Source organism: Humulus lupulus, chromosome X (genome assembly GCF_963169125.1).
Source record: "Humulus lupulus chromosome X, drHumLupu1.1, whole genome shotgun sequence".
Lineage (NCBI taxonomy): Eukaryota > Viridiplantae > Streptophyta > Magnoliopsida > Rosales > Cannabaceae > Humulus > Humulus lupulus.
Window position 1 is genome coordinate 86,773,633 of NC_084802.1, and position 72,089 is coordinate 86,845,721.

General features: G+C 40.4%; 1 non-coding gene across 1 annotated transcript; it reads left to right on the top strand.

Annotated features, from left to right (window-relative positions):
- The first annotated feature begins 36,932 nt into the window (after positions 1-36,932).
- Positions 36,933-37,039, top strand: LOC133807833 (small nucleolar RNA R71). Its single transcript, XR_009879723.1, has one exon. It is a non-coding gene; the product is annotated as a small nucleolar RNA R71 (small nucleolar RNA).
- The last annotated feature ends 35,050 nt before the right edge of the window (positions 37,040-72,089 follow it).

A 72,089-nucleotide genomic window follows, 5' to 3' on the forward strand; every position in this document is an offset into this window, starting at 1 on the left:
CATCCTGTGCGCAAATATCAGTTCCGACACCCTTAGGCCGTTTATTTCATGCTCACATGACATATCATAATCATACAACAATTGTATTCGAGATATAGGGGACTCTAGTCCTAATTATAGCCACATAAACGGGTGCAGTCTTCTTACATCAGGTCCGAGTGTTTTGATTAATAAGAACGACCATCGAGCACGATCCCGCTCCGAGCCCTAGCGTACACCTAGTCATAATCCATAAATGGTACTTCAATGAGTTTTAATTCCAAAGAATAATCCTGGGACCAAACTCGCGCTCTCGGGACCTCTAATTCCACCAAACGAAGTGGTGAAACCGTCCCCCGAGCGCCCAAGCAAAAACCCTAAAAAGTACCCAAAAACCAAGTTCTGAAAGCTGAGTAGCGCTACCATGCTACTTATTGGGTGCTACAATGCTAGAGTAAGAGACTCTAGCCCCCCAAACTCACAGCCTAGTGTTGTAGCACTCCCAAACTAGCGCTACAACGCTGCAACTAGAAATGCAAATTTCTGGGTTTCCCCCTTCGAATCTCCCCTAGCCAAAGCTCCAAAAATCCTCCCCAATCATCAGCCAAACTCAAAATTGAGCCCATAACTCACTATATCTCACCCAAAACAACCTAATAACATCAAAACTTAGCTAACAATCTCACCAAAACATAGAAATCAAAACTGAGCTTTGAAGCTCAAGAAGACTAACTAAAAACAAGAAAACCTCTCAGAAAATTAAAGAAATCCTTACCTTAGAGAGGAATTAGACCCTAAGTTGCCTCCAATGCTACTCCAAGCTTTAATTCCTCAGATTCCCAAGCTTAAATCCTTAAAACTCCATCCCAAAACCCAAATTCAGAAATCAAACTCAACTAAAACTCAACAAACTCAAAGGCTTGAAACCTTACCTCAACGGCAACTAATCCTCAATCCTCCAATCCTTGAGCTTAGACTCCTAGACTTCCCAGCTGATTCTTGCCAACTTCTAGCCTCAATCCAAGCTTAGTTTCCTTCAGCAAATTCAAAGCCCCAACATAAGAGGGAGTGAGAGAGAGAAAACGTGAGTGATGAGAGGAGAGGGAGAGAGACTTTTCTTTCTTTCTTTTCTTAGATTATTCTATATCTTTCTGTATTGTTATAACAATCCAGAGTATATCCTCCACAGTCAAATGACACACTTGACCCTCTAACCATTTAAATCTCTCAAGGGTGCCCAAAGGGTAATTTGGTCATTTTGCTCCCAATTCTTGCTAATTCCTTGAGTGTTCCTAATATTTACCACTTAAATCCCGTCATCCAATTAATCACCAATTATTTACCCGATGTCTATTAATCCCCAATATATTTTCTAAATTCTCGAAAATACCCCAGGCTCCCACCGAGTCGGGTATGAATCCTCGCCATGACTATTTCACCAATCTGCTTACTAGGACCGTCTCGAGCCATATACTGTGAATATATCCACATAATAAAGTGGTCTCAACAATTTATTACATACAATTACATTTATGCCCTTAACAGGCCAAAATTACAAATATGTCGTTACAAGCTAAGTAGGGCCCACATGCATATTTAACACTCCTAACACGTGCATTTAATCACATCCATATAATCATATATTTACAACTGCCCAAGAAAATTGAAAAAGACATTTTTTTATAAATATATTGACATAATTTAGTTTATTTTTTAAATTATATTTCGTTAGCTATATTTTTAGGTTTTTATATTTATAAAAAATATATCTAAATATAATAAATAGTTTATTAATAGTTAAATATAATAAATAATAAATATAATATTTCTGAATAATTTATAATAATAAATATATTCAAATGCATGTCAATTTCTAAATATAGCTAGTGTCTCTCATTGGTTGGAAACAACATTAATTATGGCAAAAAAAAAAAAAACCAAATTCGAAATTAATGTAGAAAAAAATATTTATCTGTTGGTGACTTGTTATACCAAGTCACTATATTGCCACATCATCATAATTGTTAGTAACCATCTATAGGAAGTAACCATTGAGAATTATTCCGCATATATATATATAGGTAGTACCCATCTATAGCTTCAGTTTCCTCCTCATCTTCAAGTATATATATCATCTTCAAGCATATATATATCATCTTCAAGCATATATATATATATATATGCTTGAAGATGAGGAGGAAACTGAAGCTATAGATGAACCAAAGCAAGAGGGAGGAAAGCGCTGGGAGGCAGTCAGAGACAGGAGATCGACCTAACTTCATAGTATCAGAGTCATACTTCATCCTATCCTACCGACGAATCTCTATTTCAGATCATGGCAATAGAAACCTCATCTACAAGTTCTGCAAGCTCTAGTGCTCCTATGATATTGCCCTTGTCACTTACTCCTTCTCCATCTTTCCGCAAGTCCACAACCAAAAAACTTGACTTTCTTTATGAACTATCATATGTTCCTGAAGAAAATAAGATTACCAATAACAACCTTCCTTTGATTAACCCATACCAAATTTTCCCAAAATCCATTACTCCTTTTTCCCGGTCCATTAAAGCTAAAATCAAACCATCGTACAAAGCCCCTGTTTACCCAAAAAAGATTTTCCTGATGATGTGGCTGAATTAACAAGCACGTGGGATACACGTGACCGTTTTAGTGAGTACGATCTGTTCGACCATCGACCAGAAGAGAGTTCACTCAGCAGACGACATATTTTATGGGCGACCATTCTGGTCGCAGCAATTCAGATATTTCCTACAAATATGTAAGTTCGCATTTATGTAATAATTATGATTTCCATTTTTATTTAGATACACCTGTATTAAATGTAATTAAGGCCCATGTAAAACTCCTTGAGCCTATAAATAAGACTCAAAGGGCTCAAGAGATGGGACTTTTTCTTTGGGAGAATTTTAAGAGATAATTATAGTGTTTTTATCCGCCAAATTTTTATTCATCTCTAAGCTTGTGAAACTCGTGAACCCTAGTTCATTGATCACAGTTTTTGGGATTCTACATCAATACGAACACTACGTGGACGTAGGTTATTACCATCACTGGGGCAGAGCCATTATAAATCTTTGGTGTCATTTATCTTTTGATCTTGAATTCATCTTGTTTTTTATCGTTTTACTTGACTCCGTGTCGTTGAATAGTCAAGGGTCAACATTTTGGTGCTTTCATTGAGAGTTGAACTCAAGACCTCCAAGAAGATCAAATTGTGAAAACAGCTAGAAAAGACTGGACAAACCTCTGGTACTGCACCAACCCAGCCTCCTACTCAAAATGTGGCTGAGGATGAGCCACAAGTGGAATTTGAGACTTTAAAGACGACTCTGATTGTGTTACAGGATGAATTACCCAATCTGAGGGCTAATCAAGAAAATGTGGCTGAAACGATGGCATTGTAGCAGAGAGAGATTGATAGGCAATGCCAAGAATTGAATGAACGACAAGCCAATAAGGACCGCCTGCAGAGGGACGCCAGTGCTGCTTGGGAGGCAGCCATTCAGTTGGCACGAGGACAACCTGCACAAGCCTCCCAATCGGATTAGCCACCTAGTACACCACTGCAGCAAGGTCCACATTCAGATCATCCTCAACATCACCACACTCCGCCTCAACCGGCAAACCCTCAGAGACTGGAGCAACCCCCTGCTGCTCAACAGGATAGGCCGTTTTAGGATCCTGAGCAGCAACCACCTTCTCGCGCTGGTCAAGATAATCCCCAACAGCGAAGGCAGAATAGGGTCGAGCAGCCTCCTCATAGTCCTAGATGCCAAACTGCTGAGGAGCCAAACCCACTGAGCAGGGGACAGCGTCCTTCTGCGAGCAGAAGGTAGGTTGATTCAGGCTCTGCGGTTAGGGGTCCCCCACGACATAATAATGCCCGCGCGACCTACCGACCAACACAGATCTCCACCTGTCGGTCAGGACATGCCAGCAAGAGGAGGAGGAAACAGTGCGAACAGTAGATCGCACCGTAGTCGGATACACTTTAGAGATGAGCATGACTATAATGAGGCGAATTCTGGCAGAGGAATCGTTGGTCGACAACAAGGAGAGAGGGGTGGAGAACAAAACCCTCCACCAAGAGATAACTGGCCGACGAGCCATAATGTTGAGGGGCAGCCCAGACAGCCCAACCTCTTTGATCGACTGGGCGTGAGCGAACAAAGGCGTATGAATGAGGACTTGAGGGATGTTCTTAATGACAGAAGAGAGAGACATGACGAGTATGCACCTTCAGCACCAGTCGCTCCAATAGTACCAGACGCTATGCAGGCCCAGCTCGATGCTTTTAACCAGGTCGTCCAGCAATTAGTGGGGAGTCGGACATCCCACATCAAATTTGACCGGAGAAGAGGCACTCCGTTTGTGCAAACAATAGCAATGGCTGAGACCCTAAGAAAATTTAAGATGCCAGTTTTGCCCAACTCTACTGGATTGGAAGACCCTGTATCTCACGTGAATAAATTCTAGATACAAATGGATATTCAAAAGGAATCAAATGATGCTTGGTGCAGGATCTTTCCAACCACCTTGTCCGAGACTACTTAGGAGTGGTTTTTCAAATTCCCTCCAGCCAGCATAGTGTCTTGGGAAATGTTCGTGAAAGAATTTTACAGTCAGTTTTATGTTGGTCGAGTACATCCGACCGAGGCCAATCAGCTGGTCGAGATACGCTAGAAGGAGGGAGAAACCCTAAAGGGGTATGTTCAATGTTTCATGCGAGTAGCAGCTGGGGCTAAGATGGTTGGTGATGAAGGAAAGATGATGGCTCTTACTACTGGAGTACGGCGCCATTCATCCCTTTGGAACAGTTTGTGGAAGAATGGGGTTGAGAGCACCCAAGAATTTCTAGACTGAGAAGACAAATACATCAAGCTCGAGGAGGCCATTGCCAACGAAGGAAAGTCCCCCGCAGACAACCTGGGTTCGAAAGAAGATCCCACCAAAGCCGCTAGTGGATCTGAGAAACCTAATGACAACGACAAAAATAATGGGAAAATGGAGGTAAAAGGGTGAATCACGAACCATCAACATCTGAAAACAAGCGCCCTAACAGTAAAAGATATGAGCTGAGGTTCACCAATTATACGACCCTAGTCGATAGCAGAGCAGAAGTGTATCAGGGCACTCATACGAATGTTCCCTTCAGGCGACCAGCCCCTATCAGGAAAAACATCTCCAAGCGAGATACAACCAAGTTTTGTTGTTTTCATAACGACTACGGTGATGACACCAACGAGTGTAACCAGCTCAAGGATGAGATTGAGTTCCTTATTAGGCAAGGACACCTGAGGAGGTATGTGCGAGCGGCTGGAGGTTCTCAGCGAGAGGCTCAAGGAGGCAATGAGCAGGCACCTGCACGCCAACGCTCGCCCCCTTTACAGCTAGCTCCAGTTCCTAGAACAGTGCTGACCATCTGTGGTGGCCCACGCCTAGCACATGATAGTGGGAAGGCAAGGGAGAGGTGCGCTCAAACCTTACGTCATGACCAGGACATTGAAATGTTGAACGTAGAGGAACGAACTCCCAAAAAAGCTCAAACAGAGGAAGAACCGATAAATTTCTCTGAACTTGACGCTCAGCATGTTTGATTTCCCCATTCGGATCCTCTAGTCATGGATGTCCAGATCGCTAATATGATGGTAAAGTGGGTATTGGTGGATACACGAAGCTCAGTCAACATCTTGTACAAATCTTCACTGGAGAAGATGAAGTTGTCAGTTCATGATTTGGAGTCATGCAACCAAACCATATATGGTTTTTTTGGCGAAGGGCTCGCCCCAACCAGGTCGATCAGGCTTCCAGTCACAACAGGAACTGCACCTGCGAACAGGACATTACTCACTACTTTTATAGTAGTTGATTGTCCTTCTGCATATAATGATGTGATTGGAAGGCCTATCCTAGTCGATCTGTGAGTTGTGACCTCGTTATGGCACCTAGCCATGAAGTTTCCAACCAACGCAAGGGTAGGATGCGTGTTGGGAAACCAGCGAGAAGCACGGGAATGTTATAATTCCTTGATCACCAAGGCAAAAAGGGGCGGATCGGGGGAAAAATTCGAAAAAAGGTATTTGTTGGCGAATGAAGTACATACACAATCAGGTGAACAGGTCACCAAATAGGGTGTTGCCCAAAGTGAGGATAGAGACTTAGATCCTCGCTTTGGGGATTTTGAAGAAAATGTGGGACCAGTGGAGGACTTTGAGGAGGTCCAACTAGAAGAGGCAGATCCGACCAAGGTTGTGAAAGTCGGTAAAAACTTAGAGACAACAACTAAGAAAAAATTGGTGGAATTTTTAAAGGAAAACAAAGAGGTGTTTGCCTGGTTGCATAAAGATATGGTTGGGATTGATCCAACAGTTATCAGCCATGCCTTAAATATAGACTCATCTCAAAAAAAAAAAAAATATATATATATATAGACAAAAAATTTCCACCAGTGCAACAAAAAAGGAGGCTGCTCGACAAAGACAGATCGAAGGCATTAAAAGATGATGTCGAGAAGCTAAAGGAGAACAGATTCATCAGGGTAGCATTTTATCCATCTTGGGTCTCTAATCATGTACTGGTTCCCAAGCCGAATGGAAAGTGGAGGATGTGCGTGGATTTCACAGACCTTAATAAAGCCTGCCCGAAAGATTGTTTCCCACACCCTAGGATCGACAAGCTGGTCGATGCTACATCAGGGCATGAGATTTTATCATTCATGGACGCATACTTTGGGTACAATTAAATCATTATGCATCCACCTGATGATGATCACACTAGCTTTCGAACAAATGTAGAGCTTTACTGTTACAAAGTAATGCCCTTCGGTTTGAAAAACGCTGGTGCGACTTACCAGCGATTGGTCAACCATATCTTCAAATAAATGATCGGCGTTAACATAGAAGTATATGTTGATGACATGCTGGTCAAGTCGAAGAAGGCAGAAGAGCACATCGGGGACCTACAAGAATGCTTCAACATCTTGAACAAATATCAGATGAAGCTAAATCCCCTCAAGTGTTCATTTGGTGTTGGATCAGGAAATTTTTTGGGATTCATAGTAAACTCATGAGGAATCGAAGCTAATCCCAAAAAGATCAAGGCCTTGATCGAGACGTAGTCACATGCCAAGATTAAAGATGTTAAAAGTCTGACCGGGAGGATTGCCGCTTTGAGTTGATTCATTTCTAAGTCAACGGACAAGTGCGTTCCATTCTTTAATTTACTCAGGGGCAACAAGAAGTTCGAGTGGACAAAAGAGTATGAGCAGGCTTTTCAGGCGCTAAAGTCTCATATGTCACAACCACCTATCTTGTCCAAGCAGGTTGAAAGAGAAACTTTTTTCATCTACTTGGCGGTCACTGAGTATGCTGCTAGAGCAGTTTTGATCAAATAGGAGGACCATGTCCAAAAAGTTGTGTATTATATAAGCAAGAGGCTAGTAGGAGCGAAGTTGCGATATCCACCCATTGAGAATTTAGCCTATTGCTTGATCTTGGCATCCAGAAAGATGCGACCATACTTTCAAGCTCACCCCATCGTGGTACTCACCGACCAGCCATTACGACAAGTCCGGCAGAAACCAGAAGCCGCCTGTCGGTTATTATAATGGGCAGTCGAACTTGGGCAGTTCGATATTTCCTATTCTCCATGAGCAGCTGTGAAGGGACAGGCTCTAGCAGACTTTGTCGTGGAATTCACTAGAATCCAGAATATCGAGCCGACAGAGGAACCTGAACTCCAAAGTCAAACTCCTTCGTGGAAATTGTTCGTAGATGGCTCTTCCAATGAGCACAATGTAGGACCAGGACTGATCTTGATTACCCCAGAAGGGCATCGGTTCCATTGTGCAATCATATTTGATTTTACAGCGTCCAATAACGAAGCCGAATACGAAGCTCTGCTAGCAGGATTAAGATTGGCTAAGGACATGGATATAAAGTCACTTGAGATCTACAATGACTCCCAACTGGTGGTAATCAAATTATAGGAGAATATCAAGCCCGGGGTCTCAAGATGGTTGCTTATTTGAACAAAACAAAGGACTTATTAGCACAGTTCAAAAAGTATACCCTCCAACAATTACCTCGCGATCAGAACTCAAATGTCGATGCTTTGGCCAAGTTAGCAAGTGCGAAGGACGCTGACACCTTGAACATAGTGGCGGTTGAGCATTTGTCAGCACCAAGCATCCGACCAAAAGAGTCTTCAATGGTGATCCAAGCGGCAGACACATGGATGACACCCTTCATTAGATACCTTGAACAAGTAGTGTTGCCAGTGGATGGAAACAAAGTAAGGACCCTCCAGAGGTAGCCGGCTCGATTAATTTTGGTTGACAGAATTTTATATAGAAGAGGGTATTCGATGCCCCTATTGAGGTGTGTTTGTAAGGAAAAGGCCAAGGAACTAATGCAAGAAGTCCATGAACGTTTCTATGGAGATCACGCTGGGGGACAAAGTTTGTCGAAGAAAATCTTACATCAAGGGTACTTTTGGCCTACCATGAATGAAGACTCCATGGATTTTGTGCGGAAATGTGACAAGTGCCAAAGGTTCTCCAAAATACCTCGAGTAGCCCCAAATGAGCTCAAACAGATGCAAAGCCCGTGGCCATTCATAGTATGGGGGATTGATCTAATCGGGTCTTTATCCACGAGAAAAGGAAATGTCAAGCATGTAGTGGTTGTTGTTGACTATTTTACAAAGTGGGCCAAGGCTGAGCCACTTGCGACAATAATGACCAAGAAGGTTTTAGACTTTGTGGTCAAGAACATCGTGTGTCGATATGGGTTACCAAGAAAAATTGTCTCAGACAATGACACACAATTCAATAGTGATCTTTTCACTGATTTTTGCAAGAGGCACGGGATTATCAAAAGCTTTTTGTCGGTAGCTCATCTGCAGGAAAACAGACAGGTTGAAGCTATCAACAAGACCCTGAAGGACACCATGAAGAAAAGGCTTGAAAAAGCAAAGGGGGCATGGCCAGAACAATTACTAGAAGTCCTTTGGTTGTATAGAACATCCCATCGAATGACAACAGGCCATACTCCATTCTCTATGGCCTATGGATATGAAGCCATGTTGCCTATTGAATTAGACCCACCATCACATAGAAGGTTGGCATATGATCAGAGTACTAACGATCAGTTATTGATGGAATCTTTGGATTTGGTCTATGAAAGGCGCGAGCAAGCTCAACTTCGAGTGGCAGCTTATCAGCAAAAGGTGGCTCAATATTTTTACTCTAGAGTACAAGAAAGAAAATTCAACGTGGGAGATTTAGTACTTAGAAGAGTTTTTCTTAACACACGCGATCAAGCTGCCGGAGTGCTTGGACCTAACTGGGAAGGTCCGTATTAGATTGAGGAAGTCCTCCAACCAGGCACGTATAAACTTGCTCGCTTGAATGGAGATCTCATTCCTCTCTATTGGAATGGAGAACACCTGCGAAAGTATTATCAATAAACAGTTCTTTTTAAAGAACTAGCTTGTATTAATTTCACCTTTTACAAGTTTATGAATAAGGGCTGGTTCATTATATGAATGGTCGCTTACAAGTGTAAGATCAATTTTTGATCACTCGTGCAGACACGATTTTTTCCATTTATTACGAGAAATAAAAGAAACTGTGCGCAGCTAATTATTCTTGCCTATTATTGTATTTATTACAAGTATTTGCCCATTACGTGTGTTGTTTTGCTATATTATCATTCTTTTTATATAAGTTCGCGAATAATTATGTTCGAACAGGTCTTGGTCATTACAAGTGACCGAGGACCTTAAGCTCCTCAATAACTTGGGGGGCATTTAAGGTACTAAGCAAGCAAAGCATATCAGCAAGCATATGTAAACACACGAGCAAAATAAGGGAAAGCATACTACGACACTTAGAGTATTTTTCAAAATTTTTAGATTTTGTAAAATGGAAATAAAGTGTTATGCTAAGTTTGGTCATGCGAGTAGATGTTATAATAAATAGCAAATATTATAATATCAAAGTAAAATGTTTTACACCATGAGCAGTTACTGCTCGGATGTAATTTGTAATTAAATGAAAGCTGCCCTACGCAACAAAAAATTGTCTTGACATCACGAACCGTAGTTCGTGTGTCCCAGTTACAAATAAAAATAAATAAATAAAATTAAGGAGCAGTAGGAGGATCTTGCTGATATTGTTGGTCGAATGTAGTCCCAGCATCCTCTTGAGCACCCTCGTTGCCTGTCGCCAAAGAGATCTCAGGAGATTCCTGAGCTTTCTTCTCTTCTTCCAGGCGAGCAGCGCACTTTGCCGGTTCAGCCTACTTCATATGCTCTGGGAGGTAGTCAAAGTTCGCCCCTGGGTTGCTCTTCCAGAGCAGGTAGAAGCAGTTGAACATTGCTCCCTTGTACTTCTCTAGGTTGCGAGCAGTTTAGCACGCTCCTTCTGCTCGGCGATTTCATTCCTACTGATCACCAGGTCATCCTGAAGCTTGGAGGCCTCTTTAAAATTCAGCACCGAAGCCTCCTTGTACTTCTCCTTAGCCTTAGCGATTTTAATCAATGCTTCCTGGTGTTTCCTCAGCTCCTCACTCAGTCTAGCATTTTCCTCCTCGGTCCCTTTCAGTTGCTCAGCATATTTCTCCTCAGCCTCTTTCAGTTGCTCGTCATATATAGCCTCGACACCCAATGTGAGGATACCCTGCGAACAGAAAAAGAACAGTAAGCCAGTCAGAGGCAAAGAAAGACAATGTTGTTCAATTAGAGAAAGGAGAAAAACTTACGCTGAGAATTTCAGACAGCCCGCGACTGATGACTTGGCTGTGCGGTAGCGGAGGAAGGTGCAAGAAGGCCTCCTAACTATGAAGATGCCGTGGAAACCATTGTAGCTTTTCATGAGTAGCATTGTAGGCGAGACTCAGCAGGTAGTTTGTTGAAGGGTGCCTTGCCTGCTCGGGAGGAAGGCTGTTGCGAGGAGGAAGGGGAGGTGTAGTGTTCCTTGAAGGAGTGGGCGCAGCAGGAGGCGCTAGAGGATCCTCTACTTGAGCCTTCTTCTTGGAGGGTTTGGTGCTGCCCTCTCCAGAATGCCGACTGTTCGCTCTCTTTTTGCTCAGAGGAGCATCGATGTCAGCGTATAGGTCAAAGGATTCTCCAGAAGGCATGACTGCAGGATGGAAACAAATGATCAGATAATATAATTTAAGTTATTTAAAAGAGCAATGGAATAAGGAGAAAGGAAATTCTAAGTGATATACCCAAGCTATTATTACTAGTCGATACATTATTTATAGAACTACTACTACACTCACTCTCTGCCTTGAAGAAGTCTGAATTTAAACTACTGATCACAAATCTAAAGTTGTTGTCCCTGTCAAATAAATGATAGGGAATGGGCAAGTTATCTAAAAGTGAGAAGTCAGTACCGTTCTTGTCAAAAGACTCAAGTACAGGCTCGGTGTACTCTAGAAGTTTTTGCTTGACCTTCCCATGTCGGGCAGGGGCAGCAGTAGCCTGAGGGTTGCTAGAGGGTTCCTGGATGGTCACTCCTATTGCCCGCCATCTTGGGGGTTGTGACACATCCTGTTGCTGCTCGGGGATTTCACCTCCAGTAGCACTCCCTGTAGTGGACTCCCTTACTTCATGGTGAGGAGCCAAGAGGCCGAACAACCTCATATTGCTTTCTGTGACCAGCTCCTTGATGCTCTTCCCGATATCCGTCAGGCTGGCTAGGGCTGCGGCCCTTATCTCCATTTCTAGAGTGGGGTCTGGTCGATACCATGGACCTAGATGTAACATCATGGTTCTAAGGAAGGAGAAGAAAAACAAACTAGTAAAAAAATAAATGACCAGTGATTGAGAAATTTACCTCCTCGTGTGAAAGCCAAGTTATCGACGACTAGGTCTGTCGTAAGAAAGTACTCGTGGAAGTTCTTTCCTATGTTGGATTTGTAGGGTGATGTCACTCAGAAATGTACGAGCAGACTCTTGGTTGTAGAAATGGAAGAACCCCATATTGTTGTGGTTGGGGTTGGACTTGAGATCGAACAGGTAGTTGATCTCATGCGGTGTAGGAATGAGCCATTTTTTATGGTTGTAGAGGATATAGAGTGCTGATAATACTCTATATCCATTAGGGGTAATTTGAAAAGGGGCGACCTCGAAGTAATTGGCCACCCCTTGAAAAAATTCCTGCAGAGGAAAGATTGCCCCTGCCTCGATGTGATACCTCAACCAGGCACTAACGGCGCCTCTAGGCACGTTTGCCCTCTGGTCGGGTAAAGGTTTGACTAGGGTTATCCCAGGAAGACCACTTTTCTTGAGATAATTTTTCGCCATCCTCGCCAATATGACACTAGGAGGCGCAACGTACCAGTCAACGTCTTGCCTAAGGCCATCGCGAGGTCGGACTTTGGGTTGGATTTCTGGTGGTGCAGTATTTATATGCTGAGGGTTAGTTGAAGGGTCCTCGGCGCAAGGGGCAGGCTAGTTAGAAGGAGAGCTGGTTGTTTTCTTCTTTCTATGGGTAGTGTATTTCACGCGACCCATGTTCGATTGACTGGTCGGAGGGCTGGTCAGTGGGTTTTGGTGTGAAAATGGGACTTCCGAATACGACAATGACGATTGTTGTTGATCCTCGAACAGCAGCGCGAGAAGATCGTCGTCAATTGGCCTCTCACCTCATCTAAGGATCGTGCATGAATATCTAAGAATAGAAAAGGGGAGATGAGAATCTACGGCCAACAGATAGAAGAAGAGGAAACATTGGGATAACGTTTCTCGTGTATAAAAGTTAAGCTTTTATACGACCAGCAGCATCCAAACGTAAACACTTAAAGTATGCGAGCAGTTTGGAAAAACAATTTAAAATGCAAAAATGAAAAAAAAATTTCAGAAAAACTTTTCGATTCTGAAAACAGGCGGGAAAAACCCAAATTTTCCCGAAAGCGTAAAATTCGAATTTTCACTTCGATTTTGGGCCCCAAAACCGTATTCCTACTTCCCACATCGATTTCTAAGCCTCATTTAACATTTTTACCACTTAAAACTCCTATCTTATCATGTTTCTGTGTATAAGCCCGATTACCCATAATACTTTTCCTCGTAAACATTCAAAAACATGTATCCGAATACCAGAAAAATTGTGAAATTTATTTTGCATGGTATAACGGAGACAAGGAGTTTGAAAACTTACTTGGATTACAGATTGTGTAGAATTCGCGGGTGCTGTTGCTCAAGGTTTGTTGGACATGCCTCAGATCACCAAAATTTTTTGGGCTTCTCTTGAGGATTTTTCTTCTGAGTTCTTGAGAGTGGAAGGTTTGGCAAAAGGTAAACAATGAGAAAAGTGATTTATTTATACTGATCAAGGAACAGTAAAAGAGGCAATGATGAGGGTAAGTTTTTGATGCGTGGGAAAGTCTAGTAGCCGTCAAAATGCTTTTGGGAAACTGTAACAGTCATAATTATTTACTTTTTCGAAAAGGCGCTGATAGACGTGACAAGTCAGACCGAAAGTTGGTCAATTAAGTTTATTATATGCTGATCGCAATAAAATAAGATTTACCCAAAAAAGATTTACCTGATGACGTGGCAGAATTAATAAGCACATGGGATACACGTGACCGTTTTAGTGAGTACGATCTGTTCAACCATCGACTAGAAGAGAGTTCACTCAGCAGATGACATATTTTATGGGCGACCAGTCTAGTCGCAACATTTCAGATATTTCCTACAGATATGTAATTTCACAATTATGTAATAATTGTGATTTCCATTTTTATTTAGATACACATGTATTAAATGTATTTAAGGCCCATGTAAAACTCCTTGAGCCTATAAATAAGACTCAAAGGGCTCAAGAGAGGGGACTTTTTCTTTGGGAGAATTTTAAGAGAGAATTATAGTGTTTTTATTTGCCAAATTTGTGTTCATCTCTAAGCTTGTGAAACTCATGAACCCTAGTTCATTGATCACAGTTTTTGGGATTCTACATCAATAAGAACACTAAGTGGACGTAGGTTATTACCATCACTGGGGCCGAACCACTATAAATCTTTGGTGTCATTTATCTTTTCATCTCGAATTCATCTTGTTTTTTGTCATTTTACTTGACTCCGTGTCGTTGACCAGATCAAGGGTCAACAGCCCCAAAAGAATATATCCAAGCTTCTAAATTTAGCGAGTGTTAATTGAGACCTACCCCTGAGGTCCAATTCGTTACTTTACAAATACCTCCTGAATTTATCCCCCAATGGATAGCGCAAGGATTCACCCATATTCATTTTGGTGCCATTCACTTAGCTATCTCCCTTCATGGCAGAAAAGGACTTCCAATCGGCTTCCGAATGGGTCTGCTTGACACCCGAATGAGGAAATACCAACATGCAAGCATTGCAACCATAGAAACTACATAAAATGTAGGAACAATAATAACTACACTATTCCTGAACTTTAATATGTCTCTCAAAGACAATCGCTTGACTGATGCTTTCAAAGTTGAGGTCCAATTGGCTGGACTTGACCAAGATCTTATGTCCATCGGAGCAACTATTCACTACCAGATGGCATACAGAATCCAAGATCACGCTCTGGATCTTTCTTTGCCAACAACTAAAGAAAGATTACTGGTCTCAGTAGACTCTACCCAAGTTCCAACATGCACTCATATTCCAAGGCAAATCTTAACAGATGATCTTATGAAGATTTTTCCTAGTTCATGGATAACAAACTACTAGATGCTCCATCAACCTCAAAAAGTTGTCCAAACTCTTACTGAACCATCTTATCACAAGAAAGAAGATGGCTCTGCAGAAATAGTCTTTGACAGAACTCAAACAAAGACTCCCAGTTGCTTTACCACCCAGTACATGATGACTTCTGTCACACCAACTGATGTGGAAATCCAATCCTTTGATTCTCAAGGCAGCCCTATTTATGCTTTCAAATCTTCGGATTGACATAAGTATTGGGATGTTTGCGACTGCAAGAGATGCCTAAAAATAGAAGAAGACCTCCCAAATCCAAAGGGACGTCCTAGCTCAGGAAAACGACTTAAGCAACAGCTAGTGTAATGCCCTACTACCCAGGGACTATTACGTTGTGCATTTTAAATAGTGCTAAACTCGCTAACTGAGCCATTTGGCCATAATCGTGTAACTAAATGTGATTAACAGTTTAGGGTTAAAAATTTTGGTTAAAGATATAACATTTCACTAAAATGTTTACGGTGTACATTGGGATCCCAAAAATATATTTTAAAGGTTAATTACAATAAAATATATGAAACTAGCCAACCTATACAGAAAAATAGGGTTTAATCCTAGTTCCTCTTTAAATCCTCGGCCATGGCGGTCGAGCAGCTGCATATGTACACATCGTCACCTAAGCTCTCCAACTCAAGGATGGTCCAACTTTCTTTTGTCTTTACCTGCACCACATAGCACCCGTGAGCCGAGGCTCAGCAAGAAAACTCAATATGCTCATGAACATGTAGTAACATGTCACTGAATCATAATAAGCATGCCTAGCAATAATAGCCCTATTCATGCATGCAAGTAAGTCTAAGTAAATGATTGTGGGCCCTGCCCTCTTGTATGGATGACTACCAAGTCAATCCTAAGTGAATATCAATAATGATTCTGGTAATCATGCTAGGGCTTGCAGCCTAATCAGATAAGTGAATATCATTAATGATTTTGGTAATCATGTTGGGGCTTGTAGCCCAATCAAATAAGTGAATATCAATAATGATTCTAGTAATCATGCTGGGGCTTGCAGCCCAATTAGATAAGTGAATATCAATAATGATTCTGGTAATCATGTTGGGGCTTGCAGCCCAATTAGATAAGTGAATATCAATAATGATTCTGGTAATCATGCTGGGGCTTGCAACCCAATCAGATAAGTGAATATCAATAATGATTCTGGTAATCAAGTTGGGGCTTGCAACCCAATCAGATAAGTGACTAATGAGTCACAAACTTGGGCTTCGCACCTTAAGCCATGTGACATTACGATCACCTGAGCCTTTTGGCTCTGGCTCTATGTAAGTAGCCTTTCAACTAGACAAGCGCTTTTATTTTCATCGAACTTACGGTCGATCAAGCATTTCATGCTTATGTTGATAATTCTTATGTCGATTAGATCTAATCTTTTTGGCTTGTGTTAAACACACTAATACCATTCTTGACTCATAAGCCAATACCATACTACCAGTGCCCAGTACCACTGCCGAACTTGACTAATAAGTCACAGCTTCATAATCAATATTGACACCATTGCCGTTGCTGACTAATAAGTTAGTACCATTCATAATTAAGAAATGCAACCAGGCATATATCATATGTCAAATATCCAAATATAGGGCATTCAACATTGTTGTACCCTAATTTTGGCTCGAGTAATCCACTCAGTTTGGGTAGAAGCTGGCAAATAAATATACGGAGAAATAACCAAGGAAATGATATCTGTGTATTATCCACGTAAGCAACTCTGGTTTTACATGGGCACGTGTGGTGTTAGGCGTCCTAGGTTTAACCCGAGCTACAGATATGAGGGTTGTGAAGCACGAGATCGTAATATTCAAACAGTTGTCGAAGTACGAGCTCGAAGAAATATCCAGCTCGTGGTATCTCTGATATATTGCGTACCCGAGGATCCCCAAAGACTCGGGTGCTCTTATACGGTTATTTAGGACCAGCCTGTCATATTTAATGTCCTAGATATTAGGAGAACATTTACTTTGTGATCAAATCATATCATGGTATAAATGGGAATGGTTCATATTAAATGTAATAAATATGTAAATCCGTGATTGACTCATGTGGTTACCTAAACCTGTCCATGGAATTTCTCTATAAATACTAGAAATATTGGACAAGGAAGGGGATGATTATTCTATAATACTGAAACTCTACCAAAATAGAGAGAGAAACAACAATAATATAGACTAGTGGACTAGGTGGATCTTAACAACTGAACCACGTAAAATATTTGTGTTCTTGTGAGTTCATTTCATCTTTCGTTACGGTTTATTAATAAGCACTAATGAACCTTGTTATTTCTATATACACTGTTGGTGAAAAACCGCGTCAACAGTTTGGTGCTTTCATTGAGAGGGAAATTAGAGATTTCATCAAAATCCTAGTTAAATCTCATCATGGTGCCCACTCGCTCCATGCACGACAATGAGATAGAACAGCCTGGTGGGCAGGAGGCCCATCATACCGCTGTTTCAAACGAGCATGGCCCTGAAGTCAAGCAATGTCTGGGAAAGCAACCGGCGGGTCACGGCGATACTGGGAGTTCGGCGTCATTGCCACCGAATCCATGCCCAGACTACTTAACTGCAGTTTAGTTGGAAAATATACAGTTAAGAAGCCATCTTGCTAAGGCAAACAAGAAAATTTAAGAGGTTTTGGCTTGGTTACCCCCTCTTGCAACTGACGTTAATGTCGGGAAGAGGCAAAGTGGCTCTCATAAGTCCCACCGGAATAACCGATCCAAGCCGAGTCAATCAGTCAGAACTACCACCCCAAGTTCTGTGCCTACGGTGTGAGATCGCCAGAATCCTTAACCCAGTGGCCCTCATAGGGGTCATTAGAATGTTCAACCCAGTGACCCTTGTTGTGATCAATTAATATTTGATTTTAAATACGCAAGTGCACGTAATCACACAAGTAATATAATGATAAGTAAATCATCTCCACAGGGATTACAAATTAGAAAAAATAAGCAAAACAATTACTAAACAATTTTAAGAAATTAAAAATCAAGTGGGTTGTTTATAGGCTAAGCAAAATATTAAAAAAAATGGAAATACTGAAATTAAAAACTAAACTGAACAAGAAAATTGAGAGAAATATATGGATTGCAAAATGGACTTGAATTATTGAATTCCCATATGTTGACGCGGTTTTTCGCCAGCAATGAATTATATGAATAACTAGGATGGATCAATGCTTAATGATAAACCGTACTAAGAAAGTGATAATACTCAAGGATGTTGGAAATCAAATGCACAGAAAATGATCACTCCTTTTTACGTGGTTTGGAGGTTAAAATCCCCCTAGTCCACGAGTCAGTGTTATTACTGTATCTTTTTCTATAATTTTACAGCCCTTGCATAACAAAGAAAATCCAACCCCTTGCACTACCCAGGGTCTTGGTATTTATAGGAGAATGATCTCTGGGTAGGTATTGGGGTTATCCCGTGATCTCTTGATCCTTCAAATCATCTCTGTGACATTGAAGATTAATATCTAAATTTTACATTGAAGTGTGGTCTAATCAATAGGTAAAATAGATAATGGGCCGCATGGCCTAAATCAGGTGTGTGATGTCTTATCACGCACATTTATATTGCGTATCCGGGAATTCAGGAATAAATCAGACACGTGATGCTATTTTCTGCATGTTTATATTGTGTGATCAACTTTATAAAGAACCTGGGGTAGGTCAGACCTCCGGCGTACCACGAGCTTAACGTAATGTTAGCTCGTTCCTTTTGATGCCATATTACACAAAATGGTTCCAGGTGGTAATTTGTTAAATAACTCATCAGCTTGAGCTATTTGTCTAGGGGATCGTACCGAATTTCCTCGGATGAAAGGTGAACACGTGGAACGTCGATTATGTCTTTTTACTTGTTTGCTGTACCCGAGCTGCCTCAACAAGGTACGTGCTGATTTTCAGGGCGTACATTTGCCCCCCAAGTCCCTGCTCGGGTTCTATGACGTCACTTCTGACTTTCATGGTAGGGACTTTTAAACTTCCTTTTCGATTATCCAGACCCTGCCCACCATTTTATTACTGGACACGTGGAACGCTGTGATTGGCGTCTGTTCGGGTTTCGAGGATTGTATTAAATGGCTTGGCCACCTTTTTGCTTCCGTTTCACCTTTCGAATCATGACCCTCGTATCTCACATTAATTTGATCGGACAGTCCTCGTTTCCTTATGCCTTTTATGTTATATTATTTTATAATATAATGTAATATTATATTATTTTATAATATAATGTTTTAGATTAAATAAATGTGACATAGAGTGCCACATATTGTAACATATAATATAGAGTTACATTATTTGGATATATGTGAAATATCCAAACATGTAACATATTGTAACTCCTAAATATCACCCATTATTGTGTAGATCTGTTGTTACACAATATTAAGATGAATTTCTTAAAGCCATATGAGAAATGGCTGATAGAGATGTGATTTTAACTCCCATATTGTGTATGGAAGTTACAAAATCAAGTGGGAATAAATTGGAACGTTTTGGAAAAAACTAAAAAATTGGTTGTTGAAAATGACCAAGGGCCGCGGCCCTAGTGGTTGACAGCTTCATACAAATTCGGTTTTTATCCAATTTTAAACGTTTCCAACAGCCAAGTAACTCCCAAATCTCTATTTTAATTCCATAAAACATTCAATTAATCATTGGTAACAACCATGGGGGTTGGTGGAATTTGAAATTCAAAGGGTGTCTCAAAACTCTATAAATAGGAGCCTAATGCTCACTTGTAAGTCACAACATTTCTATCCATTAGAGCACTTGGCTAGAAACACCTTGAGGCTTGATAATTCCAGAAAGCATTTCCTATAATCTGTGAGAAATCCCTTAGTGCTTGAGTTAGGGGGAAATAAGCTTTTGGACAAAGGTTTCAAACCTTGTTCAAGTTGGTGATCCCCAACACTCTTCACTTTGGTTGTGTGAGTGAGAGTTCTTAGTTCATTGTTCTTATTCATGTTCTTTTATTATATTGCTTTTCATTTCTTCTATTATTCTACATTTACTCTTTTATATGTATCTTTTGTTTTAGAGTTGTAATCCATCTATATCTTTCATTCTACTACTTCTAGTTTATTTGTATCTTTTTGTCTTAGAGTTGTATCTTATATTTCTATCATCTTCTACCTCTTTCTCTATATTTACATGTAATTTTTTTCATAGAGTTGTAACACTTTTTAATCAATAATATTTAGTTTAGAGTTGTAATTATCTTCCTATTTCCATTGAGGCAAATACATATTTTCCTAACATTCAAAAGCTTAACCCTTTTTTGTTTCAATGGAAGGGGAGACTATCAAAATCATGAATCAAGACCTAGTGAGGTTGGATAGGTTTGATGGATCCAATTTTACTAGGTGGCAAGACAAGGTGAGGTTTCTCTTAACCACTCTCAAAATCGCCTACATCCTTGAGTCATCCTTGGCACCTCTAGCCGAGTCATCTGACAAAGACACTCCCGAGGAGGTGGAGAAAAGAAGGAAGAGAGAAGAGGACATCCTTCTTTGTAGGGGTCATATCCTTAATGCCCTATCCGATAGGCTCTATGACCTCTACACCGAGACCAAATCGGGCAAGGAGATATGGGATGCACTTGAGAAAAAGTTTAAGGCGGAAGAGGAAGGTACCAAAAAGTTTTTGATATCTCAATACTTCGATTTCAAATTTTTTGATGATAAACCTATTCTTCCTCAAATTCATGAATTGCAAATTATTGTTAACAAATTTAAAGTGTTAAAGATTGAGCTTCCTGAGGCCTTTCAAGTAGGTGCTATAGTGGCTAAATTACCACCAACTTGGAAGAGCTATAGGAAAAGAATCCTTCATAAAAATGAGGATTATTCTTTGGAGGAGATCCAAAAACATATTCGAATCGAAGAGGAATCGATATGTAGAGATAAACTTGTGGAGGGATCTAATGGACAGACTTCCAAAGCAAATGCGGTGTCACAACCAAAACATCCCAAAAACAAAGGGAAAAAGGGTAATGAGAAACCTTTGGGTCCAAAAACCAACCAAAGCAAGTTTAAGGGCGAGAAAGGCCCTTGCTTTGTGTGTGGGAAAAAGGGTCACTATGTTAGAGAGTGTAGGCATAGAAAAGACCAACAAGGACTTAAGGTGAACGTAACTCAAGAGGAAAACATAGTTGCTACCCGTAGTGAGGTGAATGCGGTCCAAGGCAAGGTGAAAGGGTGGTGGTATAATACATGTGCCACCGTCCATGTCACCTATGACAAATCATTGTTCAAGACCTTTGAAGAGTCAAAGGGCAACCATGAGATTCAAATGGGCAATGAGGGCAAATCCAAGGTACTTGGCAAAGGTACCATTGAAGTCTTTTTCACCTCCGGCAAGAAAGTTACATTAGTGAATGTACTTTATGTTCCCGAAATGAGTGGAAACTTGGTAAGTGGTGATTTGTTTGGCAAGCTCGGCATTAAAGCCGTTTTTGAGTCCGGTAAACTTATACTGACCAAATCAAATGTAGTTTTGGGAAAGGGGTACTCTTGTGAGGGTATGGTTAAATTGTGCACCAATGATGTAACTTTCAATGTTATCAATAAAAATACTAATTCCGCCTATATTGTTGAGTATGATTCTTTATTTTTATGGCATCTTAGCTATCGCATATAGGTTTTTCTACCATGAAAAGAGTAGTTAAATGTGGTATGATTGCATGCAACATTAAAAACTATGGTAAATGTGAAACATGTGGTAAGGAAAAAATGATTAAGAAACCATTTCCTAGTGTAGAAAGATCATCTAATTTACTAGATTTAATTCATAGTGATCTTTGTGAATTAAATGGTGTTTTAACTAGAGGTGGAAAACATACTGTAAGTTTCCTGTTTTTCGTGTGTTTTGATTTCCTTCCTTTTTCTTTGTCATGCGAATCTACATTTCATAGTCATAAACAGTAGGTTGTTCCTGAATAACTTTGGTGCATAGGTTTCGATTTTAGGCGTATTGAGTAGATCCTAAAACATGTCTAGGATTGTGATGTTCATAACTAGGTAATTTCTGTGTAAATTTCCAGGTAAATTTAGGAAATACCCACTCGGGATATGGAAGGCGAGAGGTTTTTAGGGTATAAAACCGAGTAGCTTAGGGGTCACGTTTCTTGGGCGATTTTTCTTTAAAACTCTCTTCCCAAGGCAAGTAGTGGCCTAACTCGCCTGACACACGGATCCCTGAATATTAGGGGTCTGTAGGAAACTTAGGCGCGCATCCTCGACAGCGCGTGGCGTCACACCGAGGGCTGACATTACCTCAACTCGTGTATGAAAACCTTTGTTCTTCCTGCATTGTTTGTCCTTTCATAACTTTTAGGTCGCCTACTAAATATTTCATCGTTCTTGTTTGCTAGACGATCAGATGGCGCCCAAAAGGAGTGTGTCCAAGAAAAGCGTGGCCGGCTCATCTTCCAAGCAATCTAGCAGGGGAAAGGAGGTCGCGGTAGAATCCCCCATCCCCCAGTTTGGTCCCACGGTGGAGAAGGAGATCAAGGTGAGACCTGATGCTTACTTTGAGGCGGAGAGGATAGTCTCGAAGATCACGACCCAGGGGAGGGTCAACAAAATAATGTTGTCCCATAACATCGAGATTGGGACTGGCGCTCTTATCGCCTGATCTCCCCTTGAGGGGGAGCGGAGCAGTGCACCCCTCGAGGATGACTTTGCGGCTTGGAGTGATGAGCATTTAAGGGTCGGGGCCTTCCTCCCCCTTGCTGACTTCCTCAATTATGTAAAGTTGGCCCAATTTCAACTTCCTCCGAATTCCTATCGCCTATTGGCCGGGCTAAGGTATCTTTTCTTGAAGTAGATGTGGGAGGTCCCCACCCCTGCAGATATCCTCTACTTCTTTTGTCTCAAGGCTAGCCTGGATCAACGGGGACGAGGTGATGGGTTCTACTACCTGACCCGCTTTCCGAACTCACTTGTAATCATCGAACTGCCCAGCCATCCCAACGACTTCAAAGATCAGCTCTTTATGTCGAATGGGTTTCGCAACTGCGAGCACCATTACTTCAACCATCCTCGTAAGTTTCCTTTCTATTCTTAGCTCGCGAAATTGTTATTACTTTTTTCTTTTTTAGTCTTTTCGCGTGTATACTAACTGGAACATCATCGTGCAGCCATTTTTGCGAGGACGGCCAAATCCGTGACCCTTGGGGGTCAATATGATACTCTGGCGGGGCTTCCGCCCAGTGAGAAGGAATACCACCAGCTCGTGTCTGATGACACGATGTTGGCGTGTAAGTTAATCTCCGTAGGCCAAACTCTGGCCATGAGGAGGACACGGGCTAATTACCCAGTAGCTCGCGAGCTGGCGCCTATTCCCGAGGAGACGCTGCGGTCGACGATGGCGACGAGCAGGAAGAGGAGGCTGAGGTGCCGCTCGTGCGGAAGAGGCTGCTTGGGACCCCGATTTGGAACGAGCTCAATCGGGGGCAGCCGCCAGTCCCTCTGGCCAAGGTAACCCATACCCTTTTAGGGACCTAGATAGGGCTGCCGCAGACTTTAGGCTAGTTAGGTTTAACCCAAACCAGCTCGTACACCATCATCAAAATGACCCAGACCGTAACATAACCTTGCTCTAGTGTGTAGATCAATTAGTACTACGTCATGACATGGGCCGTCCTAGGGGTACCGTAGTAGTAGACAACACCTTGTCTTTTAGGTCGGCCTTCTTTGAGGAGTATGGGACGAACCTTAGGTCGTGGCCCTCCCTTCTCAAGGGTATAGTTGCTCCAGGACTTAGACAATACGTAGAGGAGTCCGGTCCTGAGGCAGATCCTGACCCAGAACCCCCTTTGATTCACGAAGTAGTAGACTTAGACTCCCCCTCCCCTATAGAAGTTTCGAGGCCGGAGGTCGTGGCAACAGACTCCTCCTCTAGCTCGAAGGGTAGGACTTTTTCAATACACCTTTAGATTTCCTTCGTAATATAATAACTTTACATGTATAATAACATCCTTTTCCTCTTGTTTCAGGTGAGGAGATGGCACAACCCGGGGACAACGACCTGCGCTCCATCTTCCAGGAGGGGAATCCCTCCTCCTGGCCATCCGGGCCACTTGTAAAGAGGCCACGGTTTCCCAAGAAAACTCCTCCTGCCGCTGGGACAACCTCCAAGTCCCTTCCCAAGGGGAGAGGCCAGACTCCTGCAGCTACGGAGAAGATGCCGCCTCCTCCCCCACGACACCCAGCCCCTGCTCGGGACCAGGTGGCACCAGCCGGAGCTCCGCCGGTCCCCACTCCCACCGTGCATATCTCGACCAATGCCCAAGATCTGGAGAAAATCCCAGATACCTTCCAGGGAATGGTCTATGAGATTGCGAACTACACGGTGGAGCATTTTTACAAAGCCAATCTGAAGGACTTAAGGGAGATCGTGGCGAGGAGTCCCGAGAATGTCATAGAGTCCGCGTTGGGGATGAACCTCACGGTAAGCCTACTTAGTTAAATCTATTCTTTGGCTTTCTTCCCAGCACGCACCTAACTTTCTTTACTTTTTTGCAGGCGGCTTTGGCCCTACATCGCAGCCTAGCTCGGTCCAAGGCCAGGAATGAAGAGTTCAAGGCCGAGCTCCAGACCGCTCAGGCCACTGCTCAGGCCACCCTCGCAACCGCTCATCAACAAGAGCAAAGTGCCAAGGCTGCCTTGACGGCGGCCCAAGAAGGCGAGCAGGCTGCGCAAGCCTCCTTGGTTGCTATGAAGGTTGAGTTCGCGAAGGCCAGGGCTAAATAACTGGAGGCCGAAAGGCAGAGAAGGTGTCTTCTAGCTCCTCCATGGAGGCCATGCTCTACCACTACTGGGCCTTCAATCAAGTCAGCAACTTCTCTTTCCTAGCCCCCGAGGTGTGGGAGCCATATCTCGAGAAGTTCAAGGCTCGACTTCAACAAGAGCCACCTTTTGAGACTGGGGAGACATCTGCTGCCGGCGAGCAAGAAAGCGAGGAGATGACCTCTTTGGGGCGTCCCGGGGAATCTTAGTTTATTTCTTTGTTTAAAGAACTCTTTTTTTTTTTTTTTTGTAAACAACTGCCATTTTTGGCTTAACACGAGGTTATTTTCCTCGAGACAATTCATCAGTAATTTAAGTATCTATTTTTCAATTATTCCTTGATTTTGATTAATTTTTTTTTATATGCCTATAACTCGTTCATCCAAAATTAAGGGAAATGACTTTTAGGTCGAGATAGATACTTTAACTTTGGTCGTGGCCAAAATTGATGATGATTTATATCTTTCCTGTTAAACATCAAGTCTTGGACCTAGTTGCATCCAGGGTTTTAAATTAAAACTTAGTTCGCGTTAATATTATTGATATTTTGTGTTTTTTTTAATCAATTTTTACTAACTTCCAAGTTTCGGAACCTGGTTGTGTCCGTGATATTTAATTTAAAAACTTAGTTCGTGTTAGTTTTGTTGAATACTCCGCTTTTTCTTTAGAAAAAACATTGTTAATCAATTTAACCAACTTCTAAGTTTCGAAACCTGGTCGTGTCCAAGACATTTAATTTAAAAACTTAGTTCGTGTTAGTTTTATTGAATACTCCACTTTTTCTTTAGAAAAAACATTGTTAATCAATTTAACCAACTTCTAAGTTTCGGAACCTGGTCGTGTCCAGGATATTTAATTTAAAAACTTAGTTCGTGCTAGTTTTATTGAATACTCCACTTTTTCTTTAGAAAAAACATTATTAATCAATTTAACCAACTTCTAAGTTTCGGAACATGGTCTGTCCAGGATATTTAATTTAAAAACTTAGTTTGTGTTAGTTTTATTGAATACTCCGCTTTTTCTTTAGAAAAAACATTGTTAATCAATTTAACCAACTCTAAGTTTCGGAGCTTGGTCCTCCGGTTGTCTCCCCCCCAAGTAATCAGGAAGTGGACTTTCTGGGTTACTTTGAACTAACATGCATATGAAACCATGCAAAGATATAAATATACCATAGACTGTCTCTTAGAACTAAATTATATATTTCTAAAATTAAATGGCTTTTATATTCAAGCCTTAGATAAACAGGTGGTTTGATCATCGATAATACTTTTTCAAATGTATAGCATTCCAGGTCTGTGGTACCATTTCTCCACTAATTTAGGCCAATTTGAAAGTACCTTCCTATATGATTTTGATTATCTGATAGGGCCCTTCCCAGCTCGGGCCTAAGGCACCATCTTTGGGGTCCTTGCTTGCTAAAAACACCCTTCGGAGTACCAGGGTTCCTAATCCAAAGACGCACTTCTTGACCTTTGAATTAAAGTAACGAGTGATTTTTTGTTGATAATGCGCGAGCCGTAGCTGTGAATCTTCTCGATTTTCATCTATCAGGTCAAGGGACGTGCTGAGCAATTTATCATTCTGCTCCTGGCTGAAGGTCTGGATCCTGTGCGTAGCTATCTTCGTTTCGACAGGAAGGACGACCTCACTTTCGAAAGTCAGGGAAAAAGGGGTGTGCCCCGTCGAAGTTCGGTGTGAGGTCCAGTACGCCCATAGCACTTGCAGGAGCTGCTCGGGCCAAACTCCCTTGGCCTCATCCAGCCTTTTCTTAAGGCTTGCCTTGAGCGTCTTATTCATAGCTTCAACCTACCCATTAGCCTATGGGTAGGCCACTGAGGAGAAACTCTTAATTATGCCATGTCTTCCACAAAATTCGGTGAAGAGGTCGCCATCGAACTGGGTACCATTGTCTGATACGATCTTCCTTGGTAGTCTGAACCGGCAAACGATATTCTTAACCACAAAATTGAGGACTCTCTTTGACATTATTGTTGCCAGGGGCTTTGCTTTTGCCCACTTCGTGAAATAATCAATGGCCACTACTGCATAGCGAACTCCTCCTTTTCCTGTGGGTAGGGCTCCAATTAAATCAATTCCCTAGACCGCAAATGGCCATGGGGACGATATCATCTTCAGCTTGACTGGTGGAGCCCGGGTGATCGTGGCAAACCGTTGACACTTGTCACACTTTTGGACGTAGAAAATTGAGTCCTTTGATAGAGTGGGCCAATAATATCCTTGCCTCAATATCTTCAAGGCCAAGTTTTGCCCCCCAGCGTGATCTCCACAAAAGCCTTCATGCACCTCCTGCAAAATAGTTTTAGCCTCCTTTGGCAGAACACATTGTAGAAGATGCAAAGAAAGGCCACGTCGGTACAACGTCCCGTCTATAATTGTATACCTCGGAGCTTGATAGAGTATCTTTCTCGCGTCATTTCGCTCGTCGGGTAACTTCCCTGTTGTAAGATACTCGACTATGGGAGTCATCCAGGTTGGCCTGGTGTCGATGATCTCGATCTCCCTTGTATTTTACACTACGCTTGGTCTTTCCAAGAATTCCACCGGTATCAGGCTCAAGGTTTCGGCCTCCCTGGAGGTGGCGAGTTTTGCTAGAGCATCAGCATTGGCGTTCTGCTCACGAGGGATCTGGTCGACTAGGCTATATTCAAATTCAGACAGCTCTTTCTTCACCTTGGCCAGGTAGGCCGCCATCTTGGTTCCCCGCGCTTGGTATTCCCCTAATACTTGGTGTTGACCCTGATTTTGGTCAACAGACATGGAGTCAAAAATGCTTGATGCAGACAGATATGTTGAAATGAGAATAATGACAAAAACAGTAAAGCACACAAGAATTTATAGTGGTTTGGCCCCAGAATCTGGTAATAACCTACGTGCACTTGAGTTGTTATTGATATAATATTTCAAAGGAGTGATCAAAGAACTAGGGTTCAATGAGTTTCACCAACCTCTGAAGAACAAAACAATATATCGAATGTGATAGTTCTAGCTCACTCGTAAATCTCTAATCTCTCGTAATTAGAAAGCCAAAAGTCCTTTCCTTGAGCTATCTTCTCATTATTTATAGGCTCTAGGAAGATTACATGAATTAGTTACAGATATTCTTTCCTAATTAATCGGATCATCAGGAATTATTGGAGACAATCTCGGGATTGACTAAGATCTTTATAAAATTATCTTTAAAATATGCGAAGTGTACGACCAGGCTGGTCGTAGGAAAAACTCAACCATTATGCATGCAATATCTCACTGGTCGATAGTCGAATAGAATTCTGCCAGGTGTCAGCCACGTGTTAGAAATCACTTGCCACGTCATCCGTGCCTGTTTTTTGGATAACATTTGCCCCCCAAGTTTATTTATTACAAGCAATAAATAAACTTTTAAGGAAACGACCCTTCGACTACCCCACCAGACCTGTCAGAGTAATTCGTGCAACCTTGGGAAAAGTAACCTACCCTTGTCTAATCACGACTTTTCGGTTCCCAAGCAACCTTTCGACGGCTATCACCCTTCCCCATGCTTTGAAAAAGAGGAAACTGATGATTACTCTCCTTTTATGCCACAGACAAAAATATATTTATATAGTTTCTTCAAAGTCTTCTTTTCCTTTTTACGCCAGCTATTACTTTCCCAAGAAACCCTAAAATCAGAGCTTCCATTTTCTTCTGTATACCGTCTTCCAGCATTTCAAGATTCAGTCCGTGAGTTCTCCGATGCTCAAAAACTTTCTCAAATCTCCACGATCTTTTTTCTGGTAAGTCTCAGAACTTTTATGCTCTATATTTTTGCCGTGCATGCTTCTGTGGATTCATTTGTTTCTGGGTTGAGATGCATGACAGTAGGGGGTTTAATGGGTGATACTGTATAGGACGATATTTCTCTGCCATTAAGGAGTTACGAGTTAGTTTGATAGTTGAGATCACGACTTTAGGATGTAAAACCGAAGTAAAATTTTGATTTTTATGCCAGTTGAAAAACCAATTTTTTCTCGCCCTAAAAGGAGTTGAAAAAGCTTTTTTTAAAAAAAAACTTTTTTCTTTCACTTTTTGATCTGTTTTTCAAACTGTTCGTGTGAAAAAGTTAGTTTTTTGTTAGAATGCTGTAGTATAAAAGCTTAACTTTTATACTCGACCAGCGTTATTCTAAAAAACTTTCAAAATTCTTCATCCTCACCTCCCCATTCTTCTGTTCGCAGATTTTAATGCCAGATTTGTGGGGAGGTGAGTGGCCAATCGACGACGATCTCCTTGCACAACTGCTCGAAGGCGAAGAACAACCAACCCAGCGCGTTAGTGAGATTCCGTTTTCAAGAACTTCTTCTAGACCTCAACCATCACCACCTCAAATGGCCCGTTCTAAATCTCCAGGCAAGAAAAAACCAAACCCTGAAAACAATCCAAATTCACCTGCCCAGCCTGATTCGCAGGCTAGGGTTCCCTTGACCAGTGGTCGAGAAAATGCTGCCCTAGACCCTCGTATTCAAGTCAGGGCTCACCCTCGGCATCAAAACCTTCCTGATGTCGAGTGGTGTCTCTCTCCTACCAGCCAGGTGACTCCCCGGATGCTCGCCAATTATCATAGGAAGTACCCTCTTACAGGGGTTAATCTCACAATCCCTGCTGCTGACCAAAGAGCTAACCTGCCTGGGGGCGTCTATAACTTGGTCCAAATATCACATAGAGGCGGGGGCTATCCTCCCTCTACATCCATTCTACCAGGGGGTGGCCAACTACTTTGGTGTTGCCCCCTTTCAAATTACCCCAAACGGATATAGAATGCTGGCCGCACTCCCAAATTAGGTGTGGGATGTCTGAACACGCACGTTTATACTGCGTATTCGAGAATTTAGGAATAGAACAGACACGTGATGTCTGATATATGCACGTTTATATTGCGTGGTTGACTTTACCAGGATTCGGGGGTGTCAGGCCTCTGATGCATTACGAGCTCAATCTGGAGCTAGCTCGTGGCTCTTATCATGCCGTCACAATGACTCTAAGGAGCAACTAAATGAATAACCAGCTCGGGCTGGTTACTTAGGGGACGGTGACAAACAGCTTCGGAGGGACGGTTGACACGTGGTAGATCGAGTTAGGCCCTTCTCTAGCTCGCCAAAGTGTGTGCGGATATTTAGGGCGTACATATATATATATATACACATGAAGATTAACAACTAGATGGCAAGAGAACAAGAAAATTGAGAACACACTCTCCCCCCCCCCCCCAAACTTAAAATCAACATTGTCCCTAATGTTGAAAACAAGCAAAAGAAGAGAAGGAAAACGCTCACCTAATTTTCTCTCACCCACTCAACTCAACAAAACCCCCCAAAATGCATAACAAATAAATCCTATAAAGAACAAGGTGCTAAAAGGGTGTGGTGAAAAGAGATGATTATATATATGTAAAGGTAGGCTAAGGAGTGGCTAAGAAAGAAAAGTGACACTTAAGCTCAATGGGGTGACTAGGGATAAAAAATGCATAGAAGGTAGGCTTCAAAGGCTCAAACGGTCCAAAGATGGCCTAAATCATTTCATTGGTGTGGTATTGTCTAGGATTTCGCCTCAACGAAAATCACTAAATAATTCTAGAAACTTAAGCTCTCACAAGAAACTAGCTCTTTCTCGGGTGTCAAAAATGTTTAATCAAGCTATGCACATACTAAAAAGAGAAACACTCTCATCGATCATTGGCTAGCAACATTCACACTCAAAGAATTTGGTTTAAAATTTAGAAAAGAAAAACATTCACCTGCAACTTAGATTGATTATATAGTTTTTTTTTTAAGTTTGCAAAGTCATCATCGAGCCCCCTAGTTAAACACTAACAAAAGCAAAGAATATCCTTAAAAGAACGACAACACAACAAGACAAAGACAAACTAAAAATTGAACAAAGATAACTATACTAACAAAGTACCTTCCTAGCAACAAAACACAAGGCAAATGACTCAAATTTCGATGCTCACTCCACAAAAATCACCAAAGAAACATATCTAAGTACAACACAAAGCACCCAATACACAAAACATAAAATTCATTATCAACACTTGAGACCAAAGTATAGCACAACACGAAAAATTGCCAATGAGTAAGAACTACACCTAAAACAGAGAATACAAAGAAACAAACATAATCAAAATCAAATTGGGGAGTAGAGTTCAGAAATGCTCATTCAACGAATATGCAGGCTTTGCTCAAGGGATGTGCAGCTGGGTCACTCAGTGCTTGGGTGAGGTGCAACTAGTTTCAGATGGAGATTTCTTGATGATGCGCATGGAGGTCCTGGGATTCTTGCTGGCCTTTTAGATTTTTGTATGGTGGGAGTTGTCTTAGTTGCAGGCTTAGTGATGGGGCAGTGCTTGGTTTGGATTTGGTTTTGGTTAGTGGTGGGGTAGGGGCTAGTTTGAATTTCTTTTACTGGGCTCGTGTTTTAGTGGTCATTTTGGGCAAAAAGGCAGCAGCTAAATCACAAGACTACCACACAAAGAAAGGAGCACCCAAACAAACCAATATCCTGCTTATCAGTAAAGAGAGTGGTACAGAGCAACACAGCAACAGAGCAGTACAATAAACACTGTCAACCAATAATCCAATAGCTGACCCCCAAAAGCAAACACTAGCAGAGAAGTCCAATGCCTAGCAATATTCACAAGAGTATAATAGAACAAAGAATTAGTACCCCAAATTATGGCTCGTGAGCAACTTGGTGCCTAGGTGTCGAGAGTGTGGGTGCAGTCGGATGCTTAAGCTACCTGGTTGCACCTGGAGAAGGTTTGCAAAGGGCAGGAGGGCACAAGGATGACTCACTGGTCAGGGAGGCGCGCAAATAGAGCCGCGCCTGGTTCTGGGGGGCTGGGTTCGCTTGGAACCACCTAGGTTCGAACTGGGAGAATGGGTGGGCAGAGGGCTTCTCGGTCTGGACTGGTGCGCTTGGGTTTGTGGGGTGCTGCTGGGCGAATGGTGCCTGGGTTCGAGGTGCCGAGACGTAGGGACGCTTGGGTTCGTGGCTGCGCGACTGGGTGGAAAGTTGTGTGGAGGATTGGTGGCTGCGCAACTGGTGCTGCCAAGGATTGGGGATCACACAGCTGGGTTTCTGGGCAGAGATGGGTTAGGGTAATGGTGAAGATGGGTAAATATCCTATATACATATATTTATTTTCGTATAGGTTATAGTATATATATATTTTAAATACATATTTATGTGTATGTATATATTTATATGGTTATATATTAACATATATATATGTAGTAAAATATATTTAAATAATACTAAATATAGTAATTTTTTTTTTGTATATATATATAGTATTATATATATATGCCTCTTAATGAAACCATGACCTAGGATTTTTTTTCTGCCCAGATTGCCATCATTTTGCTGAGGTTTTACTTCAGCATTCCAGAATTGACGTAACTCTTTTTTTTTTTGGAAATTGTCGCGTTCATTTTGCTAAAGCAAAACACTCGCAAAACTTTCAGACTCCAAACTTACTTCCAAAACACCATGTTTCTTGCTTTCTTAACACCTGTAACACTAAAGTACACATAAAAGCCACTCAAAAACATCACAATAAAATGGAATTAAAATTACAAAAATTAAGATAAAAATTAAAAATTAAAAAAATTAAAAACCCTCATATGTACATATATATATTTTTTTCTTTCTTTCTTTCCTGTCCTTTTTTTTTTTATAAACACTGTTACTCTACACTTGCTTCTTTTTGGGTTGTCTTTAAATTAGTGCCTGAATCACTTGACAACCCAAAACAACAACCGCTTTAAGGATCCTCCAAAGTGATGGAGGTCTTCTCGCGGTCGACCTCACCTCCCCAATAATGTTTCAGCCGCTGCCCATTCACTTTAAACTCCCTTCCGGATTGATCTTCTCAAACTTCATCCACTCCAAAGGGGTAAACTTTCACCACGGTGAATGGGCCTGACCAACGAGACTTCAACTTGCCTGGAAACAACTTCAAGCGCGAGTTGAAGAGTAATACTTTCTGCCCCTTCTCAAAGACTCGAGCTTGAATTTTCTGATCATGCCACCTCTTAGTTCTCTCCTTGTACAACTTAGCATTTTCATAGGAGAACAACCTCAGCTCTTCCAGCTCATTTAATTGTAACTTTCGATCTTTTCCAATAGCTTGGAGATCCATATTCAACTTCTTGGTTTCCCAAAATGCCTTATGCTCCAACTCAACGGGAAAATGGCAAGCTTTCCCAAAAACCAAATGATATGGAGACATGCCCAAATGGGTTTTGAAAGCCGTTCGATAGGCCCACAGGGCATCATCCAATCGCTGAGGCCAATCCTTTCTACTAGGATTCATCACTTTCTCTAGGATTCCCTTGATCTCCCTATTGGATATTTCTGCTTGACCATTGGTTTGGGGGTGGTAGGCAGTGGCAATCTTGTGCTTCACACTATATTTGGCTAACAAAGCTGCCAAAATCTTGTTCACAAAGTGGGCGCCTTCATCACTTATAAGCGCCCTCGGAGTGCCAAAGATGGTGAGCACATGCTTATGTAGGAACTTCATGACCACCTTAGAATCATTAGTAGGACTTGCCACTGCTTCAACCCACTTAGAGACATAGTCAACAGCCACCAAGATATACAAATTTCCAAATGATGGTGGAAATGGCCCCATGAAGTCGATTCCCCAAAAATTGAACAATTCCACTTCAAGGATGCTATTCAAAGGCATTTCACTCCTTGCTGAAATATTTCCAACACGCTGGCAGCGGTCACATCTCTTAGAAAATTCATGAGCATCCTTGAAGATAGAAGGCCAATAGTACCCCGATTGAAAAACCTTAGCGGCTGTCCTTTGCCCACCAAAATGTCCACCATAAGGAGCAAAATGTCCTTTGCTCAAGTATGCTTGAAACTTCATCCTCATGCACACAACACCTCATGATTCGATCTAAACATTGTTTGTACAAATAAGGTTCATCCCAATAATAGAATCTCACATCATGAAAGAACTTCTTGAGCTGCTGCCTATTCAAATCAGGTGGTTGCAAACCACTCACCAAATAGTTGGCAAAATCAGCGTACTGTGGAGTAGTGGTTTGGTTCACAACCAATAATTGCTCATCGGGGAATGTCTCTTTAACAGCCCCTTCATTTTGATTTTCACTTCCAGCTTCAAGTCTAGATAAATGGTCAGCCACTTGGTTCTCCATTCCTTTTCTATCCCAAATTTCCAAGTCAAATTCTTGAAGAAGCAACACCCATCGAATAAGTCGTGGCTTGGCATCTTTTTTGGCAATTAGATACTTGATCACTGAATGGTCTATATAAACCACCACTTTAGTCCCCACAAGATAAGCTCTAAACTTGTCAAAAGCAAACACCACCGCCAAGCTCTTTCTCAGTGGTGGTATAGTTCAATTGGGCATCGGCTAATGTCTTGCTTGCATAGTAAATGGAATGAAAAACCTTCTCTTTTCGCTGCCCAAGTACAGCACCCACAACAAAATCACTAGCATCGCACATCAATTCAAAGGGGAGAGACCAATCCAGAGCTACAATGATGGGTGTGGTGATAAGAGCCTTTTTAAAGTCACAAATGCTTCTTGACACTCCTTGGTGAACTCAAATGCTCGATTCTACTCAAGTAAGGAAAAAAGGGGCTTAGAAATCTTTGAAAAATCCTTTATAAACCTCCTATAGAAGCCTGCGTGTCCCAAAAAGCTTCTAATCCCCTTGATTGTAGAAAGTGGTGGCAATTTTTCAATGACTTCCAGCTTGGCTCTATCCACTTCTATGCCCTTGTTAGAAATTCTATGGCCCAACCCAATGCCTTCTTGAACCATGAAATGGCATTTTTCCCAATTGAGTACCAAGTTTGTTTCTTCACATCTAGCCAAGACTTGCTCCAAGTTAGCCAAACAAGTGTCAAAAGACTCCCTAAATACTGAAAAATCATCCATGAAGACTTCAAGAGATTTCTCCACCATATTTGAAAATATTGCCATCATACAACGTTGGAAAGTGGCGGGGGCATTGCACAGCCCAAACGGCATCCTTCCCACCCCGTCACTTGTCTTGTGGGAATCAACTCATTATTTTCATTAGCCACCACTGTGACTCCACCTTTTTTAGGAACACACTGAATTGGGCTGACCCAAGAACTATCTGAAATTGGGTAAACAATTCTATAATCAAGCCACTTAATTATCTCTTTTCTAACCACATCCTTCATGATAGGATTAAGCCTTCGCTGCTGCTCAACAGAATTATTACAGCAATCCTCCAACAGAATTTTATGCATACAAAATGAGGGACTTATACCCTTGATATCCGCCATGGTCCAACCAATGGCCCTTGTGTATATCTTCAAAACAGCCAGCAACAAACTCTCTTTTTTAGCTCCTAACATGGCTGAAATAATCATAGGCAAGGTCTCATTAGCTCTCAAATAAGCATACTTCAAGTGACTAGGCAAAGGCTTCAACTCTAATTTTGGTGGCTCTTGAATAGAAGGCTTAGGAGGCTTAAAATTCCCTTCCGACAGGTTCAATGAGTCAAAAGGCCTCCTAAATTTAGCAAAGGGCTGCTTTGAATCCACCTATGTAATTTGGCTTTCTTCCTCTTCACTTAAGTTTTCAAGCTCTTCAAGTGACCTCATCGCCACTTTATCTTTACAAGCTTCCTTATGGAATTTTTCAGCGATAATAGACTCAATTACACTTAGCCTAGAGTATTCCTCAACCTCATCTGGAAACTTCATATCGTTGAACACGTTGAAAGTCACTTGTTGGTCATTCACCCTCATAGTAAGCTCCCATTTTTGTACATCAATCAAGGTCCTCCTAGTAGCTAGAAATGGCCTACCCAAGAAAATAGGAACATCTCTATCCGCTTCATAATCAAGGATGATGAATTCAGCCGGAAAAATGAATTTATCAACTTGCACAAGTACATCTTCAATTTTTCCTTTCGGGTGTGCCATAGACCGATCCGCTAATTGCAAAGTGACTGTGGTTGGTCTTGCTTCTCCAATCCCCAACTTCTTGAAAATTGACATGGGCATCAAATTGATACTAGCCCCCAAGTCACAAAGTGCTATGCCAACATCTCTACCACCAATAGAACAAGTAATTGTGAAGTTACCCGGATCCTTCAATTCAGGAGGAATTTTACTCTTTAATATAGCACTACACCCTTCAGTCAACGCCACCGTTTCAAATTCACCAAGCCTCCTCTTTTTAGTAAAAATATTCTTCAAAAACTTCACATAGTTGGGCATTTGCTCCAAAGCTTCCACCAACGTTATATTGATGTGAAGTTGTTTCAAAACATCTAAAAATCTTCGGAATTGACCATCTTGTTGCTGCTTTTGAAAGCGCTGAGGAAATGGTGGAGGTGGCTTGCTTATAGGCTTTCCTGTAGCATTTCGTGGAGGAATTGCTGCAGCAATTGCTTTAGGATCAGCATTTAAAATTTTTGATTTCATAACTTTGTCTCCTTTGTCCACACTACTTTGGATTGAAGTGGGCTCGCTGTTTCTAGTATAATTATCTTCAGTCAATTCCTGATTTTTACCACTCCTCAAGGTAACTGCCTTGCAATGCTCCTTGCCATCTTTCCTTGGATTTTCTGTATCACTAGGCAAGGTGCCTTGTGGTCTATTCCTTAGCTCATTAGCAAGCCTCCCCAATTGAGTTTCTAGATTCCTCAAGGATGCCGCTTGACTCTGAATCACAACATCATTCTTGGCCATATTCTTTCATTAAACTCTCCAAAGAGCTTGATTGAGACACTTGAGGAGGAGGTGGTTGAGCTCTTTGTTGTTGTTGAGAAAACCCCGGTGGATATGTAGGCTTGTTTTGCATTGGTGCTCCGCTTGAACTAGCTCCTTGACCTCCCCCCATGAGAAGTTTGGATTCTGCCTCCACCCCGGATTATAAGAGTTCGAATATGGGTTATTTCGGTTGGCATTTTGATTCTCCACATAACAAACCGAAGTGGGATTCGAAGGACAACTCTTAAATGCGTGCCCATCTCCACAATAAACACAAGATATATCGGCAACTTTTCCCATAGCATTTGGTTGTACCATTCCCCCCAAACTCATGTTCTTGAGAAGGTTAGTCATTGAAGAAACTTGAGCGGTCAAAGCTGTCAATGCATCCACTTCAAGTATACTAGCCACTTTTTGACTTGTTGAGGCTCTAACATTGGACCATTGATAATTGTTGGTAGCTATCCTCTCCAAAATCTTATAGGCTTCATTATAGGACTTAGAGAGAATAGCCCCATTAGCTGAAGCATCTAACACCATACGAGTGGAAGAATTGAGCCCATTGTAGAATGTTTCCATTTGTATATAATGCGGAATCCCATGGTGTGGGCACTTTCTCAATAACTCCTTGAATCTCTCCCAAGCTTCACAAAATGATTCATCTTCCAGCTGCTGAAATGACATAATTTCATTGCAAAACTTGGCATTTTTGGTAGGAGGGAAGTACTTCATCAAGAATTTTTCAGCCAACTCATTCCATGTAGTCACCAAGTCGGGAGGAAGGGTGTTGAGCCAAGCTCTAGCTCTATCCCTCAAAGAGAAAGGGAACAATTTAAACCTTAGGGCCTCGTCACTCACTCCTTGTAGCTTAAAAGAATCACTCACCTCCAAAAATGAACAAAGATGAAGGTGAGGATCCTCAGTAGGCAGCCCACTAAATTGACCCACTGTTTGCAACATTTGGAACATCACGAGCTTTAACTCGAATTGGGGTGCTTGAATTTCAGGCCTAACAATGCCCGGATTGAGCTCATTAAACATGGGGGCAGCATACTCCGTTATGGCTCTCTCTTTATCATCAGCCATAACAATTGTGTTAGTGACATTATTAACACCCTCAACTCCTTCAACCTCTTCAGCAATATTAAGTCGATTTTGATCTCGTTGATCCCTTAGTCTTCTTCTAATTGTTCTTTCAATTTCAGGGTCAACAGGAGCTAGTTCAATGTCTTCTTGGTCGTTCATATAGTCAATCACCTGAGTAAACACAGGAGCAAGCAAACAAAGTCAGCTCAACAAAGAAAAAAATAAATTGCAAGTAATTGATATTACTAAAATTTCTAATTCCAATCCCTGACAACGGCGCCAAAAACTTTTTGTGATCAATTTAATATTTGATTTTAAATACGCAAGTGCATGTAATCACACAAGTAATATAATGATAAGTAAATCGTCTCCACAGGGATTGCAAATTAGAAAAAATAAGCAAAACAATCACTAAATAATTTTAAGAAATTAAAAATCAAGTGGGTTGTTTATAGGCTAAGCAAAATATTAAAAAAATGGAAATACTGAAATTAAAAACTGAATTGAATAAGAAAATTGAGAGAAATATATGGATTGCAAAATGGACTTGAATTATTGAACTCCCCTATATTATTCATCCTGAACAAATTGCGAATAGATTGCTGCAGCAATATTCTAGCAAAACTCTCAGGATAACAAAAATTCATTTAAACACTCATAAAACTTTCCCAAATTTTATGACATTAATTCTTCTACCTAATTAAACATATTCCTATGCAAAATCAGATTTAAGAATACAATTGAAAGTTTAATTCTCAAAAGTTACACAAGGCAAATAACATATCCCTATGTTACTTACTAACATATCCTAACCTAAATTATGACTTGTGTCATCCAAGTTTTTCCTATTACATTTAATCTTTCCAGAATTAAACATAATTAAATAGCTTGCCATTGCTGGACAAACAACAACAAGAAATTAATATAAGCACACTTGAATGACCAAGGGAGATTTTACTAAAATAAAGTGCAAGAAATTGATAGACTATAACATAGGGTTCATCAACAATTCAAGCCACCTAAAAATTAGTTCATGGCTGAGTTCATAAACATTAATCCACATTCAAAACAGCCCATAATATTCAGATTCAGAATCCAACTCAGAAATTAATAAAATAAAGTTTAGGAAAAGAAGAAAGAAAAAATCCAAAATGATGCTTGGGCTTTCTTTGTTTGTCCTCCTTCTTCCTTGTTGATATTCTGAGTTTTTCTCCTTTCTTTTTCTGGTTTTCTTTTCCAACAATGGCTGTTGCTTCCTTCTTACGGCCGAAACCCTCTTTTGTGTATGTTAGGTTTTCTCCTCTTTTTCCCAAAAGTACCATAATGCCCTTTTTTTCTCCGCAAACATCAATCCCTCCTTTCTCTTTTTGTCCTTTTCTCCAATATGTTGACTAATTCTTTCTGCCCTTGCCACCTCAGCCAAAATTTCTAGCTTACTCATTGACTGCAACGTGTTCCATGTGCCCAAAAGTTTCCTAATCAAAATGCTTCTGTTTTGCTGTAGCAAACCTGATGATTTAGCCATCAACAACAAAATTAAATCAAAATAGTTTCACGTGTTAGTTCATTCCTTGTGCGAATATTTATCCATGAAACTATTACCTTTAACCCAATATCTATTAAAAACTAAAAAAAATAATTAAACTTAATTAAGATAATGAAAACATCAAGGTTAGCTACAAAAGCTAAAAATAAACTAACATCACCCATGATTTTTTTCACAATTATAAGTTCAAAAGCTCATGAAATAACTCTTTATTCAAGAGTTATCAGCCCTCATAGGGGTCATCAGTAGGTTAGTCGATCAGTTAGAACCGTGACCCCAAGTTTGGTGCCTCCTTCACAAGAACCTAGGAGTACTCATGGAAACCAATGAGGAGGGGCTGGGGGAGGCTTACAGAGACAAAATGTTCCAGCAAACCCTCCTACATCACGATCGGATCGCCAGGCGCAGAGAGCAAGGAATAATGGGACTGTACAAAGGCGGGCTAATTTTATTCGTCCTGATGGGACAAGGATTGCCTCGCCAGTTAGGCATCCCCCGTCACCCACAAGACATCCAACGCCACCTCATCTTACAAGGGACATTCCTGCTTATGGAGACAGCAGGAGAAATCCTCCTTCGTCGGCCCATACGTATGTCCTGCGGACACGTGTTGAAAATCCAGACCCTCGACCTCAACCGCGAGCTGTAAGCTTTGCTAATGGAAGTTATTGAAATTTTTTGAAGTGGTAGGTCCAAGGGAAATCTAAGAAATCATCTAAGTTCGGCACAAAGCCCTTGATACATTCCACAGCCTGATCTGCGTGATCGCCTAAATTAACAGAGAAGAAATTCAGCTCGAGATGAGGGTGTTAGTTATACTTGTCAAGAGGGAGGTCCTTCCAAAGTACATGATAATGAGAATGCCCCACAATATCAAGCTCGAGATTGGAGGGACAACAATCCATCAAATGCGTACGATAGGATGGGAGCTCTTGAATAACCCCAAAATAACCTACGGACCAGGGACCAAACCCTTGAGAGGCTAGCTCAGATGGAAGAGCAAATGAAGAAGCTCATTCTGGAAAATATAAAGACAATTGCGATTCAGAGGATGAGCTTGAGCTTTTCGCTCCAAATATTGCGACGGCCACATATCCAGTGGGCTTCAGAATGCCACATTTGTCAAAGTTTGATGGACATGGGGATCCGTCTGATCACCTTGGGATGTTTATAATCATGATGATGGCCCACAACGTTGGACTCGAGCTAAGGTGCATTTTGTTCCCCTCAACTCTGATTGGGCCAGCCAAGCAGTGGTTTAAACAATACAAGAGGCATTCAATTAGCTCGTGGAAGAAGTTTTCTGCTGATTTCAAGAGAGCATTCAGGGCTTCCCAGATAGCTCGGGTTAAGGCTGATTCATTAGCTAATGTAAAGCAGCAACCTTGATAATCGTTGAAGGCATATCTAAGTAGGTTTGCCAATGTCGATGCATGAGCTAGAGATGCCGATGACAGTTCCAAGCTCATGGAAATGAGGACGGGAATCCTTGCTGGAGGTGACCTGTGGCAGGAATTACAGAGAAAGGGAGTTAATAGTGTGGATGAGTTCTTGGCACGAGCTCAAAGATGGGTTAACTTGGAAGAGGCGTGAGCTTCTATCGTATGAAGTAGCCAGATCCCTGTCCAGCCCGTTGGATCGGTAACATATGTTGCAGCTATGGCTCAAACCGTTATCCAGAATAACCAAGGGGGAAGTAACAAGAGGAAGGGAAATAGTGAGGGCGACCAGAGCGGAACAAAGAAAAATAAGTCCGGGGAAAAATTCAAACCTGTTTACGCAACCTATACCGACCTCATGGATACTAAAGAGCGCATCTTCCTAGCCAATTCTACTCGCCTTCCATGGAAGAAGCCAGAACCACTGAGAAAACAAAGAGCGAAGAGAGATCCTTCGAAGTTCTGCCGATTTCACAATGATATCGGTCATAACACTGATGACTGTAGATAGCTGAAGGATTAGATTGAGACCTTATCAGGGCAGCACCTTTGGCCCAATATGCCTGAAACCGAATGGTCCCTAGTCAGCCCACTGGACAAAACCCTTTGTTAGCTCCTGAAGCCCAGTGATTCAAGCCGGAGTTCAAGCGAATCAGGACGACCCTCCTCCAATAATAGGGGGAGATATAACCACCATTTCGGGAGGACCCCATCTGGCAGGCACGAGTAGAGGTGCCCAGAAGAGGTACATTAACAAACTAAAATACCATAACAGAGTGGAGTTCATCCCGGAACAGTTGTTATCAAAGCAATAGTGATTGGAAAAACAACCAATCATTTTTATAGAAGAAGATGCTAGCCATGTCCAGTTCCCACATAACGATCCTTTGGTCATAACAGCTCAGCTCGCCAATCAGAGAATACAGAGGACACTAGTAGATAACGAGAGTTCTTTGAATCTACTTTTTAGATCCACCTTGGAAAAAATGGGGTTGTCTGTAATAGAACTGAAGGCGACCTCAATGATTCTGTATGGATTTTTTGGCGAAGGATCAGCAGCCATCGAGACGATCAAGTTAGTGGTAACATTGGGAGAAGGCTCACGAACTATCTCCAAGTTACTCCAGTTCGTTGTGATCGACTGTCCAGCTGCATATAATGCAATTTTTGGCCGACCTGTGTTAATGGCATTTGAAGCCATAACCTCTATCCGCCACCTAGCAATCAAGTTCCCCTTAGCTGCGGGGATATGCACCATCAGAGGCGATCAACTCACTGCCAGGGAATGCTATAGCATTTCTATGAAGGGAAAATCACAACCCGGGCTGCAAGCTATGGCCATAAGTGATGGAGGTGAGGAGTCCCAAGAAGTGGAAGACACTTGTGGGATGGAAGAACCTCAAGAAGCAAAGGATAGCGACATCATTCCACATGATGACATTGACCCACGAATGGGCGAGGACAGGTCAGAGCTCCAAGCCATTGTGGAGCTTGAGGAAGTAAACATAGTTCCCAAAGAAGCTTCAAGAGTTGTTAAGGTTGGAAAAAATCTTGATAAGGAAAGGAAGAAGGAGCTCATCAATTTCTTCCAAAAGAATTTGGACATCTTCGCCTGGTCACATGAAGACATGGTGGGAATAAGTCCGAGTGTAATCATACCCACTCTAAACTTGGACAAGAACGTGCCTGCAAAATCCCAAAAACAGAGGCATTTGGGAACAGTCCAAGCTGAAGCACTCGAGGAAGAAGTAGCTCGAATGTTAAAGTGCAGGTTTATTCGTGAAGCAAAATACCTGATCTGGGTTGCCAATCTCGTGCAGGTCCCAAAGCCAAACGAGAAATGGAGGACCTGCATTGATTTCTCCGACCTAAACAAAGCTTGCCCCATGGATTGCTTCCCACTGCCATGGATTGATCAGTTGGTAGATGGCATGGCAAGTCACGAGCTCATGTCCTTCATGGATGCGTATTCTAGATATAACCAGATCGCGATGAATCCTGTAGACTAAGAGCATACTAGATTCATGACCCCAACTAACATATATTATTATAAAGCCATGCCTTTCGAGCTGAAAAATGTTGGAGCTACATATCAGCGATTATTCAACAAAATGTTTGCGAATCAGATTGGGAGAAATATGGAAGTGTATGTCAATGATATGCTTGTCAAATCCAAGACTGCCAATAACCATGTATCCAAACTGAAAGAATGTTTTAAGATCTTAAGGGGGTATAATATGAGGCTGAATCCCCAGAAGTGTACTTTCGGAGTAGCGTCGAGAAATTTTTTGGGATTCATAGTCAATACAAGGGGGATAGTTGTGAATCTTGATAAAATCAGATCATTGTTAGAAATGTCCTCACCTAGGTCATGTAAAGAAGTCCAAAGCCTGACGGGAAATGTGGCAGCCCTGAACCGTTTTATTTCAAAATTCACTGACAAGTGCTTGCCATTCTACAACTTGCTCAGAGGAAAGAAGAAATTTGAATGGACAGAGGAGTGCGAGCAGGCATTCCTCGACCTAAAACACACTTGGACGAGCCCCCAGTATTGTCTAAGCCTATTTCTGGAGAACATCTATTCCTTTATTTGGCCGTGACAGAAAATGCAGTCAGTGCCGTGTTAGTTCGAGAAGAAGAGCGTGCTCAAAACCGGTGTATTATATAAGCAAGAGACTTCTCGGAGCTGAATCATGGTATCCACTGATAGAAAAGATGGCATTCTGTCTGATATTGGCTTCCAGGAAGCTCCGACCATATTTCCAGTCCCATTCAATCAACGTCATGATCGACCAACCTTTAAGGCAGGTGTTGCAAAAACCTGAAACATCGGGATGCCTTTTAAAATGGGCAGTTGAACTCAGCCAGTTTGAGATATTATACGTGCCACAGATCTCAATCAAAAGCCACGCCCTTGCTGATTTTGTGGCTGAATGTACCAGATTTCAAGCGGAGATTTTGAAGGAACCGGTGCAAGAGTTGTGGAAAATATTCGTAGATGGATCATCGAACGAGAATGGATCAGGAGCTGGGATCATATTAATCTCCCTTGAAAGGCATCGATTCCATACATCTTTGAGATTCAAATTCGAGGCATCCAACATCGAAGCCGAATATGAGATCTTACTAGCTGGACTGAGAGTGGTGAAGGAGCTCAAAGCGAAGGTCGTCCAGTGTTATAGTGATTCTCAACTCTTGGTTAATCAGGTGTTGGGAGAGTATCAAGCTCGAGGCAGCCCTATCTAGTTTCCTATAAGGATATGGGTTACCTTAGGCAGAGGGGTCGGCTGCTGCCCCTGATGCAGTTTGATCTAAATCGGGTTCCCAAACAGCCTCAGGAACCCGCCTCTTTCGCACAAGAGGAACCTTGTCCTCTTCCTCTTCCTCGCCTTCGATTGCCGGTAAGGCCACTTCTTGAGAGGATGGGAGCTCGTGGATTACTGGGAGGGTAGCCCGGGTCCTTAAGGCCAACGTCTGGCCTTTGCCAATCAACTGGCACGCCAGCATCGTGACGTCATTCACGATTTGGCGGTAGTCCTTCTCACTGGGGGGCAGCCCAGAAAATTTCTCGTACTGAACCTCGAGGGTCGCGGACTTTGCCATCCTCGTGAATATGGCTGCACGAGAAATAAACTCAGTTAATAAATGTACAAGGGAAATATCTTGGAAAGAATAAAATTTTACGAGCTGAGGTCAGATCATAAAGAACTTACGAGTACGGTTGAAGTATCTGTGTTCACAGTTTCGAAACCCGTTCGACATAAAGAACAAGTCTTTATAGTCGTTAGGGTGGCTTGGGAGCTCGATGACAGGAGCAGAATTGGGGAATCTGGTGAGATAGTAAAACCCGTCACCTCAACCTCTCTGTTGTGGGCTGGCTTTGAGGCAGAAGAAATATAATATATCAGTCGGAGTAGGGACCTCTCACTCATGCTTCAAAAACAAGTATTTCAGCCCCGCCAAAAGCCTATAATAATTTGGGGGGAGCTAAAATGGAGCCAACTCCACGAAATTCAGAAAGTCCATGAAGTATTGGTCCAAGGGGAGGAAGGCTCCTGCCTTTAAGTGTTCGTCACTCCAGGCAGCGAAATCGTCTTTGAGAGGGGAGCAGCTTTGTTCCCCTTCAAAAGTAGATCAGGCAATAAGAACTCCGGTCTCGACCTGGATGTTGTGGCTTAACATGATTTTGTTTACCCTCCCCTGGGTCGTAATCTTGGATACGATTCTTTCTGCCTCGAAGTAGGCATTGGGGTCAACTACTACCTCCTTTACCACCACCAGACCGAAGTGAGGAATGGGAGACTCAGGGGCAACCTCTTTCCCTTTTTTCTTTTGCTGAGAGGACGAGCTGGTTACGTTCTTCTTGGGAGCCATCAGATCGCCTAACGAACAGAACGACCTTGTTAGTAGGTGACCTAAGAGGATTTAAAGGTTATGATGTGGAAGTACGGGGGGGGGGGGGGGGAATGTTTTATTTTTGATATACGAGCTGAGTTGGCCTCAGCCACCTTGCGTGATGCCATGCGCTACCCTAAGTTACACGCCTCGATTTCTTAACAGACCCCTAATATTTAGGGATTCGTGTATCAGAATGTCAAGCCACTACTTTCCTTGGGAGGCAGTTTAGTGCAAAACCCCCCAAGAAGCTTGACCCCTAAGCAACCTGGTTAGAACCCTAAAAACTTTTCATCTTCTATATCTTGAATGGCTATTTTCTAAATTCACCATGGAGATTACCCAAGTTTACCCATAAATTACCCAGCTTTATGAATGTCATAGTTCTAAAGATATATTAGGACCTACTCATTGAATCTAAGTTGAAGCCTATTCGCTAAAAGCATTTGGGAAATAGTCTAATATTGACTACGATGAAGTGCGGATGAGCATGGTGAAGAACAAAAAAAGAAAAGAGGCCAGTAAAAGAAAATTTTCTTCAAAAACAAAAGACGAGGTACTTACAATATGTTCTTCGATAAAAAGAAGTGGACTTTGTAGGGGAAAGTTCCTGGAAGACTCCTGAGTAACTGGGTGCAACGAACGGTTTTTGGATTTTTTTGAGAAAGAACAAGGATTCGAAAATATAGAAGAGAGAAAATATAGAAAAATTTCAAATGAAAGGTGGAGAAACCTGAAAATTGCCTACCCTATTTATACGTAAACAACATAAATTAATTTGGGCCATCCGATTTTGTTAGTACAAGGTCTAAGGGCCAGGGTTAAAAAGACAAAACGTCGGCAAACAGGCGACAAGATAATTATTGCAGTCCTCGAAACCCGAACAGACGCCAATTGCAATACACCATGTGTCCAGTACTCGAGTAGTGGGAAAGCATGGTTTTGTGTAACAGAAGACTAAAAGCCCATACTGTGTAGGTCAGAAAAGATGACATCATACACGAGCAGGAGCTTGGGAGCAAATGTTGTACCCTAATTTTAGCTCGAGTCATCCACTCAGTTCGGGTATAGTTGGAAAATAAATCTAAGGAGAAATAACCAAGGAAATGATATATGTGTATTATCCACGTAAGCAACTCCGGTTTTTACATGGGCACCTGTGGTGTTAGGCGTCCTGGGTTTAACCCGAGCTATAGACATGAAGGTTGTGAAGCATGAGCTCGTAATATTCAAACAGTTTTCAATGTACGAGCTCGGAGAAATATCCAACTCGTGGTATCTCTGATATATTGCATACCCGCGGATCCCCAAAGACTCGGGTATTCTTATACAATTATTTATGACCAACCTGTCATATTTAATGTCCCAGATATTAGGAGAACATTTACTTTATGATCAAATCATATCCTGGTATAAATGGGAATAGTTCATATTAAATGTAATAAAGATGTAAATCCATGATTGACACACACAGTTACCCAAACCTATCCATGGAATTTCTCTATAAGTACTAGAAATATTGGACAGGGAAGGGGACGATTATTCTGTAATACTGAAACTCTGCCAAAATAGAGAGAGAAACAACAATAATATAGACTCGTAGACTAGGTGGATTTTAACCACTGAACCACGTAAAATATTTGTGTTCTTGTGAGTTCATTTCATCTTTCATTACGGTTTATTACTAAGCAATAATCAACCTTGTTATTTCTATATACATTGTTGGCGAAAAACCGCGTCAACAAGCATGCTTACTCAATAATCACTAGCATAATTATTATCATGCACATTTACAGAGACTAAAGCTCTGATCAATTCCATATTCAATATTCATGTCATGTCCTCATCAATAACCATGGATGTCACATACTGGTGCAGTTTTCTTACCTTTGGTCCAAGCACAAGTTACTAATAAACGAGCGACAAGCACGATCCTGTTTCGAAGCCCCTAGTGATAACCGAGTCACAACCATAAATGAGCCACTCACTTATCGGATAACTCGAATTTTGGTTTTAGGAAAAATGAGTTATACTCAACTCATATCTTTAGAAAATATCAACTTGTCTTCCTCTTATGAAAATTTATCGTTTTCTATTATTTACCAAAATACCACTTATTGATCCATTTCAAATAATATCTAACAATGTCATATCGATCTCTTAAAGGTTTTACAAAACCCAAACTCCCATTCTTACCAATTCTTACCCATAACCTAGGATCTCTATTTATGTTGTTTTTTAAAAGAAGGACAACTGGACCCTTGACTTATAAAATGGTAAACATTAACTTTTCATTAAGGTTCGAAATTGCTACCTTTTAGTTTTTAGGGAAACTTGGAAAAATTATTTCTCTTAAACCGTAATACATTTTTGTCTCAAACTTTAGAAGAGTCCTTGTACAAATCTTAACTAATTCCCTTCAAAATTTTATAATTTTTTCGAGGGAAAAACCCATTCGAATTTTTAAAGCCATTTGGGGAGTGCTTGCTGCCCGAAGTTTTGTTTCTAGAGTCTAGGGAAAACTTTGAAAAATCATATCTATTGTACCTTAACATATTTCCCTTACAATTTCACAATGACCCTTATACATGTTTAAAATAACATCTTACAAAATTTCATAGCTCTTTGATTAGTAAAACCCGTTCAAAAGTCAAAACAATCTGGGCAGTGCATGCTGCCCAGAAATTTTCTAGATTTAAAATCTATGTGCCAAAAAGTTCATAAATTCAGTTTGAAAACACCTTTTTCAATTTTCAAAAGCCTAACTCAAGTACTCATCTATAACTATTCAAACATACAAATTAATTCCACAAAAAAGGTAGTAGGGTACGATCTGACCTGTTGGAAGTCAGACCACGAAAATGGGGCAGCATGCATTTGTACACATTCTAGCAAAACCCTAGCCACATGCATGCATGAAAATCAACAAAATCTAACCTCAAGCATGAAATAAAATTCAAAACCAACAAAACAACCAATACAACCAGATCTAACATCAATAACAAAAAAAAAAACTCAAAACCAACCAAAGATCTACCTTTGATGGTTCTAGCTTAGAGATGATAGTCCTTAGCTTGTCCAAACTTCCTTCTTGGATTCTATACCCTCAAACCGAGCCCCATAGGTTTCACATGCATATTTTTAGAGAATGTTAGGGTAGAAAATGGAGATGAGTGGAAAGAGAAAAAAAAATTAACCAAATCCTAAAATCTTACCTCGATTCTCACTAAAGCACTGAAGAGCTTCCAAACCTTCAAATCTCCTTAGAACCACTTCCCTTTTTTCCCTAGAACACAAGATCCATACCATGCATGGCCATTAGAACCACATGCGTCCACATAAAATCCCCTCAGGGTCTCAGATTTGAAAGAAAAAAAAGAAGAGAAGGAAGAGCTATGATCCGAAACTTACAATGCTAGAATTCTTGAAGATCTCCTTCCTTCAATGGAGGTGAGTACTCTTGAGTTTGTGAAGAAGAGAAGAAATGCAGCAATGGGGGTTTAGGGGACTTAGGGTTTTAGTTTTGGGAGTGTAGGGGAAGAGAGAAAGTTTGCTTGAGTGGAAAAAAATGATTTTTGAGGGAAGTGTGTAGTTTTGGTGAAAAAGGATTAAGGACAAAATATGGAAGAGCATTAATCATTAGGGTAGTCTCTTAATCTTCCCTAGGATATGTGTCATAAGACACTTGAGCGGATAGGCATAGCCTAGCCATCCACCTTTCTCTCTCCTCTTTTGTGAAAAGACTTTTATGCCCATGCCAAATTTTACCACACTTTAAGGCATTCAAGGACCCTTTGGTAATTTCACTTCTAATTTTTAACCAAAATTTTACCATATAGTTTTTAAATATCCCAAGCTAAAATTAATTAAATAAATGTGACCAAAAATAAAATTTGTCACGTAACACATAATTTTGGTAATTTACTCAAATTGACCAAAATGCCCTTAGGGGCTCGGGCAAGAATTTCCGTTCTTAAACCCGGTCGATTGGAATTAAATCCTCATTCAATTTTTCTTAAATTTATTGGCTCGACTATAAAGTCCTAGTGTCAGAAAAAACTTCATATTTTTATGCCATAGTCTTTCCTATTTAATTAATATGAGATTTTTACCTGATTAGGGTTTTCGACCCGGTCCACGACCAAAGGTCTCGGTTTCTAAAAAAATCTTCACTTACCATAGCATGGCAAGCATTCACACATCAAAACTTCTTGTAACATAAAATGTTCCCCCTGACATAATATATGATACAAGGAATTAAAAATATTCAAACTAGGGTTTACCCGGTGCCCTAAACGCGGGGCTTTACAATACCTACAATTTATACAAGTTTCTTCCTATCTCAATTGGTTGTATCTTAGATTCCCTATCCTTGTCTATTACGTTCGCCAGGTAGCCGATACATCCATCATCCAATAATTTCCTAGCCTTCATTGTGGATATTATAGCAAAATTCTTCTCACAGGTTGTGCCTTGGAACACAAATGGTTCTTCTCGAGGTGGGCTAAAAGTAACCTTTGTTCGTTTGCAATTTATCACCTCCCCATATTTGGTTAGCCAATCCCTACCAAAAGTAACATCGTACTCATGTAAATCTAACACTAACAAATCGACGGTCAAATCCCGCCCTTTTACCCAGACTAGTACAGCTCTAACCCAAGACCATTCCATAGGCTCAGGCTTCCTATCTATCTTATCAACATAAGATGCAGTAATAAAAGAATGGGATGCACCATTGTTCATTAATGCATATGCTGAGTTATTAGCCACAGGAAGTTGATCTGACACCATGTCGGAAGTCCTAGCTCCTTTATCACCTTGGGTGAGTGCATAGACTCGTGGGGCAGTTCCTACTGGCTTTGGTTATTAGAGTATCTTCCTCGATCATTTGGAACATATGATCATTCTTAAGCCTTGTAGGGCTCCTTATTTTCTTGTACTAACCAAGATTATTGGCGGATAGCTCAATCTACAGCTTCATCATAAGTATCTGGGCTCATCTTCCCGGTGTCCACGAACTGAACTATCTCTCTTTTTAACCCCTTCATGAATTTGCGTACCTGGTTGGCTTCAATGTGTACCAGATCCAGAGAAAATCTTGCGAGTTGGTCAAACTTGTGCACGTACTTCTGTACAATAGATGACCCTTGGACTAGGTTGGTGAACTCAACCACCTTCTGATATATCACTATCTGGTTATAGTACTTAGCATTGAACGAATCCAGAAATTCTGCCCATTCCATTTGTGCCATGTCACGTCCTTTCCTAGCAATATCCCACCAGATGCGGGCGTCCTTCCTTAATATATACACTAAACATATTACCCTTTTCCCTTTTGGTAGCCGCCACAAAGTCAAATATTCTCTCCAGCACGCTGACCCATTCCTCTGCCATCAGGGGGTCCGAAGTTCCTTCGAACACAGGTTGATTTTGTCGGCTAAACCGTTCTAAGATTGGTTTCGTCTTTTCTATCCTATATGCACCAGTTGGCAGATTTGCTCCCATAAGTGGCTCTTCTTGCGCCGGGAATTCCTATTGTTTGGGAACATCTTCCCGGGGTGCTGGCAATGCGGGGTTGTGTGGCGCTTCCAGTAATCTCCGCATTCGTGGCTGGAACATCTGAGCATTCACCACATTCTACTCCTACACAACCTTTCTCAGATCCTCTGTTTGAGTTGCCAGATTTGGCTCCGACTATGCTTTTTGTCCACTGCCTCTCCCTCGGCCTCGACCCCTTCCTCTGCCTTGGCCACGACCATTATCTTGGTCAACAACCGCTTGCTCAGTTGGGTCTGGTGGATTAACAGCTCGACTTCCCCTGGCTCGAGTGTTAGGCACCATCGCGAGTCTTTATACAACAATGTATAGTAGGGAAGAATACTAACCTAGCACTAAATGAGCATACAAGTTTCCCGCGCACATGGAAAAAGGAAAGAAAAATCATAACGATTCAACTCAAACAGGTAGTCATATCATTCAAGATGATAACCTAATAATACAAAATGATCATGACAAATCATGCCATAAAATCTTAGTTAGCAGAATGATAAATATAAAAGAAAACCCTAACTATGTGGGTTTCTACATACGCCTGCTACCACTATTCAAAAGTCCTACAATTTAGTAGGTTTGCAAAGTCTTTATAAAAGTATCAACAAGACTTTCACAGCAAAACCTAATCTACCCTATCGATCAGCATATCCAGCACTATGTTGGAATCCTCGTCCAACTGCTCAAAATCGTCCTCAAGCTCACCGTCCAGCCTTGAGATACACCATCAACCATGACGATAAGTCAATACATGGCCCAAACGCTAGCTCGAACTCCATATGGAAGTCGTCCCACGTGATGTGAACCATCTACCAATATCGATGGCGCAACCACACCTAGCCACACATCTCAAACAAGTGCTAGCAAATTGCGCTCTCTATCGCTCGGGTGTGTTGGCCCGATCGAAAACCTCGGTCATGTACTACGTCCATCACCAAACGGCACACCGATGTCTCTGATCATACTCAAAGTGTTGAGGATTCTCGTTGTGAAATAACCTATAATAGCCAACCCTAGGGGTAAGGATCGCAGGTAGGTTCTCTATCACAAGGTCATCTATCTTAGGTATATCAGCCATAACCTACAATTTATAGGATTGAGGTAAATAAAAGAAAGTAAAGGAAATAGATATGAAAAGACAGTACATACAGTGAGTGCCGGTCTATCTTGCAGAATGTACATGTGGGTTTGTCCAAAGAATAGGTTTAGCCCGGTGCTCTGATACCAACTATAACGTCCTGTAATTCTCTAAACATAATTTGCGGAAAAAAAACATAACCATTTTCTAAAATAAGGAAATGGAAAACCCATATAAAAAAAACTTTTCAAAATATGCAAGAGTTTGGAAGTATTCACATACTTAAAAGTAAATTATAGTGTCATAATTTTAAAACATTGAACAAGCCCAAAACAATTTCTTAGTTATAAGATGGGTTCTAGTTCCCAAAACATAATTTCCCAAAAAGGTTGGTCAACATGTACATCCTTGCAGATAAACTCCAGCGCTCACTGATCCAGTTTTCCTTTGAGCTTACCTACAGCACGAAACAACTAGGTAAGCAAAACGCTTAGTAAGAACAACTTAACAAACATAACCACATAAACAGAACAAGAACTTCACTAACTGTAACAAGGCAAATAATAAACCAAGAATTGGATTCTGATGAAACTGAACCCTAACATACAAATTAAGAACGTTTGAACGTCCTAGCAAACTTATGGTCATGCCCCATAACCAAGATTTGTATCCTGAAAGTACACCTGTACGCAGAAAATCCTAGAGCATACATACAGTCTTAACTGGTAACATACATACTTACTTACTTAGTCGTATCATAACATACATACTTACTTAGGGTTCTGGAGGAACCTTCAACATAGCTTAACATAACTCAACAGATCTTAGCATAGCTTAGCATATCCCAACATATCTTAGCATAACTTAACATATCTTAATACATCTTAACATATCTCACCATAGCGTTGACGGGTATAACTAGTTACACCGGTTACCCAGAATCCTAGAGGAATTCGACATACTTTCTTAGCCATAAAGATTTGATTCCAGAATTATCTTACTTTCTTAGCCGGACTTCTTACATATTGCAATGGCCAATCGACCTTAGCCACACAAGCATCGGTGACGAACCAGTTTCTCACATAGTTCCTCGGTGGCTAACCGGAGTTCATAGTTGTCATGGTAGCTAGCCAGACTCTTATGTCATGGGTGTTAAGACAAACTTCTTATATATTGCGATGGCCAACCAACCTTATCCACACAGGCATCAGTGGTGAACCAGTTTCTCACATAGTTCCCCGGTGGCTAGCCAGAGTTCATAGTCGTCGTGGTAGCTTGTCGGGCAGCTTGCCCTAGTCATGAGTATACGAATTCTCTAGGACCACGGTCATAAGTAAACCTTCTAGGACTAGTTCAAATTATTAACTAATAACTCAGTTATCTAAACTAGTCATTAACGTGTTGTAGCCAAACATATCATAAGTTGTCTTACCTGGATTCCTTAGCGCTTGCTAGTGGAAACCTTCTATCTAGAAGCGAGCCTTCACGCTTAGATAACACTGTAGTGAAACCATATATTGACTCTAATTAAACTATGGCATATTCTTATAGTTAATATTCCACAATAGCAACATGAAATAAATTCTTAGGGACTCTATACTATAGTCTCTTATACACTTCACAATGTATAAGGCCGAATTTTGTTTCAGTCTCAACGGTATCATAGGAAAATTGATCTCACTGCTCACCGTGCCATGAATTTTAATATTCTTTAAATAAAGAACTCACTTATCAGATAACTTGTAATTTGGTTTTAGGAAAAATGAGTTATACTCAACTCATATCTTAATAAAATATCAACTTTTCGTCCTCTTATGAAAATTTACCATATTTTATTATTTACCAAAATACTGCTTATTGATCTGTTTCAAATAATATCTAACAATATCATATCGCTCTCTTAAAGGTTCTACAAAATCAAAACTCGCATTCTTACCAATTCTTACCCATAACCTAGGATCTCTCTTTATGTTGTTTTTTTTTAAATAAGGAAAATTGGACCCTTAACTTATAAAATGGTAAAAATCAACTTTTCGTTAAGGTTCGTAATTGCTACCTTTCAGTTTTTAGGGAAACTTGGAAATATTATTTCACTTAATCAATAACACATTTTTCTCATAGATTTTACAGGAGTCCTTGTACGCATCTTAACTAATTCCCTTCAAAATTTTATAATTTTTGGGATGGCAAAACCCATTCGAATTTTTAAAGCAATCTGGGCAGTGCCTGCTGCCAAAATTTTTTCCCAGTTCTTTTTGAAATTTTATAGGGATCTTTATACATGTCTATGTTATCTTCCTACAAAATTTCATAATTTTTGGAACAATAAAACTCAACCAAATATTTAAAGCCATCTGGGCAGCGCTTGGTGCCTAGAAGTTTTGTTTCTAGATTCTAGGGAAAACATTGAAAAATCATATCTCTTATACCTTAACATATTACCTTTAAAATTTCACAGTGACCCTTATACATGTTTAAACTAACATCTTACGAAATTTCATAGCTTTTTGATTAGTAAAACCCGTTCAAAAGTCAAAAGCTAAACTCAAGTACTCATTTCACAGTGACCCTTTACAATGCATGCTGCCCAGAAATTTTCCAAATTTACATCAAGATGCCAAAAAGTTCACAAATTTGGCTTGAAAACACCTTTTATCGATTTTAAAAAGATAAACTCAAGTACTCATTTAGAACTATGCAAAAATAAAAATTATTTCCACTAACAAACGTAGTAGGGTACGATCTGACCCATTGGAAGTCATACCACGAAAACTTGGCAGCATGCACTTTTACACATTCTAGCAAAACTAAACACAACTAGCAAAACCCTAGCCACATGCATGCATGCAAATCAACCAATCTAACCCTAAATCATAAAATAAAATTCAAAACCAACAAAACAACCTATACAACCAGATCTAACATCAATAACCAAAAACAACTCAAAACCAACCAAAGATCTTCCTTTGATGGTTCTAGCTTGGAGATGATAGCCCTTAGCTTATCCAAACTTCCTTCTTGGATTCTATACCCTCAATCCGAGCCCCATAGGTTTCACATGCATATTTTTAGAGAGTGTTTGGGTAGAAAATGGAGATGAGTGGAAAGAGAAAAAAAAAACTTAACCAAATCATAAAATCTTACCTTGATTCTCCCTAAAGCACCAAAGAGCTTCCAAACCTTGAAATCTCCTCAGAACCTCTTTAATTTTTGCCCTAGAACACAAGATCCATGAAATGCATGGACATTAGAACCACATGCATGCACAGAAAATCCCCTTAGGGGTTTAGATTTGAAAGAATAAAAAGAAGAGAAGGAAGAGCTATGATTCGAAACTTACAATGCTGGAACTCTTGAAGATCTCCTTCCTTCAATGGAGGTGGGTACTCTTGAGCTTGTGAAGAAGAGAAGAAATGCAGCAATGGGGGTTTAGGGGACTCAGGGTTTCGATTTTGGGAGTGTAGGGGAAGAGAGAAAGTTTGCTTGGGTGGAAAAAAATGATTTTTGAGGGAAGTGTGTGTAGTTTTGGTGAAAAATGATTAAGGACCAAATTATGGAAGAGCACTAATCATTAGGGTGGTATCTTAATCTTCTCTAGGATATGTGTCATAAGACACTTGAGTGCATAGGCATAGCCTAGCCGCCCACCTTTCTCTCTCCTCCCTTATGAAAAGACTTTTATGCCCTTGCCAAATGAAGGCATTCAAGGAACCTTTTGTAATTTCACTTCTAATTTTTAACCAAAATTTTACCCTATAGTTTTTAAATATCCCAAGCTAAAAATAATTAAATAAATGTGACTAAAAATAAATTTTGTCCCATAACACATAATTTTAGAAATTTACTCAAACTGATCACAATGCCCTTAGGGGCTCGGGCAAGAATTTCCATTCTTAAACCTGGTCGATTGGAATTAAATCCTCAATCAATTTTTCTTAAATTTAATTGGTTGACTATAAAGTCCCAGTGTCAGAAAAAAAATTAATATTTTTATGCCATAGTATTTCCTATTTAATTAATCGGAGATTTTTACCCGATTAAGGTTTTCGACCCGATCCATGACCAAAGGTCTCAATTTCTAAAAAAAATATCACACTTACCACAACATAGCAAGCATTCACACATCACAACTTCTTGTAACCTAAAATTTTCCCTTGACATAATATATAGTACAAGGAATTAAAAACTATTCGAATTAGTATTTACATGGTGCCCTAAACGTAGGGCGTTACATCGTACTTCTCACAAAAGTTCTGTAATGACCCAAAATTACAAATAAGGTTTAAGGGCCTTGATTAGTGTGCCAAGAGAGCATAACTGGATTATGTGTGATTTAAATTATTAAAGGCATGATTATTTGATAAGCATGCTTATATGATTATTTCGATATATGTGATGCAAGACTATGTGTACTAGTATGCATGTAGGTCCTGATTAGGTTATAAGGGCATATTCGTAATTTTGTCCAGTTGAGGGCATAAATGTAAATATTTGTAATAAATTTTTGAGACCACATTATTATGTGGATATATTCGTAGCTTGAGACTCGAGGCGATCCTAGTGAGCAGTTTAGCAAAAAAGGCACGGTGGGAATTTATACCCGGCTTGAGGTAAGTTTGGGGGTATTTATGGGAATTTAGGATATATATTCGAGATGTTTGATATTGAGGAATATAATTAGTGATTAGTTAGGTGTGTTGATTTAAGCGGTAATTATTAGAGACCCTCGAGGAATTAGCGGGAATTGGGAATAAATGACCAAAATGCCATTTAAAGGATTAAAGGCTTAGGATCTAAATGGGAGGGCAAATTGGTCATTTGGTTTAAAACAGAGATAAGTATCAATCTGCTTTATTACTTAGTGGAATGTTTAGAAACTAAAGGAAACTGAAAGAAAAGGAAAGAAGCGAAGAAAGAACGAAAAACAAAAGTCTTTCTCTCTCTCTCGATTTAGGATTTCTTCTTCATTTCTGGAGGAATTTTGGAGCTGTAACTCAGGGAGAATTTGGGTTGGAGCTTGGGGCTAGGGCTCTTGATAAAGCTTGAGGATTAGCAGAAGTTACTCACCCAATTAAGGTAATTTTCAAGGTTGTTCTTAACTTTCTGGTTTTGTGTTGAAATAGATTTCTAAACTGAGTTTTGGATGGGAATTTTAGGGAATTAAGCCTGAGGATTTGAGAGTTGAAAGCTGAGAAGGTGTGGAGGATAACCTAGGGTCGTTTCCCCATCAAAGGTAAGAAATTCTATCCTTGCTCATCTGAGTTGCTGGGTAATTTCTGAGTTTCTGGCTGAGCTTTAGAATTTTGGATTCAATGCTTGTTTTCCTTGTTTGATGATGCATGTGGTTAGAATTGATGGTGTTGGGTTATGTGGGGTGAGTTATAGATGATGGTAGGTTCATCTTGGAGTATGGTTGAAGTTTGGAGGAGTTTTGGTGAGTTTAGGTTCGAGGAAAATCGAAGAGCAAAATAGAGGGTATTTTGGTGCTGTAACTAGCGTTGTAGCGCTAGCCTTTGGGCACTACAGCGCTAGGCTTGGGTGTTTGGGTGCCTGTTGTCTCTGTTTGTAGCACTCTTTGTGGCGCTGTAGCGCTACCCTGTTTCTATAAGAGGGTTTTCGGGTTATTTCTTAGGGTTTTCGCCCGGGGGCTCGGGGTTTGATTCCATCACCCAGTTTGGTGGAATTAGGGCTTGCCGAGGGCATAGGATTAGTCCCGAGGCTAGGTTTTGGAATTGAAGTTTGGTGATGATACTAATTTGTGGCTGTGACTAGGTGTACGCTAGGGCTCGGATGGGATCGTGCTTGAGGGTCAGTTTCATTAATCAAGCTATCAGAATCTAAAGGTAAGAAACTGCACCCGGTTATGTGTTAATAATGGGACTAAGAGCTCCCTATATATGTATGATGTCATAGATGGTATTATGCCATGGGACATATGAAAAGCGGCCTAAGAGTGTCAGAATCAATATTTACACACGGGGCGCGACTCAGCCACTGGTAGCTGAGGACAACTTAATATTCACTGAGCTCTGTTTAAGCGGGCTAGAGTCAGTGGGATAAATAGGGGATGCAACCTAAGGGCGTCGACCCTGATTAATATATGAATTGGTTATTAACGTTAATTGATGAACATGGTATGTTGAATGTCTGCTTATGTAGCTCTTATGGATTGTTGAGTATGTGGTTATGTTTTATCAGTTGTCTGATTGTTGTTTTGTAAATTGATTGCTTAATGATTATGCTCTGTTATCTGGTTTCTTGCTGGGCCTTGGCTCACGAGTGCTACATGGTGTAGGTAAAGGCAAGGGCAAAGTGGACCATTCCTGAGTTGGAGAGCTTTGGGGCTGAATGTACATAGTCAGATGATCGGCCGCCACAGCCGAGGAGTGGTACAGGACGGGAAAAGCCTAAATGTCTGTTTTGCCCTTAGAGTGGCTAGTAGCTGTACTTTTATCCTGAAATTTTGTATAATGTCTTTTAAACGTTATTACTTTTGGGATCCCATGTACAAAAATGTTTGATTATAGGAAATGTAACTTTTGTGACCGAATTTTTTTAACCCTAGTTCAATTATAGTTTCAGTAACACGTTTCTAACTAAACGAATTGATTAGCAAGTCTTGCACCTTTATAAATACACAGTGTAATGGTCTTGGCTACCCAGGGCATTACAACTTGGTATCAGAGCCTCCTAGGTTTAAGGGTTCCTGAAGACTGGCTGGACATGTACATTCACCACTAACGACAAGCTCGACTCAGGGTTTGGTAATTGTGCATACGTGTTTATATGCTTAAATGATTAGAAAGGAATATGAATGCTGATATCTGTATGATTAATAGGAAGCATGAGATACTTATAGGGCCTGGTCCTTGACTATTGTGTGATGATATTGAGGCATGCTTATTAGCATTGCTATGCATGTGAATGAATATATGGATGAATACTTGGATAAATTGTTATATCTTGATTGTTTGTGAATGTTTGAGTTCCAATGGTGGATCATGGAAGGATTATTACCCTCTCGTCATAGTCTGACCGCCGAGTCGTTGATTGCAGATAACTTGGATAGCTATGCGTCCAAGACGATTTGTACGACTTACCGGCAATAGGTCTGAGTTAAGGGATGATGACCAGGGCCAGACCCCTCCGCCAGTCCCTGAGAACTGGCAGCAACTTATGGCAGACATGTAAGCACGGCTACAGAGCCAAGATGAGCATATCCAAATTCTACAACAGCAAGCTCCATCAGGGAGTGCTGCCTCTATTGTGCCACCTATAGTGGTACCAGTTGTACAACCAGCAGAGGTTGGGAACAGATAGGAGCCGTTGTATGAGCAGTTTAGGAAGCAGCATCCTCCAACTTTTGAGGGAGGACGAGATCAACTAACGGCTGAATAGTGGATGAGTATGGTCACTACTATTTTGGATTTTATGAGGATAGAGGGTCATGACAGGGTGGCTTGTGCCACCTATATGCTGAGAGAGGATGCCTGCATCTGGTGGGAAGTGGCATCACAGACTAGGGATGTTACCACCTTGAGTTGGGAAGGATTTAAGGATTTATTTAGCCAAAAGTATTACAATGTTGCCATTAGGGCAACATAGGTAAATGAATTTGTGGGATTGGTTCAGGGCAATATGACAGTTACAAAATATGCCCTGAAATTTGACAGAATTGCAAAGTTCGAACCGGATCTTGTGCCTACTGATGCAGCGAGACAGGATAGATTCATTAGAGGGCTTAATGCAATGATAGCCCGAGATGTAAGGATTACAACAATTCATGGGGGAACAACTTATGCCCAGGCTGTTGAGAAGGCTCTTACCATTGAGGAAGTAGAGAATAAGATCTGGAGGGAGAGTGCGGTAAGGCGTGAGGGCCGCAGGGCAGTGCCTCCATACTCTGGGTCTAGTAGGGGCAGAGGGCCCAGTGATCTGAAGAGGAAGACCCCTGACACTTTGACTGCTCCTGGTCCTGATAGGAGAGGTCGGGGTACTCAGGGTGGCTATCAGGGAGGCGGTGATTCATGGAGAATCTATCCTGAGTGCATGAGGTGCAGAAGATACCATCCGGGTGAATGTCGGCTAAGGCCTGTTATGTGTGCGGGGTGGTAGGACATCTCAAGAAAGAATTCCTGACAATGAAGAAAGGGGAACCGGGGAAGGTGGACAGGTTGACTCCAGCTCGAGTGTTCACCCTAACTCAGGCAGAGGCCGAGGCTAGTCCCTCGGTAGTGACAGGTCAGCTTTCTAGCGCTGGCTCTCCTTTACTGTATTGATTGACTCTGGTGCTACACATTCCTTTGTTTCTAGTAAGGTGATTAATAGATTGTGTAGACCAAGTGAGTACCGTACTGCGGGGTTTGGGACTATACTGCCTACAGGGGAACTGATAGTTTTTAGGAGATGGGTTAGAGCACTGCCAGTGATAGTTTATGGTAGAGAACTTTCCGTGGATTTGATTGAGCTAGTAATGGAGGACTTCGAAAAGATTCTAGGAATGGATTGGATGGTCAGATATGGGGCTACTATTGACTGTAGGAAGAAGATGGTGATGTTTGAGCCAGACGGAGAGGATCCCTTTGTCTTCGTGGGAGCGGTATGTGGACCCCGCATACTTATGATTTCAGCACTGAGAGCTAGGGACCTATTACAGGAAGGATGTAAAGGTTTCCTAGCCAGTGTGGTAGACACCACCAGAGTACTACCAGCAGGGCCGGGAGAGATCAGGTTGGTTTGTGAGTTCTTAGATGTGTTCCCTGAGGATTTACCAGGGCTTCCGCCACACAGGGAGATTCAGTTTGTTGTTGAATTAGCGCCAGGGACAGAGCCAGTGTCAAGGGCACCTTATAGAATGGCACCGGCATAACTGATGGAGTTGAAGATACAGTTATAGGAGCTTCTTGATTTGGGGTTCATCAGATTGAGTTACTCGCCATGGGGCGCTCCAGTTTCGTTTGTGAAGAAGAAGGACGGGACTCTGAGAATGTGTATAGACTACAGGGAATTGAACAAGTTAACTATCAAGAATAAGTATCCTCTACCAAGGATTGATGACTTGTTCGATCAGCTGCAGGGTAAGACGTTGTTCTCAAAGATTGATCTTCGATCTGGTTATCACCAACTGAGGATCAAGGACGAGGACATACCGAAGATGGCCTTTCGAACGAGGTATGGGCATTATGAGTTTCTGGTCATGTCGTTTGGTTTGACCAATGTCCAGCATCCTTCATGGACCTAATGAACAGGGTGTTCAAGGACTTTCTGGATCAGTTCGTTATTGTTTTCATCGACAACATCTTAGTGTACTCCAATTCAGAGGCAGAGTTCGAGTTTCATCTCCAATAGGTTCTACAGAGATTGAGAGAGCACCAGTTGTACGCCAAGTTTCATAAGTGTGTGTTTTGGCTACCAGAGGTAACATTTCTTAGACATATTGTTGGTGTAGATGGGATTAAGGTGGACCCATCTAAGGTTGAGGCAGTTAGGGATTGGCTGAGGCCAAGGAACACCTCAGAGGTTCGAAGTTTTCTCGGTTTGGCAGGTTACTATAGGCGGTTTGTGGAAGGCTTCTTGAAGATAGAGGCACCGATGATAGAATTGACACAGAAGAATTTGAAGTTCGTCTAGTCAGACAAGTGTGAGAACAGCTTTCAAGAGTTGAAGCATTGACTTATTACTGCACCTGTGTTGAGTCTTCCTTCGGAGGAAGGAAAGTTTGTTGTTTATTGCGATGCGTCAAGGCTGGGTTTGGGCTGTGTGTTGATGCAGAACATGAAGGTTATAGCTTATGCGTCACGACAGCTAAAGGAGTATGAGCAGCGGTATCCTACCTATGATTTGGAGTTAGCAGCAATGGTATACACACTGAAAGCTTGGCAGAACTACCTATATGGGGAAAAGTGCGAGATATACACTGATCACAAGAGTTTGAAGTACTTCTTCACATAGAAGGACCTGAACATGAGGTAGAGACGTTGGCTAGAGTTGGTGAAAGACTATGACTGTGATATTCTTTACCATTTGGGGAAAGCCAACGTAGTGGCGGATGCATTTAGCCAGAGGGGCCCAGGTCAGTTATATAGTTCTACCCAGATTTCGAAAGAGTTAGTTGATGAGATGACTAGGGCAGGGATAGAACTAGTGGTGGGCCGGTTGGCCAACATTACTCTGCAGTTGACCCTGCTAGAGTTGATTAAGGAAGGACAATGGGTAAATGCTCAGTTACAGGAGGATAGAGAGAATGTCTTGGCAGGAGTAGCTAAGGACTATTCTATTTCTGAGATGGGTTTGCTACAGTATCAAGGGCGGATTTGCGTTCCAGCTGATGTAGGGATCTGATGAGAAATACGAGATGAGTCGCATACTACACCGTACTCACTTCATCCGGGTACCACAAAGATGTATCAAGATCTACGAACGCTATATTGGTGGCCCGGGATGAAAAAGGATGTACTGGAGTACGTGGCCAGATGTTTAACCTGTTAGCAGGTGAAGGCTGAGCATCAGCGACCAGCAGGGTTGCTTCAGCCTTTGGGTATTCCCGGGTGATAGTGGACAAATACACCAAGTCAGCTCATTTTCTTCCAGTGAGGTCGATGTATACAGTGGATCAGTACGCAAAATTATATGTGAGGGAGATCATACATTTCCATGGGGTTCCTAAGTCTATTGTATCAGACCGGGATCCTATCTTTACATCCAAGTTTTGGGGTAGTTTACAGAAGGCTATGGGAACTCAGCTGAAGTTCAGCATGGCCTTTCATCCTCAGACTGATGGACAGTCTGAGAGGACGATTTAGGTATTGGAGGATATGCTCAGGGCGTGTGTGATCGATTTTAAGGAATCTTGGAGTAAATATCTCCCGTTGATTGAGTTTTCATATAACAACAGTTATCAATCAACGATTGGAGTGGCTCCCTATGAGATGTTATATGGGAGGAGATGTAGATCACCCATTCATTGGGATGAGATGGGTGAGAGGAAGTATTTGGGGCCGGATATGGTTCATAAGACAAATGAAGCTATTGAGAAGATTCGAGCTAGGATGCTCGCCTCACAAAGCAGATAGAAAAGCTACGCTGATCCCAAGCGTAGGGACGTGGAGTTCCAGGTTGGGGACCACGTGTTTCTTCGAGTTTTACCACTACGAGGGGTGAGGAGATATGGGAAAAAGGGCAAGCTAAGCCCTAGATTCATCAGACCTTTTGAGATCCTAGAAAGGATCGGTCAGGTGGCTTACAGGTTAGCTTTACTGTCACTGTCAGGAATTCATGACGTATTCCATGTTTCTATGCTTCAGAAGTACGTCTCAGATACAACACATGTACTGAAGTATGAAGATTTGGAATTACAAACAGATTTATCCTATGAAGAGTGACCAGTTCAGATTTTGGATCGAAAGGATAAAGTACTATGAAATAAGACAATTCATCTGGCTAAAGTGTTATGGAGGAATAGTAGGGTCGAGGAGGAGAGCTTGAGTCAGCGATGTGGGATCAGTATCCCGAGTTATTCAGGTAAATTTCGAGGACGAAATTCTTATTAGGAGGGGGTAGTTGTAACAACCCAAAATTACTAATAAGGCTTAAGGGCCTTGATTAGTGTGCCGGGTGGGCATAACTGGATTATGTGTGATTTAAATGAATAAATGCATAATTATGTGATAAGCATGCTTATATGATTATTTCGATATATGTGACGCATGACTATGTGTACTAGTATGCATGTAGGCCCTGATTAGGTTGTAAGAGCATATTCGTAATTTTGGCCCGTTGAGGGCATAAATGTAAATATTTGTAATAAATTGTTGAGACCACATTATTATGCGGATATATTTGCAACTTGAGACTCGAGGCGATCCTAGTGAGCGGTTTAGCGAAAAAGTCACGGTGGGGATTTATACCCGGCTCGGGGTAAGTCTAGGGGTATTTATGGGAATTTAGGATATATATATTCGAGGCTGTTTGATATTGAGGAATATAATTGGTTATTAGTTAGGTGTCGGGATGTAAGCAGTAATTATTAGAGACACTCGAGGAATTAGTGGGAATTGGGAACAAATGACCAAAATGCCCTTTAAAGGATTAAAGGCTTAGAATCTAAATGGGAGGGCAAATTGGTCATTTGGTTTAAAATAGAGATAAGTATCAATCTTCTTTATGACTTAGTGGAATGTTTAGAAACTAAAGGAAACTAAAAGAAAAGGAAAGAAGGGAAGAAAGAAGGAAAAACAAAAGTCTCTTTTCTCTCTCTCAGTTTAGAATTTCTTCTTCATTTCTGGAGGAATTTTGGAGCTGTAACTTAGGGAGAATTTGGGTTGGAGCTTGGGGCTAGGGCTCTTGATAAAGCTTGAGGATTAGCAGAAGTTACTCACCCAAATAAGGTAAGTTTCAAGGTTGTTCTTGAGTTTCTGGTTTTGTGTTGAAATAGATTTCTGAACTGAGTTTTGGATGGGAATTTTAGGGAATTAAGCCTGAGGATTTGAGAGTTGAAAGCTGAGAAGGTGTGGAGGATAACCTAGGGTTGTTTCTCCATCAAAGGTAAGAAATTCTATCCTGAGTTTTAGAATTTTGGATTCAATGCTTGTTTTCTTTGTTTGATGATGCATGTGGTTAGAATTGAGGGTGTTGGGTTATGTGGGGTGAGTTATGGATGATGGTAGGTTCATCTTGGAGTATGGTTGAAGTTTGGAGGAGTTTTGGTGAGTTTTGGTTCGAGGAAAATCGAAGAAGAAAACAGAGGGTATTTTGGTGCTGTAACTAGCGCTGTAGCGCTAGCCTTTGGGCGCTACAGCGCTAGGCTTGGGTGTTTGGGCGCCTGTTGACTCTGTTTGTAGCGCTATAGCGCCCTCTTTGTGGCGTTGTAGCGCTACCCTGTTTCTAGAAGAAGGTTTTTGGGTTATTTCTAGAAGAGGGTTTTTGAGACACATGTTTCAGAACAATCTAGGCAAAACTCCTCAAATTTGGACGTCGGAATCGAGGTTTCCGACGGGGTTTCAAAACCAGGTCGCGTGACCCGCTTGCAGAAAAATGGGCCAAAACAACCTGGTTAGCTGAAGGAGACGACACCAAATGACATGCCATTTGCCACTGAAGAGCAAAAAATGATTTGTCGTTTTCTCAGGCCGTACAACACAATTAAGGGGAAAATGACATGTCGTTTTCCCCAAGGCAGAAATAAAAAATAAAAATAAAATGAAGAAAAAATCATAAAAATTCTGAAATTTTCTTTTTTGATTTATTTTTGGAATTTTATTATTTTCTTACTTGTAATGCTAATTTAGACAATAAATTTCATTTTTAATTTTTTTCCAATTTAATTAAAACATATAATTAGTAATTTATATGTTATTTATAAATTAATTAAAATGTGCAAATATTTAATTTTGGTGTATTTATTGTATGATATATTTGTTATTATTCATGCAATATTAAATAATAGTGCTATTTTAAGAATGTCATTACATTTTGTTTTACAATTAAATTTGTGCAATTTTTTTATTAATTCACCAAATCAATAAATGATTTTATTGTCTTATATAGCATGAATTTTTCTGCCATTAAATGTGTATATGGAATTATTGTATTTATTTTCCTACATGTAAATAATTATGGTAATTTGTATGAATATTTTATTATTATTCATGCCAAATTTATTCTTAGTATAATTATATTTAATTTTATATGTACGACTTTATAATACGTTTTATATTCCATAATTGTGCTTGATATAGTTAAATTATATTCAAATATTAAGATAGGTTGAATAATATTTAGCACATTTATATTCATAAAATATTCACATGAATATTCATAAAATATTTAAGGTGAATAAAATTATGAACAATACATAAACAATTTCGTGGTTGACATAAGAACTGATGAAACTGAGACAAATGCTTAATCTATAACGATTTTTAATGATCTTCGGACGACCACACTAGAAGCACTACTCTGTATAATTGCCTATTATTTTATAACGAAATTTTTCTTAGGTCTTCATAGAGACTAAAATATAATGTATAATGAACCATATAATTTTAAATAATTAGGGAGTAGTCACAACATCTTTAATTATATAAACTTATATATTAATCTGAAAGGATCACATAATGGACATAAATTGTGATTGATTATATAGATATAATAATTTTACCCCATAGAAATTTTATTATATTAATATAATTAATTTTCTTAATTTACCCACAGGAGTTATGATAATTAATTTATTAGTTTTATCATAAAGTTTAATTTAGATAGGAATATCAAACATTAATTTATCCCAAATAATTTGTTTGAATAATCTATCATAATGTACATCCAATTTTATTAAAATAAAAATTTAGCCCACAGGCAATTTTGTTTAATAAAATTTATACATTAGTAAAACATGACATCATTAAGCCTCAATCCTTATAAATCTGAATTTGTAATCCTATTCATGCAGCTTCTTCATCCTCCTCTAGTTTCGCTAAAATCCTTACCGAAATTACTCAGCTTAGGGGTGACAATTCAAAATTTGGAAGGAATGAGTTCTTCTTCATTTAAGCTGCACCGACATGGACTACGCAATAAGGAAGAACGAACCTACTACAATCACTGCGACTAGCATTGCTACTAAGATCGCACTATATGAAAAATGGGAGCGATCGAATGGCATCAGCATCATGTTCATTATGTCCAAGATCCCAATGGAAAAGCGTAGGTCGATGGAGCAACCTGAGAAAGACAAAGACTTGATCAAAATGATTGATGAGCAGTTCGACACTTCGAACAAACCACTTTGCAAATAACTCATCCACCAGTTCTCATCAACAAAGCACACTGGTATCAAAGGAGTTAGAGAACATATCTCAAAGATGAGGGACATTTCTGCTCAACTGAAGAAGCTCGATGTAGTCATTCCCGAAACTTTCCCGATTCACTACATCCTTAACAATCTTCCACCTCAATATGGGCCGTTCAAAATTTCCTACAACACACATAAAGACAAATGGAGCATCAATGAACTGATAACCGTGTGTGCTCAAGAATAAGCAAGGATCCTCCAGGAACAAGGTGAAAGTGCTCACATGGCCATCCAAGAAGGACAAGGGGAAAAATAAAGTGTCTCCCTAAGGAAAAATAAAGAAGGATTTCGTCAAGTGTTTTTTCTGCAAAAAGAAGGGACATGGGAAAAAGGAATGTGCCAAGTTCAAGAAATAGATGAACGACAAAGGTAATCCAATTTCCTTAGTATGTTATGAATCTAATATGGCTAATGTTAATATTAACACATGGTGGATTGATTTTGGATCAACAATTCACATTTCAAATTCCTTGCAAGGTTTACAAAACCTAAGGAAGCTAGTGGGAATTGAGCAAAGCATCTTATCCGAAAACAAGATAGGCTCACATGTGAAGGCTATTGGAATGTGTCATTTAGTTTTAAGTAGCAGTTTTATTTTAAAGTTAGAAAATACATTTTATGTACTAAGTTTCTCTAGAAATTTGATTTCAGATTCAAGACTTGTACCTTTTGAATTTCCCTTTACATTTTGAGACAAATCTTTTAATTAATATAATAAATATGAATGTGTTGGATATGGTATTTTTCTGATGGTCATTACTGCCTTAATTTACAAAACAATACCGCTTAAAATATTGTACTGTTCACACTGGCAATAAAAGATGTGTTATGAATGAGAATTCCTCTACATTATGGCATCGGAGATTGAGACATATTTCCATTGATGGAATTAAAATATTAGTGAAAGATTGGGTACTCAATACCTTAGATTTTAATGATTTTGATACTTGTGTGGATTGCATTAAGGGAAAGCATACATCAAAGTCTAAGAAAAGTGGTGTCCATAGGAGTTTCGAACTATTGCATATATGTAGTCCAGACATGAACTCATATGGATAGAAATACTTCATCTCCTTCATAGATGATTACTCACGCTACATGTATATCTACTTACTTCATAACAAAAGCGAAGCGTTATATGTATTTAAGATATTTAAAGTTGAAGTAGAGAAACAATGCAACAAGCAAATTAAGAAAGTGAGATCAGATAGGGGTGGAGAATATTATGGTAGATACACTGAAGATGGAAAAGCACCTGGCCATTTTGCAAAGTTTTTTTTAAGAAAATGGGATTGTTGCCCAATATACCATGTCCTGTACACCTGAGAAAAATGGTGTTGCAGAAAGGAGAAATCGAACATTGATGGACATGGTGCGAAGTATGCTTAGTAGCAACCCTAATCTTCCTAAATCCTTATGGACTGAAGCTCTAAAGACATCCGTGTACATATTAAATTGAGTTCCAACCAAGATAGTCTCAAAAAATCCTTTTGAATTATGGAAAGGTTGGAAAACGAGTTTCCAACATGTACGCATTTGGGGATGCTCATCTGGAGTTAGGGTATACAATCCACTAGAGAAGAAACTGGACCCAAGGACCATAAGTGGATACTTTATTGGATACACTGAAAGGTTTAAAGGTTACAAGTTTTATTGTCCATCTCATTGCACTAGGATTGTGGAATCAAGGAATGCGAAATTTCTTGAAAATGCCTTGATTAGTGGGAGTGATCAATCAAAGGACTTAGGTTATGAGAAAGATCCTTCAGAACCCTCCACCTTAAGAGCAAGATTGATTGTGGTTGATAACACCCCTAAAGTCCAAATGGATATTGAACCACCACAACCAATTGTTGAAGATCCACAAGTCGATGATGAAGTTCAAATGGATCAAGTTGTTGAGGAGTTGCATATGTTGAACAACAGGCTGAACCACCCACTCCCAAAGAGCCTACTGGTGTAGCCTTAAGTAGATCCACTAGGACAACAAAATCAGCGATACCTAGTGACTACATTGTGTATTTGTAAGAATCTTACTACAATAATAAAGTCGAAAATGATCCAGAAACGTTTTAACAAGCTATGAATAGCAAAGAATAGGAATTGTGGAACAATGCCATGAATGAAGAAATAAATTCTATGAAGAGCAACGAAGTCTGGGATCTTGTTGAGTTGCCTAATGGGGTGAGGGCTATTGGGTGTAAAGGGTCTCAAAACAAAGAAAGACTCATTAGGCAACATTGAGAGACACAAAACGAGACTCGTTGCTAAGGGATTCACTCAAAAAGAATGAATTGACTACACAGAGACCTTTTCTCTGGTATCTAAGAAAGATTCCCTCAGAGTTATCCTAGCATTGGTTGCTCATTTTTGATTTAGAGCTGTAGCAAATGGATGTGAAAACTACCTTCCTGAATGGTGACCTAGATGAAGAGGTATACATGAAACAACCAGAAGGATTCTCCTCTAGTGATGGTGAGCATTTGGTGTGCAAGCTTAAGAAGTCCATCTATGGTTTAAAACAAGCGTCCCACTGATGGTATTTAAAATTCCATGATGTCATCTCTTCTTTTGGATTTGAAGAGAATGTCATGGATTAGTGTATATACCAGAAGGTCAGTGGGAGTAAGATTTGTTTTCTTGTTTTATACATGGACGACATTCTCCTTGCAACCAATGATAAGGGCATGATACATGAGGTGAAGAAATTTCTCTCAAAGAACTTTGAGATGAAGGATATGAGTGATGTGTCTTATGTCATTGGTATTAAGATCCATCGAGATAGATATAAGGGTATCCTAGGTCTATCTCAAGAAGCCTACATTAACAAAGTTTTTAGAGAGATTTTAGATGAAAGATTGTTCACCAAGTGTTTCTTCTATTGTTAAGAGTGATAAATTAAATTTGAGCCAGTGTCCAAAGAATGATTTTGAAAAGGAAGAAATGAAGAAAGTCCCATATGTGTGTTCATATGTATGTTAGAAGCTTAATGTATGTTCATGTGTGCACAAGACTTGACATTGCCATTATTGTCGGAATGCTAGGAAGATTCCAGAGTAACCTGGGGTTAGACCACTGGAAAGTTGCAAAGAAAGTTATGAGGTACCTTCAGGGTACTAAGGATTACAAACTCATGGTTAGACGAACCAATAACCTGGAAGTAGTTGGCTACTCAGATTCAAACTTTGCTAGTTGTACTGATTCACGTAAATCACCCTCTGGTTACGTGTTTATGTTTGCCGGTGGAGCTATATCATGGAGGAGTAACAAAGAAATCTTGACTGCTACTTCTACTATGGAAGTCAAAATCGTTTCATGTTTTGAGGCTATATCGCATGGTCTATGGCTAAAGAGTTTCATTTCAAGCCTTAGAGTTGTAGATTCCATATCTAGGCCATTGAGAATGTTCTGTGACAATTCAGCTGCTGTATTCATGGCTAAGAACAACAAAAGTGGTAGTCGAAGCAAGCACATCGACATAAAGTACTTAGCTGTGAGGAAACGTGCTAAGGAAAATAAAGTGGTCATTCACACTATTACAAAAAATGCTTTTTTGGGCTCGCTAAAAGAGTTTTTAGGGTATGCGGAGCGTGAGCCCTCTATTTAAGAACCTTAAAAACTGAGTATTTTAGGGCTCGCACCGCGTGCCCTAAAAAATGGTTTTAGAGCTCCCAATGCGTGCCCTTAAAAGTTATATTTTCAATTTTTTAAAAATTATTTATTTTTATTTTAATGGCAGTTGTTGAGACCCCACGACGGAGCTCCGGCGACAACCCACCACTCAACGGTGGCGGTTAAGGAAACAAATTACTGGGCTTTAAAGCCCAAGTCACAAGGAACGTCGTGGTGGTAGTGGTTTAGCTCGGAATGGCCTAGAATGGTCAAAAAATGCCTGGAAAGCTTCTGAATCTTCATGGATTCCGGCAAACACCCACAGTGGTTTTTGGGCCCAATCCTCAAGTGGGTTTTGCTCCCCATGGTTTGCTGAGTACGATGGTGGTGGTGGCTCAACTAGGAGAGCCTTGAGGTGGCCGGATTTTGCTCGAAAATATCATGGTGGTGGTGAGTTCGGATGGCTGCTCGTAGGGTTGGGGGTTTCGGCGACCTGTGGAGCCGCCTTTGCAGCGCGTGTCATTTGCAGAGCAAGGGGTGGCGGCCATTGGGCCTGGCAGAGAGAAGACGCGAGGGAGAAAGAGAGAGTTAACGGGGAAGGAGAAGAGAGAGAGAGGAGAGAGAAAGAGGGAAATCTAATTTTTTGGGAGGCCAAAATTTCTGGGCTTTTTAAAAAAAGTAAACCCTACATTTCTTTATTTACTCATTTATCTAATTATTTATTTATTTAGTTTTTAATTATTTTATCAATTAATCACTTAATTTCTAAAAAGAAATCCTTTAAAATTTATACTTTTAATTGACTTTAATGTATTAGTCATTTAAATTTTCTAAGGTTGCTATTATAATTTAAATCATATTTTGGTCTAATTAAAATGACTAAGACTATTTATTTCATTAATTTCCCTCAACTATTATAAATTTAACTTTATAATATAATTATGTCATAATTTCTTTTACTCTCAAAATTTTAAAACTATGAAATAATTAATCTGAAATTCGTAATCTACACGCTAAAAGCATACCCAAAATAAAATTCAGGACAATTATTATATATAATTTAAAAAAAAACATTTAAATATAAATAATTATTAATAAAAAAATATCTTTCATTAAAAAAAACCTGCAATATTATTTATTTATTTTTCAAAATAAATAAATATTATATAATCAAATAAATTTCTTTAAATTTGAATTTTAAACACATGTCCCAATACTTTTTAGGACCCACTTTGAGAGCCCTTAATACTCTTTTAGGACATCCAAAGTGTGCACTAACTCAAATTTTCTCGTAGTCTTAGCGAGTCCTAAAAGAAATTCTTTAAGGACTCACAACGTGAGCCCTAAAAAGTCCAGGAGTTGTTTTTAGGGCTTGCGTCTAGGTGAGTGCCCTAAAAAAGTATCCTAAATGGTGTTTTTGTAGTAGTGTCAATACATTAGCACTGAATTGATTATTGCTGATCCTATGACGAAAGACTTGTCACCTCATAAATTCAAGGATCACGTAGTGAACATGGGACTTGGTTCCCTTATGTAAATTTATTGTACAAACTGAAGTTATTATCAATGAAACTCTTATTTTGATGTTTTCTCATATTTATGTGCATTTTAATTATTTTTAGAAGATTTTATCTTCATAGGACCTGAATAAACATAGGGTTTGTTCGTTTAAGTACATAGTCACATAAAATACATTGTTATGTAATAAATATATTGTAATACATGGAAGATAATACTCGTCATAAAGGAGGACCTCTCGCCATGATTCATGTGTTTATTATATAACATGGATAATCATTGGACTTAAGTTATACTTTAATTTAAATGCTGACAAAGTGAGAGAATGCTAGAATATTTATTTATATGGTATATAAAATCAATTATGTTACAACAAATTAATTTAAATTAATATAATATATGAAAGTCAATATTTTATTTATTGTCAAATATTCTGATTAATAGTCAACATTATTTGTTACCCGATTTTGTATATTCCAACTAATTGAGATAATATCTCAGTCAGTGGCATAGACTCTTATGAAATGTCTCATCCTATAAATATAGGATATCGGTTCCCAAGCTCACTGCTCAATTTTTCTGTCTTTCACTAACTCCACTTAAAGAGTTAGTGATAGTTTGGAAGCCTGTGTACGTTCCAATTTCTCTTCTTTTCTTTTGTAGATCTAAAGTCTATA